The 66,704-nt window shown below is 47.9% G+C and overlaps 1 protein-coding gene across 1 annotated transcript; it reads right to left on the bottom strand.

The window, feature by feature from the left end:
• Positions 1-6,587: 6,587 nt before the first annotated feature.
• Positions 6,588-46,139, bottom strand: LOC119928291 (aldo-keto reductase family 1 member B7-like). Its single transcript, XM_038746427.1, has 11 exons — positions 46,124-46,139; positions 33,139-33,239; positions 28,357-28,524; positions 23,210-23,326; positions 21,747-21,824; positions 18,166-18,282; positions 15,307-15,413; positions 14,036-14,177; positions 13,157-13,240; positions 9,808-9,896; positions 6,588-6,678 (listed from the first exon to the last, which is right to left on the bottom strand). Exons 1-11 carry the CDS (start codon positions 46,137-46,139, stop codon positions 6,588-6,590), a joined length of 1,110 nt encoding a protein of 369 aa, XP_038602355.1.
• Between the last annotated feature and the right edge of the window lie 20,565 nt (positions 46,140-66,704).

Below are 66,704 nucleotides of genomic sequence, written 5' to 3'. Positions count from 1 at the left end.
TCACAGTCTACAGTCAGTCTGTCAGTCGATCATATTTATTGAGTGCTTACTGTGTGCAGAGCACTGTACTAAGCGCTTGGGAGAGGACAATAGAACATTATAACAACAGCTTCCCTTCCCAACACGAAGTCACAGTCTACAGTCAGTCTGTCAGTCTATCATATTTATTGAGCGCTTACTGTGTGCAGAGCACTGTACTAAGCGCTTGGGAGAGGACAATAGAACATTATAACAGACACCTTCCCTGCACACGAGTTCACAGTCTACAGTCAGTCAGTCGATCATATTTATTGAGCACTTACTGTGTGCAGAGCACTGTACTAAGCGCTTGGGAGAGGATAGTAGAACATTATAACATCACCTTCCCTACCCAACACGAATTCACAGTCTACAGTCAGTCTGTCAGTCTTATCATATTTATTGAGCGCTTACTGTGTGCCAGTCTGTCAGTCTATCCTATTTATTGAGTGCTTACTGTGTGCAGAGCACTGGCTAAGCGCTTGGGAGAGGACAATAGAACATTATAACAGACACTTCCCTGCACACGAGTTCACAGTCTACAGTCAGTCAGTCGATCATATTTTTTGAGCACTTACTGTGTGCAGAGCACTGTACTAAGCACTTGGGAGAGGACAATAGAACATTATAACAGCACCTTCCCTGCCCAACACGAATTCACAGCCTACAGTCAGTCTGTCAGTCTATCATATTTATTGAGCGCTTACTGTGTGCAGAGCACTGTACTAAACGCTTGGGAGAGGACAATAGAACATTATAGCAGACACTTCCCTGCACACGAGTTCACAGTCTACATTCAGTCGATCATATTTATTGAGCACTTACTGTGTGCAGAGCACTGTACTAAGCACTTGGGAGAGGACAATAGAACATTATAACAACACCTTCCCTGCCCAACATGAATTCACAGTCTACAGTCAGTCTGTCTATCATATTTATTGAGCGCTTACTGTGTGCCAGTCTATCATATTTATTGAGCGCTTACTGTGTGCAGAGCACTGTACTAAACACTTGGGAAAGGACAATAGAACATTATAACAGACACCTTCCCTGCACATGAGTTCACAGTCTACAGTCAGTCGATCATATTTATTGAGCACTTACTGTGTGCAGAGCACTGTGCTAAGCGCTTGGGAGAGGACAATAGAACATTATAACAGCACCTTCCTTTCCCAACACGAATTCACAGTCTACAGTCAGTCTGTCAGTCTATCATATTTATTGAGCACTTACTGTGTGCAGAGCACTGTACTGAGCGCTTGGGAGAGGAGAATAGAACAGTAGAACAGACACATTCCCTGACCACAACGAGCCGACAGTCTAGAGCCGAGGGAGACAGACATGAATAGAAATAAATAAATGATGGAGTAGGACATAAGTGTTGTTGGGCAAGCCGCTTAAATTTTCTGGGCCTCAGTTATCTCATCGGTGGAAAGAGCCCGGGTTTGGGAGTCAGAGGTCATGGGTTCAAATCCCTGCTCCGCCACTTGTCAGCTGGGTGACTTCGGGCAAGTCACTTCACTTCTCTGGGCCTCAGTTACATCATCTGTAAAATCGGGTTAAGATTGTAAGCCTCACATGGGACAACCTAGTCACCTTGTAGCCTCCCCAGCACTTAGAACAGTGCTTTGCACATAGTAAGCGCTTAACAAATACCAAAATTATTATTATCTGTAAAATGAGGATTGAGAGCTCACCTCCTCCAGGAGTTCTTCCCAGACTGAGCCCCCTCCTCCCCCTCCCCCTCGCCCTACCTCCTTCCCCTCCCCACAGCACCCGTATATATATATTTGTACGGATTTATTACTCTATTTTACTTGTACATATTTACTATTCTATTTATTTTGTTAATGATGTGCATCTAGCTTTATTTCTATTTATTCTGATGACTTGACACCTGTCCCCATGTTTTGTTTTGTCGTCTGTCTCCCCCTTCTAGACTGTGAGCCTGTTGTTGGGTAGGGGCCGTCTCTATACATCGCCAACCTGTACTTCCCAAGTGCTTAGTCCGGTGCTCTGCACACAGTAAGCGCTCAATAAATACGACTGAATGAATGAATGATTGAGACTGGGAGCCCCCCGTGGGACAACCTGATTACCTTGATTGAATGAATGAATGATTGAAACTGTGAGCCCCCCACCCCCCTCCGTGGGACAACCTGATTACCTTGATTGAATGAATGAATGAATGAATCAATCAATCAATCGTATTTATTGAGCGCTTACTATGTGCAGAGCACTGTACTAAGCGCTTGGGAAGTACAAATTGGCAACATCTAGAGACAGTCCCTACCCAACAGTGGGCTCACGGTCTAAAAGGGGGAGACATGAATAAATGAATGATTGAGACTGTGAGCCCCCCGTGGGACAACCTGATTACCTTGTATCTACCCCAGCGCGTAGAACAGTACTCGACACATAGTGAGCGCTTATTATTATTATGTATTATTATAACGGGTATGAGTCAGGGCGATGCAGAAGGGAGCAGGAGAAGAGAAAATGGGGTGCTTAGTGAGGGAAGGCCTCTTGGAGGAGGTGGGCCTTCAGTAAGGCTTTGAAGAGGGGGGGAGTCATCGTCTGTCGGATGTGAGGAGGGAGGGCGATCCAGGCCGGAGACGGGACGTGGGAGAGAGGTCAATCAATCAATCAATCAATCGTATTTATTGAGCGCTTACTATGTGCAGAGCACTGTACTAAGCGCTTGGGAAGTACAAATTGGCATCACATAGAGACAGTCCCTACCCAACAGTGGGCTCACAGTCTAAAAGGGGGAGACAGAGAACAGAACCAAACATACCAACAAAATAAAGTAAGTAGGATAGAAATGTACAAGTAAAATAAATAAATAAATAAATAAATAGAGTAATAAATATGTACAACCATATATACATATATACAGGTGCTGTGGGGAAGGGAAGGAGGTAAGACGGGGGGATGGAGAGGGGGACGAGGGGGAGAGGAAAGAAGGGGCTCAGTCTGGGAAGGCCTCCTGGAGGAGGTGAGCTCTCAGCAGGGCCTTGAAGGGAGGAAGAGAGCTAGCTTGGCGGATGGGCAGAGGGATTGGGGGCATTCCAGGCCCGGGGGATGACGTGGGCCGGGGGTCGATGGCGGGACAGGCGAGAGCGAGGTACAGGGAGGAGATTAGTGGTGGAGGAGCGGAGGGTGCGGGCTGGGCAGTAGAAGGAGAGAAGGGAGGTGAGGTAGGAGGGGGCGAGGTGATGGACAGCCTTGAAGCCCAGGGTGAGGAGTTTCTGCCTGATGCGCAGATTGATCGGTAGCCATTGGAGGTTTTTGAGGAGGGGAGTAATATGTCCAGAGCGTTTCTGGACAAAGATAATCCGGGCAGCAGCATGAAGTATGGATTGAAGTGGAGAGAGACACGAGGATGGGAGATCAGAGAGAAGGCTAGTGCAGTAGTCCAGACGGGATAGGATGAGAGCTTGAATGAGCAGGGGAGCGGTTGGGATGGAGAGGAAAGGGCGGAGCTTGGCAATGTTGCGGAGCTGAGACCGGCAGGTTTTGGTGACGGCTTGGATGTGAGGGGTGAATGAGAGAGCAGAGTCGAGGATGACACCAAGGTTGCGGGCTTGTGAGACGGGAAGGATGGTAGTGCCGTCAACAGAGATGGGAAAGTCAGGGAGAGGACAAGGTTTGGGAGGGAAGACAAGGAGCTCAGTCTTCGACATGTTGAGCTTTAGGTGGCGGGCGGACATCCAGATGGAGATGTCCTGAAGGCAGGAGGAGATGCGAGCCTGGAGGGAGGGGGAGAGAGCAGGGGCAGAGATGTAGATCTGGGTGTCATCAGCGTAGAGATGATAGTTGAAGCCGTGGGAGTGAATGAGGTCACCAAGGGAGTGAGTGTAGATTGAGAACAGAAGGGGACCAAGCACTGAACCCTGGGGAACCCCCACCGTAAGAGGATGGGAGGGGGAGGAGGAGCCTGCAAAAGAGACTGAGAAAGAACGACTGGAGAGATAAGAGGAGAACCAGGAGAGGACGGAGTCTGTGAAGCCAAGGTCAGATAGCGTGTGGAGGAGAAGGGGGTGGGCCACAGTGTCAAAGGCAGCTGAGAGGTCGAGGAGGATTAGGACAGAGTAGGAGCCGTTGGATTTGGCAAGCAGGAGGTCATTGGTGACCTTTGAGAGCGCAGTTTCCGTGGAATGAAGGGGACGGAAGCCAGACTGGAGGGGGTCGAGGAGAGAGTTGTTGTTGAGGAATTCTAGGCAGCGCGTGTAGACAACTCGTTCAAGGAGTTTGGAAAGGAATGGTAGGAGGGATATGGGACGATAACTAGAAGGTGAGGTGGGGTCAAGAGGTCGGCGGCGAGATAGAGGAGATGGAGGGACCGTCTCTATATGTTGCCGACTTGTACTTCCCAAGCGCTCAGTCCAGTGCTCTGCACACAGTAAGCGCTCAATAAATACGATGGAATGAATGAATGGAGGCCCAGGGAGAAGGTTGGTGTTAGAGGAGCCAAGTGTGCAGGCTGGATTGGAGTAGGAGAGCAGCCAGGTGAGGTAGGAGGGGGTGAGGGAATGGGACACTTGGGCCCCGGACTGGCCTAGATGGAGGAAAGAGAGGCTCCCGGATCGGACCGGGCTCAGATCGGCCCACCGGATTCCTCGGGAAGACTCCTCCCTGGAGAAAGGACAGCCAAGTGACTCCGGGCTAGGGCCAGCTTGGCGTGGCTCAGTGGAAAGAGCCCGGGCTTTGGAGTCAGAGGTCGTGGGTTCAAATCCCAGCTCTGACAATTGTCAGCTGGGTGACTTTGGGCAAGTCACTTCACTTCTCCGGACCTCAGTGGCCCCATCTGTAAAATGGGGATGGAGACTGTGAGCCCCCAGTGGGACAACCTGATCACCTTGTATCCCCCCAGCGCTTAGAACAGTGCTTGGCACATAGTGAGCGCTTAACAAATGCCATCATTATTATTAATCAATCAATCAATCAATCAATCGTATTTATTGAGCGCTTACTCCGTGCAGAGCACTGGACTAAGCACTTGGGAAGTACAAGTTGGCAACATATAGAGACAGTCCCTACCCAACAGTGGGCTCACAGTCTAGAAGGGGGAGACGGAGTACAAAACCAAACATATTAAGTCACTTCACTTCTCTGTGCCTCAGTTCCCTCATCTGTAAAATGAAGATGACAAGCTGATCACCTTGTAACCTCCCCAGCGCTTAGAACAGTGCTTTGCACATAGTAAGCGCTTAATAAATGCCATCATTATTATTAATAATAACCACGCTATTTGTTAAGTGCTTACTAGGCACCAGCCACGGTTCTAAGCGCTGGAGGAGATACAAGCTAATCGGGTTGGACACAGCCCCTTTCCATTCATTCATTCAATCATATTTATTGAGCGCTTACTGTGCGCAGAGCACTGTACTAGACACTTGGAAAGTACAATTTGGCAACAGATAGAGACGGTCCCTACCCAGGAACAGGCTCACAGTCTAGAAGGAGTCCCATGGGGCTCACTGTCTGCTTAAAAGAAGCAGCGTGGCTCAGTGGAAAGAGCCTGGGCTTGGGAGCCAGAGGTCATGGGTTCTAATCCCGGCTCCGCCACTTGTCAGCTGGGTGACTGTGGGCAAGTCACTTCACTTCTCTGGGACTCAGTGACCTCATCTGTAAAATAGGGATTAAGACTGAATCCCACATGGGACAACCTGATCACCTTTTAATCCCCCCCAGTGCTTAGAACAGTGCTTCGCATATAGTAAGCGCTTAACAACTGCCATTATTATTATTATCCAACTGTCTCTATATGTTGCCGATTTGTATTTCCCAAGCGCTTAGTCCAGTGCTCTGCACACAGTAAGCACTCAATAAAAATGATTGAATGAATGAATGAATAAATACGATTGAATGAATGAATGAATCCCCATTTTAATGATGGCATTTTATTCAGCGCTTATTATGCGCAAAGCACTGTTCTAAGCGCTGGGGGGATACAAGGTGATCAGGTTGTCCCACGTGGGGCTCACAGTCTTCATCCCCATTTTACAGATGAGGGAACTGAGGCCCAGAGAAGTGAAGTGACTTTTTAGACTGTGAGCCCACTGTTGGGTAGGGACTGTCTCTATATGTTGCCAACTTGTACTTCCCAAGCGCTTAGTACAGTGCTCTGCACACAGTAAGCGCTCAATAAATACGATTGATGATGAAGTGACTGGCCCAAAGTCACACAGCTGACAGTTGGCAGAGCGGGGATTAGAACCCATGACCTCTGACTCCCAAGCCCGGGCTCCGTCCTCTGAGCCGGTGGCATCCGGAGGATTGGAGGGAACTGAGGCACAGAGAAGTTGCCCCAAATCGCCCAGCTGACAGTTGGCGGAGCCCGGGATTTGAACCCACGACCTCTGACTCCAAAGCCCGGGCTCTTGCCACTGAGCCACGCTGCTTCTCTACAGCTACTACAGATACTTCTAAGGCCCAAAGAAGCGAAGTGACTCGCTCAAGGTCACACAGCAGATGAGCGGTGGAGCCAGGATTAGAACTCAGGTCCCTTCGATGCCCAGACCCTAACCGTTGGATCTCCAGAGGCCGGCCGGGCTGCTCCGGCGTCAGGCTCGGTGGTCGGCGGGCCTCTCGCCTCCCGACTGCGGCCCAGTCTGCTCGTCGTCCGCGAAGGGGTAGTGTCTGTGCGTGTCGATCCTGCGGGGAAGAATTGGGCAGCGGGCGAGTCCCCCCTCGCCCACCGCCACTCCCCGGGGTAGGGGGTCTGCCCATCCCGTGCCCACTCTTTGGAAGTGGGATGAGCGCTCTGGAGTTTCTAGACTGTGAGCCCACTGTTGGGTCCGGACCGTCCCTATATGTTGCCAACTTGGACTTCCCAAGCGCTCAGTCCAGTGCTCTGCACACAGTAAGCGCTCAATAAATACGATTGAATGAATGGAGTGGGAATTATATATGTATATATGTTTGTACATATTTATTACTCTATTTTATTTGTACATATCTATTCTATTTATTTTATTTTGTGCCGGGATTTGAACCCATGACCTCTGACTCCCAAGCCCGGGCTCTTTCCACTGAGCCATGCTGCTTCTCGAGATTATCACTCTTTCTTGCTGTATTGTCCTTTCCCAGCAGCGTGGCTCAGTGGCAAGAGCCCGGGCTTGGGAGTCAGACTGGGTCATGGGTTCAAATCCTGGCACCGCCACTTCTCAGCTGTGTGACTCGGGGCAAGTCACTTCACTTCTCTGGGCCTCAGTGACCTCATCTGTGAAATGGGGATGAAGACTGTGAGCCCCACGGGGGACATCCGATCACCTTGTATCTCCCCCAGTGCTTAGAACAGTGCTTGGCACATAGTAAGCGCTTAACAAATACCATCATTATTATCATTATTACAGTGCTCTGCACACAGTAAGTGCATAATAAATACGATTGAATGAATGAATGAGTGGTCCTGGGTGCGAGACAGTTCCCAAGTTAACCTTTTAAGGCCTCTTCTGTCGGACTGCCACAGACGGTTGAAAAACAGCATGGTCCAGTTGGTAATAATAATAATAATAATAATAGTAACAATAATAATAATAATTAATGTGGTATTTGTTCATTCATTCATTCATTCAATTGTATTTATTAAGTGCTTACTGTGTGCAGAGCACTGTACTAAGCGCTTGGGAAGTACAAGTTGGCAACATTTGTTAAGCACTGACTACGTGCCAGGCACTGTACTAAGCTCTGGGGTGGATACAAACAAAGTCACAGACACAGTTCCTGGCCCCCATGCAGCTCACAGTCTTAATCCCCATTTTACAGATGAGGAAACTGAGGCACGGAGAAGTTAAAGGACTTGCCCAAGGCCACACAGCAGGCACGTGGCGGAGCCGGGATTAGAACTCATGACCTTCTGAGTCCCAAGTCCGGGCTCTATCCACTACGCCATGGACCCAGAGGAATTGGGTTCTCATTCTGGCTCTTGTCCGTTTATTGCTATATTGTGCTCTTCCACGCGTTTAGTACAGTGCTCTGCACAGAGTAAGAGCTCAATAAATACGATTCTCTAGACTATGAACTCATCTTCAGACTGTAAGCTCGTTGTGGGCAGGGAATGTGTCTGTTTATTGTTATACTGTCCTCTCCCAAGTGCTTAGTCCAGTGCTCTGCACTCAGTAAGGCCTCCATAAATACGATTGACTGACTGACAATAGAAGTTGTCTGCTGGGTGGCCTTGGGCAAGTCACCTCACTTAATAATACTACTAATAATAACGGTATTCATTAAGCGCTTACTATGTGCCAAGCACTGTTCTAAGCGCTGGGGAGGTTACAAGGTGATCAGGCTGTCCCATGGGGGGGCTCACCGTCTTCATCCCCGTTTTACAGATGAGGTGACTGAGGCCCAGAGAAGTGAAGCGACTTGCCCAAAGTCACCCAGCTGACAATAGGCAGAGCCGGGATTAGAACCCATGACCTCTGACTCCAAAGCCCGGGCTCTTACCACTGAGCAGCTCTGCTTCCCTCTCTGGGCCTCAGTCACCTCAGCCGTGAAATGGGGCTTTAACCCCCTTCCCTCCTGCCCGACCGGCGAGCCCCGTGTGGGACAGGGACCGTCATCATCAATCGTATTTATTGAGCGCTTACTATGTGCAGAGCACTGTACTAAGCGCTTGGGAAGTACAAATTGGCAACATATAGAGACAGTCCCTACCCAACAGTGGGCTCACAGTCTAAAAGGGGGAGACCGTCCAAACCGATGAGCCGGTACCTTCCCCAGCGCTTAGTACAGGGCTCATCATCGTCATCAATCGTATTTATTGAGCACTTACTGTGTGCAGAGCACTGTACTAAGCGCTTGGGAAGTCCAAGTTGGCAACATAGAGAGACAGTCCCTACCCAACAGTGGGCTCACAGTCTAAAAGGGGGAGACCGTCCAAACCGATGAGCCGGTACCTTCCCCAGCGCTTAGTACAGGGCTCATCATCGTCGTCAATCGTATTTATTGAGCGCTTACTGTGTGCAGAGCACTGTACTAAGCGCTTGGGAAGTCCAAGTTGGCAACATAGAGAGACAGTCCCTACCCAACAGTGGGCTCACAGTCTAAAAGGGGGAGACTGTCCAAACCGATGAGCTGGTGCCTTCCCCAGCGCTTAGTACAGGGCTCATCATCGTCATCAATCGTATTTATTGAGCGCTTACTGTGTGCAGAGCACTGTACTAAGCGCTTGGGAAGTCCAAGTTGGCAACATAGAGAGACAGTCCCAACCCAACAGTGGGCTCACAGTCTAAAAGGGGGAGACCGTCCAAACCGATGAGCCGGTACCTCCCACAGCGCTTAGTACAGGGCTCATCATCGTCGTCAATCGTATTTATTGAGCGCTTACTGTGTGCAGAGCACTGTACTAAGCGCTTGGGAAGTCCAAGTTGGCAACATAGAGAGACGGGCCCTACCCAACAGTGGGCTCACAGTCTAAAAGGGGGAGACCGTCCAAACCGATGAGCCGGTACCTTCCCCAGCGCTTAGTACAGGGCTCATCATCGTCGTCAATCGTATTTATTGAACGCTTACTATGTGCAGAGCACTGTACTAAGCGCTTGGGAAGTCCAAGTTGGCAACATATAGAGACGGTCCCTACCCAACGGTGGGCTCACAGTCTAAAAGGGCTATAGGCCCATAGTGAGCGCGGAACAGGTTGGGAAAATTCAGCCCTGCTCCCTTCCTGCCTCAGTGGCGGCAGGAGATGGGGGGGTCGGGGGGCGTGGGTTGAGGGGGGTCGCGGCCCCGGGGGGACAGAGGGAGGACCGTCCTCGCCGAGAGTGGACACCCCTCGCTCACCCGAAGGAGTCCCAGGGCATGGCTCTCTGGTTCCGGTTCAGCCCTCCAAGGGCCTCCATCTCCTCCGGGCTCAGGGAGAAGTCGGTGACCTGTCGGGGGGGGAGAGGACGAGGGGCATCGGGCGGCCACAACGTGGCTCAGTGCCTTAATAATGATAATAATAATAATAATAATAATGATAATAATAATAATGGCACTTTTGAAGCGCTTACTACATGCAAAGCACTGTTCTAAGTGCCGGGGGGATACAAGGTGATCAGGTTGTCCCACGTGGGGCTCACAGTCATCATCCCCATTTTACAGATGAGGGAACTGAGGCTCAGAGTAGTGAAGTGACTTGCCCAAAGTCACACAGCTGACAAGTGGTGGAGCCGGGATTTGAACCCATGACCTCTGACTCCAAAGCCCGGCCACTTTCCCCTGAGCCACGCTGCTCATCCACTGTGTGGCTTTGGGCATGTCCCTTCACTTCTCTGGGCCTCAGTTCCCTCCTCTGTCAAATGGGGATGGAGACTGTGAGCCTCCCGGGGGACCACTTGATCACATTGTAACCTCCCCAGTGCTTAGAACTGTGCTTTACACATAGTAAGCGCTTAATAAATTTATTTTACTTTGCATATTTACTATTCTATTTATTTTGTTAATGATGTGCATCTAGCTTTAATTCTATTTGTTCTGACAACTTGACACCCGTCCACATGTTTTGTTTTGCCGTCCGTCTCCCCCTTCTAGACCACGAGCCCGCTGTTGGGTCAGGACCGTCTCTAGATGTTGCCGACTTGTACTTCCCAAGCGCTTAGTCCAGTGCTCTGAACACAGTAAGCGCTCAATAAATACAATTGATTGATTGTACTTCCGAAGCGTTTAGTCCAGTGCTCTGCACACAGTAAGCGCTCACTAAATACGATTGAGTGAATGAATGAATGAATGAATAAATGCCATTATTATTATTAGTAGTAGTAGTAGTATGGTGGTGAGGAGCTGGGCCTGGTCAGCCCAAAGGAGCTGGGGGTCCCGCTTGGTGCTGGTGGGGCGGCGGGGGCGGAGGCGGCGGGGAGGGCTGAGCCTGGGTGTGGTGGGTGACGTGGTGGGGGCTGGACTGCGAGCCCACTGTTGGGTAGGGACCGGCTCTCCATGTTGCCAACTTGGACTTCCCAAGCGCTTAGTCCAGTGCTCTGCACACAGTAAGTGCTCAATAAATGTGATTGAATGGGTGAATGGAGGATGGGCAGGATGGGAGAGGCTGGTTGGTAGAGGCAGGGCTGGAGGATGGGCATTATCACTTCTCTGGGCCTCAGTTTCCTCGTCTGTAAGGTGGGGATGAAGACCGTGAGCCCCACGTGGGATGGCCTGATCTCGCTGTATCCTCCCCAGCGCTTGGAGCAGTGCTTTGCGTGTAGTAAGTGCTTAATAAATACCATCATTATTATTATTATCATCGTCAATCGTATTTATTGAGCGCTTACTGTGTGCAGAGCACTGTACTAAGCGCTTGGGAAGTACAAGTTGGTAACATATAGAGACGGTCCCTACCCAACAGTGGGCTCACAGTCTAAAGTCTTAAAGTCTAAAAGTCTGTATTATTATTACATATTTATTACTCTATTTTACTTGTCCATATTTATTCTATTGATTTTATTTTGTTAATAGGTTTTGTTTTGTCGTCTGTCTCCCCCTTCTAGCCTGTGAGCCCGCTGTTGGGTAGGGACCGTCTCTAGATGTTGCCGACTTGGACTTCCCAAGCGCTTAGTCCAGTGCTCTGCACACAGTAAGCGCTCAATAAATGTGATTGAATGGGTGAATGGAGGATGGGCAGGATGGGAGAGGCTGGTTGGTAGAGGCAGGGCTGGAGGATGGGCATTATCACTTCTCTGGGCCTCAGTTTCCTCATCTGTAAGGTGGGGATGAAGACCGTGAGCCCCACGTGGGATGGCCTGATCTCGTTGTATCCTCCCCAGCGCTTGGAGCAGTGCTTTGCGTGTAGTAAGTGCTTAATAAATACCATCATTATTATTATTATCATCGTCAATCGTATTTATTGAGCGCTTACTGTGTGCAGAGCACTGTACTAAGCGCTTGGGAAGTACAAGTTGGTAACATATAGAGACGGTCCCTACCCAACAGTGGGCTCACAGTCTAAAGTCTTAAAGTCTAAAAGTCTGTATTATTATTACATATTTATTACTCTATTTTACTTGTCCATATTTATTCTATTGATTTTATTTTGTTAATAGGTTTTGTTTTGTTGTCTGTCTCCCCCTTCTAGCCTGTGAGCCCGCTGTTGGGTAGGGACCGTCTCTAGATGTTGCCGACTTGGACTTCCCAAGCGCTTAGTCCACTGCTCTGCACCCAATAAGCGCTCAATAAATACGATTGAATGAATGAATGAATAGGTGGCACCAGGTGGGCCAAGATACCCCACAGCACCTGTATATGTGTCCGTACAGATTTATTACTCTATTTATTTTACTTGTACATATTTACTATTCTATTGATTTTATTTTGTTAATATGTGTTGCTTTGTTGTCTATCTTCCCCTTCTAGCCTGTGAGCCCGCTGTTGGGTAGGGACCGTCTCTAGATGTTGCCAACTTGGACTTCCCAAGCGCTTAGTACAGTGCTCTGCACACAGGAAGCGATGAATGAATGAATGAACCCCCCGCCCCGAGCCCGTGGCACCGTGGCAGAGAAGCAGCGCGGCTCAGTGGAAAGAGCCCGGGCTTTGGAGTTGGGGGTCATGGGTTCGAATCCCAGCTCCAACACTTGTCAGCTGTGTGACTTTGGGCAGGTCGCTTCACTTCTCTGGGCCTCAGTTCCCTCATCTATAAAATGGGGATGAAGACTGTGAGCTCCACGTGGGACAACCTGATCACTTTGTATCCTCCCCGCCCAGCACTTAGAACTGTGCTTTGCACATAGTAAGTGCTTAACCAATGCCATTATTATTATTATTATTATTCTCTGTGCCTCAGTTCCCTCATCTGTCAAATGGGGATGAAGACTGTGAGCTCCACGTGGGACAACCTGATCACTTTGTATCCCCCCACCCCCCAGCACTTAGAACAGTGCTTTGCACATAGTAAGTGCTTAACAAACACCATCATCATCATTATTATTATTCTCTGTGCCTCAGTTCCCTAATCTGTTAAATGGGTATGAAGACTGTGAGCCCCACCGTGGAACAACCTGCTCTCCGTGTAACCTCCCCAGCGCTTAGATCAGTGCTTTGCACATAGTAAGTGCCTAATAAATGCCACCATTATTATTATTACCTTTGCACATAGTAAGTGCTTAATAAATGTCATTATTATTATTATTATTATTATTATTATTATTATTATTATTATTACCTGGGCATTGGCCACAATCCTGGAAGGGGTGGCACTCTTGGGGATGGCACAGATGCCCCTCTGGAGGTGGTAACGGATCAGGATCTAGGAGAAGAACAGGGCATCAGGCCCGGCCCTGCCCCTCCCGCCCTCCCATCCCACCACGGAGGCCAGGAGGAATCCATTCAATCAATCAATCAATCAATCAATCAATCAATCATATTTATTGAGCCCTTACTGTGTGCAGAGCACTGTACTAAGCGCTTGGGAAGTACAAGTCGGCAACACATAGAGACGGTCCCCACCCAACAGCGGGCTCACAGTCTAGACGGGGGAGACAGAGAACAAAACCAAACATACTAACAAAATAAAATAAATAGAATAGATATGTACAAGTAAGATAAATAAATAAATAGAGTAATAAATATGTACAAACATCTATCCATATATACAGGTGCTGTGGGGAAGGGAAGGAGGTAAGATGGGGGGGATGGAGAGGGGGACGAGGGGGAGAGGAAGGAAGGGGCTCAGTCTGGGAAGGCCTCCTGGAGGAGGTGAGCTCTCAGCAGGGCCTTGAAGGGAGGAAGAGAGCTAGCTTGGCGGATGGGCAGAGGGATGTATATATGTTTGTACATATTTATTACTCTATTTTACTTGTACATATCTATTCTATTTATTTTGTTAATATGTTTTGTTTTGTTGTCTGTCTCCCCCTTCTAGACTGTGAGCCCGCTGTTGGGTAGGGGCCGTCTCCATATGTTGCTGACTTATACTTCCCAAGCGCTTAGTACAGTGCTCTGCACACAGTAAGCGCTCAATAAATACGATTGATTGATTGATTGATTGATCCTGCCCAAGCAGGCCTCCCCTTCCACACCTCCTTTTCCCCCCGCCACCCACGGCCGGGCTGGGTGGGATGGGGCCGGGCGTTGGGTCCAGGGCTTCGGTGAGCACCTGGGCGCTCTGTTTCCCGTGTCTCCGGGCGATCTCCTTCACCGTGGGGGCTTCCAGGACCTTCCGGGGTCCGTCCGGGGGTGGAGGCCTCCGGGGCAAGACCGGTGGTCAGCAGCAGTCCACCTCCTGCTGCCCACTGGGGTCGTGGCCCCCGGGACCCTCGGCCCCTGGGATCACAGCCCCTGGGGTCAGGAGCCACGGCAGGCACTCAATAAATGCGCTAGACTGACTAGGATGGCGGGCCCTGGGGTCGTGACCCCGTCGCTCCGAGCCCCCGTCAGTCAGTCGGTATTTATTGAACGCTTACTGTGTGCCGAGCACTGGACTGAGCGCTTGGGACAGAAAACTATAGTAGGCCCGGGCCCAGTTGAGGGCCTGTGGGTGGCCCAACTGCTTCCCGCTTCCCTTCCCCGGCAGCTGGAAGCACCGAGTCCGGAATCCCGCATGGCCGGAACGCTTCCTGCTTGGACAACAGTCTCCCAACTCCCCTCCGTCTCTCCCAGGGACGGTCGCTTCCTCCCTCCTCCTCCTGCCATTGAGGCGGTTGAGTAAGAGCTCAATGTAATAATGATAATGATGGTATCTGTTAAGCGCTTACTATGTGCAAAGCAGTGTTCTAAGCGCTGGATGCCGCCCTGACCGCTAGTCCAGCCTCCCCAGCATCCCCTGTGTGACTTTGGGAAAGTCACTTCACTTCTCTGTGCCTCAGTGACCTCATCTGTAAAATGGGGATTAAGGCTGTGAGCCCCATGTGGGACAACCTGATCACCTTGTATCCCTCAGTGCTTAGAACAGTGCTTTCATTCATTCAGTCGTATTTATTGAGCGCTTACTGTGTGCAGAGCACTGTACTAAGCGCTTGGAAAGTATAAGTTGGCAACATATCGAGACGGTCCCTACCCAACAGCGGGCTCAGCTTTGCACGTAGGAGGCGCTTAACAAATACTATTATTATCCCCTGGGGCACAGGATAACCCCAGAGGGATTCCTCCATCCGCTCGGAAAACCGAGCCAAGGACGGGGCCGATGGAGAGCGGTCCCCCGGTTGCCCTGGGAGAGACCAGGCCACCCTCAGTGTCCCTTTCTGGGAAATGGGCAGCCCAATCCACACATCCCCATGATGGTGAAGGGATGGGGACACCAGGATTCTCCGGGAAGAGGAGCGAGAGAAGGAGAGAGGTTGGGGTAGGGTGGGATGGGGAGCAGGGGAGGCTCACAGGGCCGGGGCCGGCCCCCCGAGCGGGCTGTAGGCCGTGAGGACGATCTTCTGGGATTGGCAGAATTCCACCAGTTTCGTCTGGGTCAGGTAGGGGTGCAGTTCCACCTGGAGAAGGAGGGCAGGCTGGGACCTGGCAGGTGGGCCTGAGTGCGAATGCCGCCCCCCACCCCTCCGAGCCCCGTGGCTCCGTCTCCAGCCCCTCCCCGGGCCTCGGTCTTCCCATCCGTCCGAACACTGGGGCCCAGGCCTGCCCCATTTTCCACAGACACGGCACATTAATAATAATAATAATGACATTTGTTAAGCGCTTACTATGTGCAGAGCACTGCTCCAAGCGCTGGGGAGGTTACAAAGTGATATAGTAATAATAATGATGGCATTTGTTCAGTGCTTACTATGTGCAGAGCACTGTTCTAAGCGCTGGGGGGGGGGTACAAGGTGATCAAGTTGTCCCACATGGGGCTCACAGTCTTAATCTCCATTTTACAGATGAGGTCACTGGGGCTCAGAGAAGTTAAGTGACTTGCCCAAGGTCACACAGCAGATGTGGTGGAGTTGGGATTCGAACCCTGAATGTAACCGGTCCCCGTCGGCGTTACCAAAATCCACCCCCTCCACCTGCGCGTGGGACCCCGTTCTTTCGCACTTCATCCCATCACTTGCCTCCTCTCTTCTTCCCTCCTTAACTGCCATCTTCAACAGTTCGCTCTCCAGTGGCTTCTTCTCCACTGCTTACAAACACGCCTATGTCTCTCCTATCCTAAAAAAACCCTCCCTCCAGTTTTCACCCCACTTCCCTCCTCCCTTTCCTCTCCAAACTCCTTGAGTGGGTCGTCTACACCGCCTTCCCAAATTCCTCTCCTCCGATTCTCTCCTTGACCCCCTCCGATCTGGCTTCTGTCCCCTTTGTTCCACAGAATCCGCCCTCTCAGAGGTCACCGATGACCTCCTTCTTGCCGAATCCAACGGTTTCTACTCCATCCTCCTCCTCCTCCACCTCTCAGCTGCCTTCGACACTGTGGACCGCCCCTTCTCCTGGAAACATGATCCAACCTCGCCTTCACTGACTCGTCCTCTCCTGGTTCTCCTCCTATCTCTCCGGCCGCTCATTCTCAATCCCTTTCCCGGGCTCCTCCTCAGCCCCCCTAACTGAGGGAGTCCCTCAAGGTGCAAATCTGGGTCCCCTCCTCTTCTCCATCTCCACCCTTGGAGAAATTCATTCCCACGGCTTCAACTCCCACCTCTCTGTGGATAATTCCCAAATCTCCATCTCCAGCCCTAATCTCTCTCCCTGTCTGCAGTCTCGCATCTCCTCCTCCTGCCTTCAAGACATCGCTGCTTGGATGTCCTCCTGTCACCTCCAACTTAACAATCTAAAACAGAAATTCTTCTCTTGCCACCCAAACCCAGTCCTCCCCTGACTTTCCCATCATTATAAACGGCCCCACCATCCTTTCTGTCTCACAAACTCATAACCTTTGACTCCTCTCTCTCATTCAACCCACCCATTCAATCCATCACTAAATCCTGTCAGTTCTACCTTCGAGACATCTCTAAATTCCACCTCTTCCTCTCCATCCAAACTGCTACATCAGTGCAAGCGCTTCTCCTCTCCCGCCTTGATTACTGTAACAGCCTCCTCAGTACCCTTGCTTGGAAAATGGGGGTTAAGAGTGTGAGCCCCATGTATAATTCTATTTATTTGGATGTCTACTTGTTTTGTTTTGTTGTCTGTCTCCCCCTTCTAGACTGTGAGCCCGTTGTGGGGTAGGGACCATCTCTAGATGGGGAAGCAGCATGGCTCAGGGGAAAGAGCCCGGGCTTTGGAGTCAGAGGTCAAGGGTTCAAATCCCGGCTCCGCCAATTGTGAGCTGTGTGACTTTGGGCAAGTCACTTCACTTCTCTGGGCCTCAGTTACCTCATCTGGAAAATGGGGATGAAGACTGTGAGCCCCCTGTGGGACAACTTGATCACTTTGTAACCTCCCCAGCGCTTAGAACAGTGCTTTGCACATAGTAAGCGCTTAACAAATACCATCATCATTATTATTATTAGATGTTGCCGATTTGTACTTTCCAAGCGCTTAGTCCAGTGCTCTGCATGCGGTAAGTGCTCAGTAAATACGACTGAATGAACGAATGAATGGCACATAGTCGGCGCTTAATATGGCATAAAGTGAAGTGGCATAGCATAGTGGATAGAGCCCGTCCCTGGGAGTCAGAAGAACCTGGGTTCTCAACCCGGCTCTGCCACTTGTCTGCTGTGAGACCTTGGGCAAGTCACTTCACTTCTCTGGGCCTCAGTTCCCTCATCTGTATAAGGGGGATGAGGACCGTGAGCCCCACGTGGGAGAGGGACTGCATCCAACCTGATTAGCTTGTATCTCCTCCGGCGCTTAGTACAGTGATAAGTGCTTAACAATTACCATTCTCATTATTACTATTAATAATAATAATGATGGCATTTGTTAAGCGCTTACTATGTGCCAAGCGCTGTTCTAAGCGCTGGGGGGATACAAGGTAATCAGGTTGTCCAACGTGGGGCTCACAGTCTTAGTCCCCATTTTCCAGATGAGGGAACTGAGGGCCCAGAGAAGTGAAGTGACTTGCCCAAAGTCACACAGCCGACAGTTGGCAGAGTGGGGATTAGAACTCATGACCTCTGACACCCAAGCCCGGCATCCGGAAGAGTGGAGTCCCTTCTAGACTGTGAGCCCACTGTTGGGTCGGGACCGTCTCTATATGTTGCCAACTTGGGCTTCCCAAGCGCTTAGTCCAGTGCTCTGCACAAAGTAAGCGCTCAATAAATACGATTGATTGATTGATTGAGGGTGGCCAATTGGGGGGCCGTGTCTTGCCTGGTTGACCTCTGGCCGGATGGAACAGGCCCCCAGAAGTCGCTGCAGTTGGGCCACGTTGAAGTTGGACACGCCGATGGCCCTCACCAGACCTTCCTCCACTAGCCTCTCCATGGCCTGCAAAACAGTTCGGGGGGTGGGGGACAGAGCATTCATTCACCCATTCAGTCGTATTTATTGAGCGCTTCCTGTGTGCCGAGCACTGGACTAAGTGCTTGGGAGGTACAGGTGGGCAACATCTAGAGAGGGTCCCCACCCGACAACAGGCTCACCGTCTAGAAGGGGGAGACGGACAACAACAATAATAATAATAATAATAATAATAATGGTATTTGTTAAGCGCTTACTATGTGCAGTCTAGTCTACTAGACTGTGAACCCGCTGTTCACTCATTCAATTGTATTTCTTGAGCGCTTACTGTGTGCAGAGCACTGGACTAAGCACTTGGGAAGTACAAGTTGGCAACATATAGAGACGGTCCCTACCCCACAATGGGCTCACTTTCTAGAAGGGCGAGACAGACAATAACAACAATAATAATAACAATAATAATAATAATAATAATAATGGTATTTGTTAAGCGCTTACTATGAGCAGTCTAGTCTTCTAGACTGTGAGCCCACTGTTCATTAGTATTTATTGAGCACTTACTGTGTGCAGAACACTGTACTAAGCGCTTGGGAAGTACAAGTTGGCAACATACAGAGATGGTCCCTACCCCACAGCGGGCTCACTGTCTAGAAGGGGGAGACAGACAACAACAACAACAACAACAACAACAACAACAATAATAATAATAATGGTATTTGTTAAGCGCTTACTATGTGTAGTCTAGTCTACGAGACTGTGAACCCACTGTTCATTCATTCAATCGTATTTATCGAGCGCTTACTGTGTGCAGAGCACTGTACTAGGCGCTTGGGAAGTACAAGTTGGCAACATATAGAGACGGTCCCTACCCCACAACAGGCTCACCATCTAGAAGGGGGAGACAGACAACAAGAACAATAATAATAATAATAATAATAATAATAATAATAATAATAATGGTATTTGTTAAGTGCTTTCTATGTGCAGTCTAGTCTTCTAGACTGTGAACCCACTGTTCATTCATTCAATCGTGTTTATTGAGCGCTTACTGTGTGCAGAGCACTGTACTAAGCGCTTAGGAAGTACATGTTGGCAATATATAGAGACAGTCCCTACCCAACAGCGGGCTCACAGACTAGAAGACTGTATATATTTCCAACTTGTACTTCCCAAGCGCTTAGTACGGTGCTCTAAGCCACTGAGCCACGCTGCTTCTCTGGAAAATGGGGATCAAGACTGTGAGCCCTATATGGGACAGGGACTGTCTCTATATGTTGCCAACTTGTACTTCCCAAGCGCTTAGTACAGTGCTCTGCACACAGTAAGCACTCAATAAATACGATTGATTGATTGACTCAATTTGCTTGTAATAATAATAATAATAACAATAAAAAACAGTGTGGTATTGGTTAAGCGCTTACTATGTGCCAGGCACAGGGGTGGATATAAGCAAATCAGGCTGGGCCCAGTCCCTTGTCCCCCGTGGGGCTCAAGGTCTCAATCCTCATTTTCCAGATGAGGGAACTGAGGCACAGAGAAGTAAAGTGACTTGCCCAAGTCACACAGCAGACAAGTGGCAGAGCTGGGAGTAGAACCCAGGACCTTCTGACTCCCACGCTTGGGGTCTATAATAATAATAATAATGGTATTTGTTAAGCACTTACTCTGTGCCATGCACTGTTCTAAGCGCTGGAGTAGAAACAAGATAATCTGGTTGTACTACTGGGGTTTACTGTCTTAATCAATCAATCAATCAATCGTATTTATTGAGCCCTTACTGTGTGCAGAGCACTGTACTAAGCGCTTGGGAAGTACAAGTTGGCAACATATAGAGACAGTCCCTACCCAACAGTGGGCTCACAGTTTAAAAGTCTTAGTCATAGAGAAGCAGCGTGGCTCAGTGGAAAGAGCCCGGGCTTTGGAGTCAGAGGTCATGGGTTTGAATCCCGGTTCCACCACTTGCCAGTTGTGTGAGTTGGGGCAAGTCACTTAATTTGTCTGAGCCTCAGTTACCTCATCTGTAAAATGGAGATTAAAACTGTGAGCCCCTGATTACCTTGTATCCCCCACAGTGCTTGACATATAGTAAGTGCTTAACAAATGCCAATATTATTATTATTATTAATCCCCATTTTACAGATGGGGTAACGGAGTCACAGAGAAGTGAAGTGGCTTGCCCAAGGTCACACAGCAGACAAGTGGCGGAGCTGGAATTAGAACCCACGTCCTCTGACTCCCAAATCCACTGAGCCACGCTGCTTCTCTCCTGATACTGGTACTAATACCTGTCTACTTGTTTTGTTTTGTTGTCTGTCTCCCCCTTCTATAATAATAATAATAATAATGGCATTTATTAAGCGCTTACTATGTGCACAGCACTGTTCTAAGCGCTGGGGAGGTTACAAGGTGATCAGGTTGTCCCACGGGGGGCTCACAGTCTTAATCCCTATTTGCCAGATGAGGGAACTGAAGCACAGAGAAGTGAAGCGACTTGCCCGAAGTCACCCAGCTGACAATTGGCAGCATGGCAGAGAAGCAGCGTGGCTCAATGGAAAGAGCCCGGGCTTTGGAGTCAGAGGTCATGGGTTCGAATCCCGGCTCCACCACTGTCTGTTGTGTGACTTTGGGCAAGTCGCTTAACTTCTCTGAGCCTCAGTTACCTCATCTGTAAAATGGGGATTAAGACTGTGAGCCCCATGTGGGACAACTTAATCATCTTGTATCCCCTCCCCCAGCACTTAGAACAGTGCTTTGCACATAGTAAGCACTTAACAAATGCCATTATTATTATTATTATTATCATTATCCACCAAGCTAGCTCTCTTCCTCCCTTCGGGGCCCTACTGAGAGCTCACCTCCTCCAGGAGGCCTTCCCACACTCAGCCCCCTCCTTCCTCTCCCCCTCGTCCCCTCTCCATCCCCCCATCTTACCTCCTTCCCTTCCCCACAGCACCTGTATATATGGATATATGTTTGTACATATTTATTACTCTATTCATTTATTTATTTTACTTGTACATATCTATTCTATTTATTTTACTTTGTTAATATGTTTGGTTTTGTTCTCTGTCTCCCCCTTCTAGACTGTGAGCCCACTGTTGGGTAGGGACTGTCTCTATATGTTGCCAACTTGGACTTCCCAAGCGCTTAGTCCAGTGCTCTGCACACAGTAAGTGTTCAATAAATATGATTGATTGATTGATTAATTGGTGGAGCCGGGATTCAAACCGATGAACCCTGACTCCAAAGCCCGGGCTCTTTCCACTGAGCCACGCTGCTTCTAGACCGTGAGCCCGTTGTCGGGTAGGGACCGTCTCTCTCTGTTGCCGACTTGTACTTCCCAAGCGCTTAGTACAGTGCTCTGCACACAGTTAGCGCTCCATCAATGCGATAGAATGAATGAGAGTGGACTGGGGAATCCGCTGGCTCCTTCAGCCCCGGGCCTGTGTTCGAGCAGGAGGAGAGGGGACAGCAGGCCCTCCGGGCCTCACCTTCCACGTGTCCAGGTAATCGACGTCGGCCTGCAGTCTCAGCCCATTTTTCAGGGGCAGCAGCTCTCCACCGCGGTTCTGGGGAGGGAAGAGGCGTCAGAGGTCAGGGCGAGGGATGACCTCCATCACGAGGAGCGATGAGGGGGACGGAGCTTACTGTCTGGCCACCTCAGCCTGGCTGTGGAGGCCAATAATAATAATACGAATAATAATGACGGCATTTGTTAAGCGCTTCCTATGTGCAAAGCACCGTTCTAAGCGCTGGGGAAGTTACAAGGTGATCAGGTTGTCCCACGGGGGGCTCACAGTCTTCATCCCCATTTTCCAGATGAGGTCACTGAGGCCCAGGGAAGTGAAGTGACTTGCCCAGAGTCACACAGCGGACAATTGGTGGAGCAGGGATTTGAACCCATGACCTTTGACTCCCAAGCCCGGGCTCTCTCCATTAAGCCATGCTGCTTCTTACCCTTACTTCTCAGCAGCGTGGCTCAGTGGTAAGAGCACAGGCTTTGGAGTCAGAGGTCGTGGGTTCAAATCCCCGCTCTGCCACTTGTCAGCTGTGTGACTTTGGGCAAGTCACTTCACTTCTCTGGGCCTCAGTTCCCTCATCTGTAAAATGGGGATGAAGACTGTGAGTCCCACGTGGGACAACCTGATTACCTTGCATCTACCCCAGCGCTTAGAACAGTGCTTTGCACATAGTAAGCGCTTAATAAATGCCATTATTAGAGAAGCAGCGTGGCTCAGTGGAAAGAGCCTGGGCTTTGGAGTCAGAGGTCATGGGTTCTAATCCCCGCTCTGCCAACTGTCAGCTGTGTGACTTTGGGCAAGTCACTTCACTTCTCTGGGCCTCAGTTACCTCATCTGTAAAATGGGGATGAAGACTGTGAGCCCCAAGTGGGACCACCTGATCACCTTGTAACCTCCCCAGCACTTAGAACGGTGCTTTGCACATAGTAAGTGCTTAGTCAATCAATCAATCAATCGTATTTATTGAGCGCTTACTGTGTGCAGAGCACTGTACTAAGCACTTGGGAAGTCCAAGTTGGCAACATATCATCATCATCATCATCATCATCATCAATCGTATTTATTGACCGCTTACTGTGTGCAGAGCACTGGACTAAGCGCTTGGGAAGTCCAAGTTGGCAACATATAGAGACAGTCCCTACCCAACAGTGGGCTCACAGAAATGCCATTATTATTATTATTATTAATCCTCATTTTCCAGATGAGGTCACTGAGGCCCAGAGAAGTGACTTGCCCAAAGTCACACAGCTGACAAGTGGTGGAGCTGGGATTCGAACCCCTGACCTCTGACTCCCAAGCCCGGGCTCGTTCCACTGAGCCACGCTGCTTCTCTAGGGCCAAGAAAGCCGGTGCCCGCCCAGCCGTCCGCCGCCGTCCCCCTGGCCCCGTCCCGCGCGTGCCCCCCATCCCCAGACCCCCCGGGACCCCGGTACCTGGAAGGCCATGGGAGAGTGCATCAAGTAGAGGTCAAGGTGGTCCAACTTCCAGCTCCGCAGGGAGCTGAGGAAGGCCGGCCTCACGTCCCCGGGGTCGTGAAAGATGTTCCAAAGCTGCGCGGAAGAGCCGGGGGGGTGGGCGGAAGAGCTTGGTCGAACCAGCGTGGCTCAGTGGAAAGAGCCCGGGCTTTGGAGTCCGAGGTCATGGGTTCAAATCCCACCTCTGCCAATTGTCAGCTGTGTGACTTTGGGCAGTCACTTAACTTCTCTGGGCCTCAGTTACCTCAGTGGGACCACCTGATCACCTTGTAACCTCCCCAGGGCTTAGAACAGTGCTTTGCATATGGTAAGTGCTTAATAAATACCATTATTATCTTTTAGACTGCGAGCCCACTGTTGGGTAGGGACCGTCTCTATATGTTGCCAACTTGTACTTCCCAAGCGCTTAGTACAGTGCTTTGCATATAGTAAGCGCTTAATAAATACCATTATTATCTTTTAGACTGCGAGCCCCCTGTTGGGTAGGGACTGTCTCTATATGTTGCCAACTTGTACTTCCCAAGCGCTTAGTCCAGTGTTTTGCATATAGTAAGTGCTTAATAAATACCATTATTATCTTTCAGACTGCGAGCCCACTGTTGGGTAGGGACTGTCTCTATATGTTGCCAACTTGTACTTCCCAAGCGCTTAGTCCAGTGTTTTGCATATAGTAAGTGCTTAATAAATACCATTATTATCTTTTAGACTGCGAGCCCACTGTTGGGTAGGGACTGTCTCTATATGTTGCCTACTTGTACTTCCCAAGCGCTTAGTCCAGTGCTCTGCCCCCAGAAAGCGCTCAATAAATACGATTGATTGATTGATTGATTCCCACCCTTTGACCGCGACCCCCACCCGCAGAGAGCCAGTCCCTCCCTGGCGCAGGCAAGCCACTTAACTTCTCTGGGCCTCGGTTACCTCCTAGGGAAAATGGGGATTAATTCAATTCAGTTGTATTTATTCATTTATTCATTCATTTAATCATATTTACTGAGTGCTTACTGTGTGCAGAGCACTGGACTAAGCACTTCGGAAGTGCAAGTTGGCCACATATAGAGACGGTCCCTACCTAACAGCGGGCTCACCGTCTAGGATTTATTAATTTATCTTCTAGACTGTGAGCCCACTGTTGGGTAGGGACCGTCTCTATATGTTGCCAACTTGTACTTCCCAAGCGCTTAGTACAATGCTCTGCACACAGTAAGTGCTCAATAAATACAATTGATTGATTGATTAATACGACTGAATGAATGAATGAATGAATGAATGAATGAATGAATGAATTGGGTAGGGACCGTCTCTATACGTTGCCGACTTGTACTTCCCAAGTGCTTAGTCCAGTGCTCTGCACACAGTAAGCGCTCAATAAATAGGATTGATTAAGCACTTGCTGTGTGCAGAGCAGTGGAGTAATCGATCAATCAATCAATCGTATTTATTAAGCGCTTACTGTGTGCAGAGCACTGTACTAAGCGCTTGGGAAGTACAAGTTGGCAACATATAGAGACGGTCCCTACCCAACAGTGGGTAAGCGCTTGGGAAGTCCAAATCGGCAACAGATAATAATAATAATAACGATTAGAACAGTGCTTTGCACATAGTAAGTACTTAATAAATTCCATTATTGATGGCATTTGTTAAGTGCTTACTGTGTGCGAAGCACTGTTCTAAGCGCTGGGGGAGATACAAGGTGGTCAGGATGTCCCACCGGGGGGGCTCACAGTCTTCATCCCCATTTGATAGATGAGGGAACTGAGGCCCAGAGAAGTGAAGTGGCTTGACCAAGGTCACACAGCTGACAAGTGGCAGAGCTGGGATTAGAGAAGCAGCATGGCTCAGTGGAAAGAGCACGGGCTATGGAGTCAGAGGTCATGGGTTCAAATCCTAGTTCCGCCACTTGTCAGCTGTGTGACTTTGGGCAAGCAACTTAACTTCTCTGTGCCTCAGTTAACTCAACTGTAAAATGGGGATGAAGACTGTGAGCCCCCCGTGGGACAACCTGATCACCTTGTAACTTCCCCAGCGCTTAGAACAGTGCTTTGCTCATAGTAAGCGCTTAGTAAATGCCTTTATTATTATTATTATTATTATTTGATAGAGACGGTCCCTACCCAACAACGGGCTCACAGTCTAGAAGGGGGAGACGGACAACAACTCAAAACAAGTAGGCAGTTACTAATAATAACGATGGCATTTGTTAAGCGCTGACTATGTGCCAAGCACTGTTCTAAGCGCTGAGGAAGATACAAGGTGATCAGGTTGTCCCACGGGGGCTTACTCTTAATTTGTTGCCAACTTGTACTTCCCAAGCGCTTAGTACAGTGCTCTGCACACAGTAAGCGCTCAATAAATACGATTGATGATGATGAATCCCCATTTTATAGATGAGGGAACTGAGGCACAGAGAAGTGAAGTGGCCGGCCCAAAGTCACACAGAACTGGAGCCTGACGTGGGACCGCTTCACTTCTCTGTGCCTCTCAGTGACCTCATCTGTAAAATGGGGATGAAGACCGTGAGCCCCACGCGGGACAACCTGATCACCTTGTATCCTTCCCAGCGCTTAGAACAGTGCTGGGCACATAGTAAGCGCTTAACAAATACCGTGTGGCTTAGTGGAAAGAGCCCAGGCTTGGGAGTCAGAGGATGTGGGTTCTAATCCCGCCTCTGCCACTTGTCTGTTGCATGACCTTGGGCAAGCCACTTCACTTCTCTGTGCCTTAGTTCCCTCATCTGTAAAATGGGGGTAAAGACTGTGAGCCTCACGTGGAAAAATTCAATTACTTCGTATCTCCCCCAGAGCTTAGAACAGTGCTTGGCACATAGTAAGCATTTACCAAATACCATAATTATCATTCATTCATTCATTCATTCATATTTATTGAGCGCTTACTGTGTGCAGAGCACTGTACTAAGCGCTTGGGAAGTACAAGTTGGTGACATATTATGAGAAGCATAATTTAATAATAATAATGGCATTTATTAAGCGCTTACTATGTGCAAACCACTGTTCTAAGCACTGGGGAGGTTACAAGGTGATCAGGTTGCCCCACGGGGGGCTCACAGTCTTCATCCCCATTTTCCAGATGAGGGAACTGAGGCACAGAGAAATTGAGTGATTTGCCCAAAGTCACACAACTGACAGTTGGCGGAGCTGGGATTTGAACCCATGACCTCTGCCTCCAAAGCCCGGGCTCTTTCCACTGAGCCACACTGCTTCGCTTGGATTTACACTTGGATTTGCTCCCTTCATTCCCCCCTCGCTCAGCCCCACAGCCCTTAGGTCCATATCTCTCATTTATCTATTTCTATTTACATATTCACATTAGAGAAGCAGCGTGGCTCAGTGGAAAGAGCACCGGCTTGGGAGCCAGAGGTCATGGGTTCGAATCCCAGCTCCGCCACTTGTCACCTGTGTGACTTTGGGCAAGTCGCTTAACTTCTCTGGGCCTCAGTTACCTCATCTGTAAAATGGGGATGAAGACTGTGAGCCCCACGTGGGAAAACCTGATCACCTTGTATCCCCTCCAGCACTTAGAACAGTGCTTTGCACATAGTAAGCACTTAACAAATGCCATCATTATTACTATTATTATTATTATCTGTCTCCCCCTCTAGACCTTCAGCTCCTTGTGGGCAGGGAAACTGTCTACCTACTCTGTCGAGCCCGGGCTTGGGTGTCAGAGGTCGTGGGTTCTAATCCCGGCTCTGCCACTTGTCAGCTGTGTGACTTTGGGCAAGTCGCTTCACTTCTCTGGGCCTCAGTTACCTCATCTGTAAAATGGGGATTAAGATGGTGAGCCCCATGTGGGACAAACTGATTACCTTGTAACTATCCCAGCACTTAGAATAATAATGATAATGGCATCTGTTAAGCGCTTACTATGTGCGAAGCACTGTTCTAAGCACTGGGGAGGTTACAAGGTGATCAGGTTGCCCCACGGGGGGCTCACAGTCTTCATCCCCATTTTACAGATGAGGGAACTGAGGCTCAGAAAAGTTAAGTGACTTGCCCAAGGTCACACAGCAGACATGTGGCGGAAGTGGGATTAGAACCCATGACCTCTGACTCCCAAGCCTAGGCTCTTTCCACTGAGCCATGCTGCTTCTCTAAAACAGGGCTTGGAGAAGAAGAAGAAGAAGAAGAAGAAAAAAAAAAGAAGAAAAGAAGAAGAAGAAGAAGAAGAAGAAGAAGAAGAAGAAGAAGAAGAAGAAGAAGAAGAAGAAGAAGAAAAGAAGAGGAAAAAAGAAGAAGAAGAAAGAAGAAGAAGAGAAGAAGAAGAAGAAGAGAAGAAGAAGAAGAAGATGAAAGAAGAAGAAGAAAGAAGAAGAAGAAGAAGAAGAAGAAGAAGAAGAAGAAGAAGAAGAAGAAGAAGAAGAAGAAGAAGAAGAAGAAGAAGAAGAAGAAGAAGAATGGCATTTTTTAAGTGCTCGGCATGAGAAGCAGCGTGGCTCAGTGGAAAGAGCTGGGGCATGGGAGTCAGAGGTCATGGGTTCTAATCCCGGCTCTGCCACATATCTGCTGTGTGACCTTGGGCAAGTCACTTCATCATCATCATCAATCGAATTTATTGAGCGCTTACTGTGTGCAGAGCACTGTACTAAACGCTTGGGAAGTACAAGTTGGCAACATATAGAGTCGGTCCCTACCCAACAGTGGGCTCACAGTCTAGAAGGGGGAGACAGACAACAGAACCAAACATACTAACAAAATAAAATAAATAGAATAGATATGTACAAGAAAAATAAATAAATAAATAAATAGAGTAATAAATCTGTACAAACATATATACATATATACAGGTGCTGTGGGGAAGGGAAGGAGGTAAGATACTTCTCTGAGCCTCAGTTCCCTCATCTGTAAAATGGGGATGAAGACTGTGAGCCCCACGTGGGACAATCTGATCACCTTGTATTCCCCCCAGCACTTAGAACAGTGCTTTGCAAATAGTAAGCGCCTAACAGATGCCATCATTATTATTATTATTATTAAATGCCATCATCATCATTATTATTATTGTTATAGTGCTACATCGTCCTCTCCCAAGCGCGCTCAAGAAATACGATGGAAAGATTGATCACCCAGGGGGTAGTCATCATCACTCACCTTGCTCACAATAAATAGGTCTTCCCGCCTCACGCCCCGCTCCTTGATTCTCCTGCGGACGACCTCTCCGACGGCCTCCTCGTTTTGGTAAAAATAGGCGCAGTCAAAGTGCCGGTAGCCATGGTCCAGGGCCACGTCCACCGCCTTCTGGATGACCCCCGGAGGGCACTGGGGGAGGGAAGAAGCCTGGCTCAGTGGAAAGAGCCCAGGCTTGGGAGTCAGAGGTCATGGGTTCAAATCCCGGCTCCACCAATTGTCAGCTGTGTGACTTTGGGCAAGTCATTTCACTTCTCCGGGCCTCAGTGACCTCATCTGGAAAATGGGGATGAAGACTGTGAGCCCCGCTTGGGACAATCTGATCACCTTGTATCCTCCCCAGTGCTTAAAACAGTGCTTTGCACATAGTAAGCGCTTAACAAATGCCATAATCATTATTATTAAGAAGCATGCGTCTGTCTCCCCCTTCTATTCATTCATTCAATCGTATTTATCATGCATTTAGCTTCAATTCTATTTGTTCTGATGACTTGACACTTGTCCACATGTTTGGTTTTGTTCTCTGTCTCCCCCTTCTAGCCTGTGAGCCCGTTGTTGGGTAGGGACCGTCTCTATATGTTGCCAACTTGTACTTCCCAAGCGCTTAGTACAGTGCTCTGCACACAGTAAGTGCTCAATAAATTTGACTGACTGAATGAATGAATGACTGTGAGACCCCCGTGGGACAACCTGATGACCTTGTAACCTCCCCAGCGCTTAGAACAGTGCTTTGCACATAGTAAGTGCTTAATAAATGCTTTAAAAAAGTGCAAATCGGCAACATATAGAGACAGTCCCTACCCAACAACAGGCTCACTGTCTAGAAGGGGGTGACAGACAACAAAAAACAAGTAGACAGGCATCAATACCATCAGAATAAATAGATTTATAGTTATAGACTGTGAGCCTGTTGTTGGGTAGGGACCGTCTGTATAAGTTACCAATTTGTACTTCCCAAGCACCCAGTCCAGTGCTCTCTACACAGTAAGCGCTCAATAAATGGGATTGAATGAATAAGTTGCCGATTTGTACTTCCCAAGCGCCTAGTCCAGTGCTCTCTACACAGTAAGCGCTCAATAAATACGATTGAATGAATGAATGAATGAATGAATGAATGAATGAATGAATGAACCCCCGATCTAGGCCGCCGACTAACTCCGGGCCCGTGCTCTTGGTGGTGGTATAGGGGGAGAGTCAATCAATCAATCGTATTTATTGAGTGCTTACTGTGTGCAGAGCACTGTACTAAGCGCTTGGGAAGTACAAGTTGGCAACATATAGAGACGGTCCCTACCCAACAATGGACTCACAGTCTAGAAGGGGGAGACAGACAACAAAACAAAACATGTAGACAGACAGGGGTCAAGTCGTCAGAACAAGTAGAAGCTAAATGCACATCATTAAAAAGATAAATAGAATAGTAAATATGTACAAGTAAAATAGAGTGATAAATCTGCACAAACATATACAAAAGTGCTGTGGGGAGGGAAAGGAGGTAGGGCGAGGGGATGGGGAGGAGGAGAGGGAAAAGGGGGCTCAATCTGGGAAGGCCTCTTGGAGGAGGTGAGCTTTCAGTAGGGCTTTGAGATATACCCTCCATCGCTACCGAAAGGGTAGACAAGCGGGCCGGGCACTTCCCCCATGGCTCTCTCAGCTCTCAGCTCTCTCCATCTCAATTTACTCTACTATATAATAATAATAATAGTATTTGTTAAGCGCTAACTATGTGTCAAGCACTTTTCGAAGCTCTGGGGTAGATGCAAGTTAATCAGATTGGTCACGGTCCCCGTCCCACGTGGGGCTCACAGTCTTCATCCCCATTTTACAGATGAGGGAACTGAGGCCCAGAGAAGTGAAGTGACTTGCCCAAAGTACAAGATAGTCAGGTTGCCCCATGTGGGGCTCACAGTCTTCACCCCCATTTTACAGATGAGGTCACTGAGGCCCAGAGACGTGACTTGTCCAAAGTCACACAGCTGATAAGTGGCGGAGCCGGGATTAGGGGTGAAGAGAGATGGGCAGAGATGAGCAGAGGTGGACAGAGATGGACAGAGATGGGCAAAGATGGGTAGAGGTGATGATGATGATGGTATTTGTTAAGCGCTTACTATGTGCCAAGCACTGTTCTAAGTGCTGGGGGAGATACAAGATAGGTTGTCCCCTGTGGGGCTCACAGTCTTTATCCCCATTTTACAGATGAGGTCACTGAGGCCTAGAGAAGTGACTTGTCCAAAGTCACTGATAAGTGGTGGAGCCGGGATTAGAGGTGGAGAGAGTTGGGCAGAGATGGGCAGAGATCAATCAATCAATCGTATTTATTGAGTGCTTACTGTGTGCAGAGCACTGTACTAAGCGCTTGGGAAGTACAAGTTGGCAACATATAGAGACAGTCCCTACCCAACAGTGGGCTCACAGTCTAGAAGGGGGAGACAGAGAACAAAACCAAACATATTAATCAAAATAAAATAAATAGAATAGATATGTACAAGTAAATAAATAAATAAATAAATAAGTAGAGTAATAAATATGTACAAACATATATACATATATACAGGTGCTGTGGGGAAGGGTAGGAGGTAAGACGAGGGGGAGAGGAAGGAAGGGGCTCAGTGTGGGAAGGCCTCCTGGAGGAGGTGAGCTCTCAGTAGGGCCTTGAAGGGAGGAAGAGAGTGTGCTTGGCGGATGGGCAGAGGGAGGCCATTCCAGGCCCGGGGGAGGACGCGGGCCGGGGGTCGATGGCGGGACAGGCGAGAAAGAGGCCTAACGGTGAGGAGATTAGCGGCGGAGGAGCGGAGGGTGCGGGCTGGGCTGGAGAAGGACAGAAGGGAGGGGAGGGAGGAGGGGGCCAGGGGATGGGTGGATGGATGGATGGATGGACAGCCTGGAAGCCCAGGGGGAGGAGTTTCTGCCTGATGCGCAGATTGATTGGGAGCCACTGGAGATTTTTGAGGAGGGGAGTAACATGCCCAGAGCGTTTCTGGACAAAGACAATCCGGGCAGCAGCGTGAAGTATGGATTGAAGTGGGGAGAGACACGAAGATGGGAGATCAGAGAGTTTGCTGACGCAGTAGTCCTGATGGGATAGGATGGGAGCTTGAACGAGCAGGGTAGGGGTTTGGATGGAGAGGAAAGGGTGGATCTTGGCAATGGTGCGGAGCTGAGACCGGCAGGCTTTGGTTACGGCTTGGATGTGAGGGGTGAAGGAGAGAGCGGAGTCGAGGATGACACCAAGGATGCGGGCTTGTGAGACGGGAAGGATGGTAGTGCATCAGCCTTCTCTCTGATCTCCCATCCTCGTGTCTCTCTCCACTTCAATCCATACTTCATACTGCTGCCCGGATTATCTTTGTCCAGAAACGCTCTGGGCATGTTACTCCCCTCCTCAAAAATCTCCAGTGGCTACCAATCAATCTGCGCATCAGGCAGAAACTCCTCACCCTGGGCTTCAAGGCTGTCCATCCAACCCATGGCCCCCTCCTCCCTCACCTCCCTTCTCTCCTTCTACAGCCCAGTCCGCACCCTTCGTTCCTCTGCCACCGCGGATCTCCTCACCGTACCTTGCTCTCGCCTGTCCCGCCATCGACCCCCGGCCCACATCCTCCCCCGGGCCTGGAATGCCCCCAATCCCTCTGCCCCTCCGCCAAGCTAGCTCTCTTCCTCCCTTCAAGGCCCTGCTGAGAGCTCACCTCCTCCAGGAGGCCTTCCCAGACTGAGCCCCTTCCTTCCTCTCCCCCTCGTCCCCCCTCCATCCCCCCATCTTACCTCCTTCCCTTCCCCACAGCACCTGTATATATGGATATATGTTTGTACATATTAATTACTCTATTTATTTATTTATTTATTTATTTATTTTATTTGTACATAGCTATTCTATTTATTTTATTTTGTTAGCATGTTTGGTTTTGTTCTCTGTCTCCCCCTTTTAGACTGTGAGCCTACTGTTGGGTAGGGACTGTCTCTAGATGTTGCCAATTTGTACTTCCCAAGCGCTTAGTACAGTGCTCTGCACATAGTAAGCACTCAATAAATACGATTGATGATGATGATGATGATAGTGCCGTCAACAGAGATGGGAAAGTCAGGGAGAGGGCAGGGTTTGGGAGGGAAGACAAGGAGTTCAGTCTTGGCCATGTTGAGTTTTAGGTGGCGGGCAGACATCCAGATGGAGATGTCCTGAAGGCAGGAGGAGATGCCAGCCTGGAGAGAGGGGGAGAGAGCAGGGGCAGAGATGGAGATCTGGGTGTCATCAGCGGAGAGATGAGAGTGGAAGCCGTGGGAGCGAATGAGGTCACCGAGGGAGTGAGTGTAGAGATGGACAGGGGCGGACAGAGATGGGCAGAGATGGACAGAGATGGACAGCGGGGCGGACAGAGATGGGCAGAGACAGAGACAGAGGCAGACAGCAGAGGCAGAGAGTATTTACTTGGGTGTCGCCGGGTCTCACCCCGGTTTTTCCCCCGTCCCCGATCCCGCCCCTGCTGGGGAGGCTGCGTGGAGGAGGAGGCTGCAGGGAAGAAGGCTGCGTGGAGGAGGTTGGCAGGGAGGAGGCTGCGGGAAGGGGGAGGCTGCAGGGAGGAGGCTGCGTGGAGGAGGAGGCTGCAGGGAAGAAGGCTGCGTGGAGGAGGTTGGCAGGGAGGAGGCTGCGGGCAGGGGGAGGCTGCAGGGAGGAGGCTGCGTGGAGGAGGAGGCTGCGGGATAAAGAGAGAGTGTGGGGGTCCCGGAGGGCGTGGGGGTGGGTGGTCTTACCGCCCAGGTGCCCAGGCCGAGGAGGGGCATCGAGGCCCCGGACAGCAGGCGGACGGTGGGGGCGGCCAGGGCCCCGGACGGAGGCGGGGAGGCCGGCACCGCTCGGGACAATTACCAGCCTATTGCTTAGGCGCTTACTACGTGCCAGGCACTGGACTGAGCGCTGACGGAAGGCGCCCAGGACGCTCCGGCTATTGAAGGGGCGCCGCGCCTCCCGGGGGAGGGGAAGAAAGGGGAGGAGCCCCACAGGGGAAACCCACCCTTCCCCCTTTCCTTCTCCCCCTGCACAGCCCAGTCGGCAGCTCTACGCCCTTCATCCTTTTTTTGGGGGGGGGGGGGTGAAGTGGAGGTTTCGCTGGGGGAGGGGAGGAGTGTGGGGAGAGCTGGTCCTCTCCAGGTTGCTCCCCTTCAGACTCTTCCCCCGAGGTTGCCCTCCCCCTGGCTGGGGCCCCCCTACACTGCTCCCCCTCAGACGGCTCCCCCAGACTGCTCCCCCAGACTGCTCCCCCAAACTGCTCCCCCTCAGACTGCTCCCCCTCAGACTGCTCCCCCTCAGACTGCTCCCCCAGACTGCTCCCCCTCAGACTCTTCCCCCCAGGCTGCTCTCCCCCAGGCTGGGGCCCCCCTACACTGCTCCTCCTCAGACTGCTCCCCCAAGACTGCTCCCTCAGACTGCTCCCCTCAGACTGCTCCCCCTCAGACTGCTCCCCCAAACTGCTTCCCCAGACTGCTCCCCCTCAGACTCTTCCCCCCCAGGCTGTTCTCCCCAAGGCTGGGGTCCCCCCTACACTGCTCCCCATCAGACAGCTCCCCCAAGACTGCTCCCTCAGACTGCTCCCCTCAGACTGCTCCCCCTCAGACTGCTTCCCCAGACTGCTCCCCCTCAGACTCTTCCCCCCAGGCTGCTCTCCCTCAGGCTGGGGCCCCCCCCTACACTGCTTCCCCTCAGACTGCTCCCCCTCAGACACCTCCCCAAGACTGCTCCCTCAAACTGCTCCCCCCAGACTGCTCCCCCCAGACTGCTCCCCCAAACTTCTCCCCCTCAGACTGTGCCCCCAAGACTGCTCCCTTATACTGCTCCCCCCAGACTTCTCCCCCCAGACTGCTCTCCCAAACTTCTCCTCCTCAGACTGCTCCCCCTCAGACTGCTCCCCCCAGACTGCCCCCCAAAGACTGCTCCCCCAGACTGCTCCCCCTCAGACTCTTCCTCCCAGGCTGCTCTCCCCCAGGCTGGGGTCTCCCCTACACTGGCTTCCCCTCAGTCTGCTCCCCCTCAGACAGCTCCTCCAGACTGTTCCCCCTCAGACTCTTCCCCCCCAGGCTGCTCTCCCCCAGGCTGGGGTCCCCCCTACACTGCTCCTCCTCAGACTGCTCCCCCAAGACTGCTCCTCCAAGCTCCTCAACCCAGACTGCTCCCCCTCAGACTCTTTCCCCCCAGGGTGCTCTCCCCCAGGCTGGGGTCCCCCTACACTGCTCCCCTTCAGACTGCTCCCCCTCAGATTGCTCCCCCAAACTTCTCCCCCGAGACTGCTCCCCCTCAGACTCTTCCCCCCAGGGTGCTCTCCTCCTGGCTGGGTCCCCCCCTACACTGCTCTCCCTCAGACTCTTTCCCCCAGGGTGCTCTCCCCCAGGCTAGGTCCCCCATAGACTGCTACCCCTGAGACTGCTCCCTCTAGACTGCTCGCCCCCCCCACATTGCTCCCCCCAGACTCTTCCCCCCAGGCTGCTGCCCCCCCCCGGCTGCTCCCCCTCAGACTCACCCCCCCCAGGCTGCTCTCCCCCAGGCTGAGCCCCCCCCCCCACACTGCTCCTCCTCGGACTACTCCCCCAAACTGCTCCCCAAACTGCTCCCCCCCAGACGGCTCCCCCTTAGACTTTCTCCCCTTCCCCCCCCAGGGTGCTCTCCCCCCAGCCTGTTCCCCTCAGACTCTTCCTCCCAAACTGCTCTCCTCAGATTCTTCCCCCGAGGGTGGTCTCCCATAGGTCTGTGTCCCCCTTACACTGCTCCCCCTCAGACTGCTCTCCTCCAAGACTGCTCCCCCTCAGACTCTTCCCCTCCCCCGCAGAGTGCTCTCCCCCAGGCTGGGTCCCCCCCCCCCACCAGACTGCTCCCCCTCAGACTGCTCTCCTCCAAGACTGCTCCCCCAGACTGCTCCCCTCAGACTCTTCCTCCCAGACTGCTCCCCTCAGATTGTTTCCCCGAGGCTGCTCTCCCCCAGGCTGTGTGCCCCTAGGCTGCTCCTTCTAAACTGCTTGTCCACCCCCGATTGCTCCCCCCAGACTCTTCCCCCCAGCCAATTCCCGCCAGCCTGCTCCCCCCAGGCCTGTGTCCCCCCTAGACTGCTCCCCCCATCCTGTGTCCCCCCAGACTGCTCCCTTCAGACTCTTCCTCCCCAGTCTCTGTCCCTCCTAGACTGCTCCCCTTCAGCCTATTCTCATTCATTCATTCATTCATTCACTCATTCAATCGTATTTATTGAGTGCTTACTGCGCGCGGAGCACTGCACTAAGCGCTTGGGAAGTACAAGTTGGCAACATCTAGAGACGGTTCCTACCCAACAACGAGCTCACAGTCTAGAAGGGGGAGAGAGACAACAGAACAAAACATGTGGACAGGTGTCAAATCAACAGAATAAATAGAATTAAAGCTAGATGCACATCATTAACAAAATAAATAAAATAGTAAATATGTGCAAGTAAAGTCAATACAGTAATAAATCTGTACAAACATATATACAGGTGCTGTGGGGAGAGGAAGGAGGTAGGGCGGGGGGGGATGGGGAGGAGGAGAGGAAAAAGGGGGCTCAGTCTGGGAAGGCCTCCTCCAAGACTGCTCCCCCCAGACTGTTCCCCCAAATTAATCCCCTCAGACTCTTCCCCCACAGACTGCTCCCCCAGGCTGCTCCTCCTGAGGATGATCCCCTCAGACTCTGCCCCCCAGGGTGCTCTCCCCCAGTCTGTGGCCCCCCAAGACTGCTCCCCTCAGACTCTTCCCCTCAGACTCTTCCCCTCAGACTGCTCCCTGCCAGCTACTCCCCACAAGCCTATGTCAATCAATCAATATGTTGCCAATTTGTACTTCCCAAGCGCTTAGTACAGTGCTCTGCACACAGTAAGCGCTTAATAAATACGATTGAAGATGATGATGAATCAATCAATCAATCAATCAATCAATCGTATTTATTGAGCGCTTACTGTGTGCAGAGCACAGGACCAAGCGCTTGGGAAGTATATGTTGGCAACATATAGAGACAGTCCCTACCCAACAGTGGGCTCACAGTCTAAAAGGGGGAGACAGAGAACAAAACCCAACATACTAACAAAATAAAATAAATAGAATAGATATGTACAAGTAAAATAAATAAATAAATAAATAGAGTAATAAATATGTACAATCACATATACATATATAGAGGTGCTGTGGGGAAGGGAAGGAGGTAAAAAGGGGGGGATGGAGAGGGGGACGAGGGGGAGAGGAAGGAAGGGGCTCAGCCTGGGAAGGCCTCCTGGAGGAGGTGAGCTCTCAGTAGGGCCTTGAAGGGAGGAAGAGAGCTAGCTTGGCAGATGGGCGGAGGGAGGGCATTCCGGGCCTGGGAATGTCCCCCCTAGACTGCTCCCCTCAGACCCCTATCTTCCAAGACTGCTTCCCCCAAGGCTGCTCATCCCCCCAATTACTCTTTCCCTAGACTGCTCCCCAAGATTGCTCCCCTCAGATTCTTCCTCCTCTCCCGGCTGGCCCACACTGTGTCTCTCTAGATTGCTGAACTTCCAGTGGTTGCCCACCCTCCTCCGCATCAAACAAAAACTCAGTCAGCATCCGCGTTAAAGCCCTCAGTCCCCTCGCCCCCTCCTACCTCAACTCGCTGCTCTCTTACTTCAACCCTCTAATGCCAACCTACTCCCTGGGCCTCCAGCTCTCCTGTCTCCGTGCCGACCCCTGGCCCACATCCTGCCTCTGGCCTGAAATGCCCTCCCACCTCAAATCCCACAGACAATCACTCTCGCCCGCTTTGAAGCCCACTGTTGGGTAGGGACCGTCTCTATATGTTGCCAACTTGTACTTCCCAAGCGCTTAGTACAGTGCTCTGCACACAGTAAGCGTTCAATAAATACGATTGATTGATTGATTGAAGCCTTATCGAAGGCCCACCTCCTCCCAGAGGCCTTCCCTGACTGCACCCTCCTTTCCTCTTCTCCCACTCTCTTCTGCATTGCCCTGACTCACTCCCTTCTTCATCCCCCTTTCCAACCCCACACCACTTATGTCCACCTCCGTCATTTATTTATTTCTATTCATGTCTCTCTCCTCCTCTAGACTATAACCTCACTGTGGGCAGGGAATATGTCTGATTAATAATAATAATAATAATAATGGCATTTATTAAGTGCATACTATGTGCAAAGCACTGTTCTAAGCCCTGGGGAGGTTACAAGGTGATCAGATTGTCCCACAGTGGGCTCACAGTTTTCATCCCTATTTTACAGATGAGGGAACTGAGGCCCAGACAAGTGAGGTATATGTTGCCAACTTGTACTTCCCAAGCACTTAGTACAGTGCTCTGCACACAGTAAGTGCTCAATAAAAACGTTTGATTGATTGATTGATTGATTGAAGTGACTTGCCCAAAGTCACATAGATGACAATTGGGGGAGCCTGAATTTGAACCCATGACCTCTGACTCCAAAGCCCAGGCTCTTTCCACTGAGCCGCACTGCTTCCCTATTGATTACTGTTCTATTGTCCTCTCCCAAGCACTTAGTCCAGTCTCTGCACACAGTAAGCGCTCAATAATTATGATTGAATGAGTGAACAAATAAATGAACGAGAGACTGCTCTTTCCTCTAGATTGTGCTGTTTCCAAACAAAGGTTTGGAAGCCGATTAGCTTGTCCAGCACAGTAATAAATAATAATAATAATAATAATAATAATAATAATAATAATAATAATAATAATAATAACGACAGCATTTAATAATAATAATAACGACATTTATTAAGCACTTACTATGTGCAAAGCACTGTTCTGAGCACTGGGGAGGTTACAAGGTGATCAGGTTGTCCCACGGGGGGCTCACAGTCTTCATCCCCATTTTACAGATGAGGTAACTGAGGCCCAGAGAAGTTAAGTGACTTGCCCAAAGTCACACAGCTGACAATTGGCAGAGCCGGGATTTGAACCCATGACCTTTGACTCCAAAGCCCGTGCTCTTTCCACTGAGTCACGCTGCTTCTCCCGAAAACATAAAGCAAATTTATTAAGCGCTTACTATGTGCAAAGCACTGTTCTAAGCACTGGAGAGGTTACAAGGTGATCAGGTTGTCCCATGGGGGGCTCACAGTCCTCATTACCATTTTACAGATGAGGGAATGGAGGCACAGAGAAGTGAAGTGATTTGCCCAAAGTCACACAGCTGACAATTGGAGGAGCCGGGGTTTGAACCCAGAACCTTTGGCTCCCAAGCCCGGGCTCTTTTCACTGAGCCACGCTACTTCTCCTCTAGACTGTAACCTCATTGTGGGAGGGGAATATGTCTGATTATTGTTCTATTGTCCTCTCCCAAGCATTTAGTCCAGTGCTCTGCACACAGTAAGCACTCAATAATTATGATTGAATGAGTGAATGAATAAATGAATGAAAGACTGCTCTTTCCTCTAGATCGTGCTGTTTCCAAACAAAAAGTTTGGAAGCCGATTAGCTTGTATCCATCCCAGCACTTAGAACAGTGTCTGGCACATAGTAATAACTAATAATAATGATAATAATAATAATGATGATGGAATTTATTAAGCACTTGCTATGTGCAAAGCACTGTTCTAAACACTGGGGAGGTTACAAGGTGATCAGGTTGTCCCGGAGGGGCGCTTACAGTCTTCCTCCCCATTTTACAGATGAGGTAACTGAGGCACAGAGAAGTGAAGTGACTTGCCCAAAGTCACACAGCTGACAAGTGGGGGAGCCGGAATTTGAACCCATGACCTCTGACTCCAAAGCCCAGGCTCTTTCCACTGAGCCATGCTGTGTCTTAACGAATACAGCAATTAGTATTTCCATTGATCTCTTGGATTGATCCAGCACTCAGAACAGTGCTTTGCACATAGTAAGTGCTTAACAAATGCCAATCTTCTTCTTCTTCTTCTTCTTCTTCTTCTTCTTCTTCTTCTTCTTCTTCTTCTTCTCCTTCACTGACTGAGTTCCTGGCAGCCCCGGTCTGGTAACAACAACAACAACAATAATAATGATGGCATTTATTAAACGTTTACTATGTGCAAAGCACTGTTCTAAGAGCTGGGAAGGTTACAGGGTGATCAGGTTGTCCCACGTGGGGTTTGCAGTCTTAATCCCCATTTTACAGATGAGGTCACTGAGGCCCAGAGAAGTGAAGTGACTTGCCCAAAGTCACACAGCTGACAATTGGCGGAGCCGGGATTTGAACCCCTGACCTCTGACTCCAAAACCCGGGCTCTTTCCACTGAGCCACGCTGCTCTCCAGGAGCTTAGTACACTGCTCTACACACAGTAAGCCCTCAATAAAGCCCATGGACTGATCGACTACCATATGAAAAACATTGTCTTGAGCACCCTACTGTGTGCAGAACTCTATAATGAACGCCTCCTGTATGCAGAATCCTATGTTGGGCATCTACTGAGAAGCAGCGTGGCTCAATGGAAAGAGCCCGGGCTTTAGAGTCAGAGGTCATGGGTTCAAATTCCGGCTCCGCCACATCAGCTGGGTGACTTTGGGCAAGTCACTTAACTTCTCTGTGCCTCAGTTCCCTCATCTGTAAAATAGGGATTAAGACTGTGAGCCCCCCGGGGGACAACCTGATCCCCTTGTAACCTCCCCAGCGCTTAGAACAGTGCTTTGCACATAGTAAGCACTTAACAAATACCATTATTATTACTGGGTATGGAGTACAGTAGTGAAGCAATGTGGTTTAGAGGAAAGGGCACAGGCCTGGGAGCCTCTGATCTAATCCCCGCTCCACCACTTTCCTGCTTTGTGACCTTGGACAAGTCACTTCACTTCTCTGCGTCTCAGTTCCCTCACCTGCAAAATGGGTTTTGTCTTTTTTTTTTTCAATTGTGTTTGTTAAACACTTACATTGTTCCTGGCACTGTACTAAGCACAGGGGTAGACACAAGCTCATCAGATTGGACCCGATCCCTGTACCACATGGGGCTCACAGTCTTCATCCCCATTTTATAGATAAGGGAACTGAGTCTCAGAGAAGTGAAGTGGCATGCCCAAGGTCAGGGAATGTGTGTTTCTTGTTCTACTGTCCTCTCCCAAACAATTAGTGCAGAGCTTTGCACGGAGAAAGTGCTCAATAAATACAATTGAATGAACTGAATTAGAACAGTTCTTCAGTGCTTAGAACAGTGCTTGGCACATAGTAAGTGCTTAAGAAATAATAATAATAATTTTGGTATTTGTTAAGCACCTTACTATGTGCCAAGCACTGTTCTAAGCGCTGGGGAGGATATAAGGTGATCAGGTTGTCCCATGTGGGGCTCACAATCTTAATCCCTATTTTCCAGATGAGGTAACTGAGGCACAGAGAAGTTAAGTGACTTGCCCAAAGTCACACAGCTGACAAGCGGTGGGGTCGGGATTTGAACCCATGACCTTTGACTCCCGAGCCCTTGCTCTTTTCACTGAACCATGCTGCTTCTCTAAATACCATCATCATCATCATCATTACAGACAAGTGGCCGAGTCAGGATTAGAACCCAGGTCTTCCTGAGTCCCGGGCCCGGGCTCTAGCCTTCAGACCATGCTGCTTCTCAAACCTGTATCTAACCCAGAGCTTAGTACAGCGCTTGGCACAGCGTAAGCACTTAACAAATACCTCAATTATTATTATTACCATTTCAGGATATCGCCCGTGTGTGCTGGTGGAGCCTGGATTGGAATCCAGGCCTTCTGACTCTCAGGCTCGTGCTCTATCCACTAAACCACACTGCTTCCATTATTATTATTATTATTATTATCATTATTATTATTATTATTATTACTGTTATCAATATCCAAACCACTACCTTGCTGGCTCAGTCTCTCATCCTATCCTGACTGGATTACTGCATCGGCCTCCTCTCTGATCTCCCATCCTCAACGAGCTCACAGCGAGCTCACTTTTGATTAGAGAAAATTAGATCGGAAACTCCTAGAAAGCAAGAGGCATGTATTAAGGGCACTGAAGAATACGATCAGCGTCAAAGACATGCCTCCTGCTTTCCAGGAGTTTCTGATCTAATTTTCTCTAATTAAAAGTGAGCGCGCTGTGAGCTCGTTGAGGATGGGAGATCAGAGAGGAGGCTGATGCAGTAATCCAGTCGGGTTAGGATGAGAAATTGAAGCAGCAAGGTAGCGGTTTGGATATTGATAACAGTAATAATAATAATAATAATAATGGAAGCAGTATGGTTTAGTGGATAGAGCACAAACCTGAGAGTCAGAAGGCCTGGATTCCAATCCAGGCTCCACCAGGATCTAATTTTCTCTAATTAAAAGTGAGCTCATTGAAGGCAGGAATTGGCCTATTTGTTGTTATACTGTCTTCTCCTAAGCAGCATGGCTCAGTAGACATAGCCTGGGGTTTGGAGTCAGAGGTCATGGGTTCAAATCCCACCTCCGCCAATTATCAACTGTGTGACTTTGGGCAAGTCACTTCTCTGTGCCTCAGTTACCTCACCTGTAAAATGGGGATTAATACTGTGAGCCCCACGTGGGACAACCTGATCACCTTTTAACCTCCCCAGCGCTTAGAACAGTGCTTTGCACATAGTAAGCGCTTAATAAATGTTATTATTATTAGTATTAGAGTGCTATGCACACAGTAAGCTCACAATAAGTGCAATTGAATGAATGAAAAGGAAAGGATTCATTCATTCATTCAATCATATTTATTGGATGCTTACTGTGTGCGGAGCACTGGACTAAGCGCTTGGGAAGTACAAATCGGTAACATACAGAGGCGGTCCCTGCCCAACAACGGGCTCACGGTCTAGAAGGGGGAGACAGACAACAAAACAAAACAAGTAGACAGGTGTCAATACCATCAGAATAAATAGAATTATAGCTATATACACATCATTAATAAAATAAATAGAGTGATAGGCATGTACAAATAGACACAAGTGCTGTGGGGAGGGGAAGGGGTTAGGGCAGAGGGAGGGAAGGGAGGAGGAGAGGAAAAGGGGGGACTCAGTCTCGGAAGGCCTCCTGGAGAGGGTGAGCTCTCAGTAGGGCTTTGAAGGAAGGAGGAAAGGATGAGATCAGCATTGGGAAGAGGAAAAAAACCCAACATCTGGGATTTTTAAGCACTTAGTACAGTGCTCTGCACAGAGTAAGCGCTCAATAAATGCTATTGTATGAATGATTTTTCTGGGCACAAGGTCTTAGGTTCAGGCAGGTTGCCTGATAATAATAATTATGATGGTATGTGTTAAGTGCTTACTATGTGCAAAGCACCGTTCTAAGCGCTGGGGGGATACAAGGCGATCAGGTTGTCCCACGTGGGGCTCACAATCTTAATCCCCATTTTACAGATGAGGTAACTGAGGCACAGAGAAGTTAAGGGACTTGCCCAAAGTCACACAGCTGACAATTGGCAGAGCTGGGATTTGAACCCATGATCTCTGACTCCAAAGCCCGGGCTCTTTCCACTGAGCCACGCTGTTATTTGCAGCCAGGAATGGCCTAGTCAGAGTATAGCAGGATGGAAATATTTCAGTTGCACGGTCTAATTCAGTGCCGCAAAAAAACAGAGCTTGATCATAGCACTGAAATTTGCATTTCCTTAATTATGCATTTCCTGGGTTTATTCGAAAACATCCATTTAGTGCTTTCTGCTTCATTATTGCAGTTCTGACCTTAATTAATTAAGCTTGGACGAAGCGGTTTCAATGCTGTCTGTTCATTCCTTCATTCAATCTTATTTCAAGCGCTTAGTACAGTGCTCTGTACATAGTAAGCGCTCAATAAATACGATTGATGATGATTTATTGAGCACTTGCTGTGTGCAGAGCACTGGACTAAGCGCTTGGAAAGTACAATTCGGCAACAGATAGAGACAGTCCCTACCCAACGATGGGCTCACAGGCTAGAAGGGGGAGACAGACAACAAAACAAAACAAGTCGACAGGGGTCAATACCATCAGAATACATAGAAGTATAGCTATATACATATTATTAATGAAATAAAGTAATAAATATGGACAGATATACACAACTGCTGTGGGGAGGGGAGGGGGGTAGGGCAGAGTTGGGGGGCGATGGGGAGGAAGAGCAGAGGAAAAGGGGGGCTGAGTGTGGGAAGGCCTCCTGGAGGAGGTGAGCTCTCAGTAGGGCTTTGAAGGGAGGAAGAGAGCTAGTTTGGTGATGTGAGGAGGGAGGACATTCCGGGCCAGGAAGATGATGTGGGCCGGGGGTCGACGGCGGGACGGGTGAGATCGAGGCCCAGTGAGGAGGTGAGCGTCCGCAGAGGAGCGGATGGTGCGGGCTGGGATGGACAAGGACAGAAGGGAGGTGAGGTAGGAGGGGGCGAGGTGATGGACAGCCTTGAAGCCCAGGGTGAGGACTTTTTGCTTGATGCGTAGGTTGACTGGCAGCCACTGGAGATTTTTGAGGAGGGGAGTGACATGCCCAAAGCGTTTCTGTACAAAGATAATCCGAGCAGCAGAGTGAAGTATAGACTGAAGCGGGGAGAGACAGGAGGATGGGAGATCAGAAAGGAGGCCGATGCAGTCATCCAGTTGGGAGAGGATGAGAGAGACTGAACCAACAAGGTAGTGGTTTGGATATTGATAACAGTAATAATAACAATAATAATAATGGAAGCAGTGTGGTTTAGTGGATAGAGCACGAGCCTGAGAGTCGTTCCAATCCAGGCTCCACCACTTAATAGTAATTATGGAATTTGTTAAGTGCTTACTATGTGCCAACCACTGTTCTAAGCGCTGGGATAGATACAAGGTGATCAGGCTGTCCCACTTGGGGCTCACCGTCTTAATCTCCATTTTACCGATGAGGGAACTGAGGCCCAGAGAAGTGAAGTGACTTGCCCAAAGTCACACAGTGTGAACGGGGGAAAGTCACTTCACTTGTCTGGGCTTCAGTTACCTCATTTGTAAAATGGAGAGAAGAGGGTGAGCCCCATGTGGGACAGGGACTGTGTTCAACTGGATTAAATTGTACCTCATTTGTAAAATGGAGGGAAGAGGGTGAACCCCATGTGGGACAGGGACTGTGTCCAACTGGATTAATTTGTATCTACCCCAGCGCTTAGAACAGTGCTTGGCACATAGTAAGTGCTTAACAAGTCCCATAATGATTATTATTCTTAGTGCTATTCATTGAGTCCTTACTACGTACCGAGCACTGTACTAAGCACTGGTGTAGATAGAAGATAATCAGGTCAGACACAGTCCTTGCCCCACAGCAGACTCACCGTCTAGGAGGGAGGGAGAACAGGGATTGAATCCCCATTTTACAGATGAGGAAACTGAGGTATAGAGAAGGGCAGTGGTTTGTCCAAGGTCACACAGCAGACAAGTGGCAGAGCCGGAATTAGACCCCAGATCCTCTGCTCCCAACCTCAGGCTCTTTCCACTAGGCAGTAAATAAACAGTGGGAGAAGGAGGAGAAATATAAATCCAACTGCCAAAAGCAAATGTGGGTAAATAAGCAGTGGGGTAATGTGTGTGTGTCTGTGTGTGTTAGCGTTAAGCAAACCAAGATTTTCATCAGGTGGCTAAGAAGTTGGCACACCTGCTTAACGAGTGACCTCGGGCAAATCATTTCACTTCGTTGTGGCTCAGTTTCCTCATCTATAAAATGGGGATTCAATGCCTGTCCTCCCTCCTCATTAGCCCGTGAGCTCCATGGGGGATCTGATTCACTTCTTGTATCAACCCCAGTGCTTGGTGCATAGTAAGTGCTTTAATGATACTGTTATTGCTATTGTTCTTCTTCTCAATATTATCCAAGGAGGTGGGGTTTAGTCAGAGAAGGCTTCCTAAAGGAGGTGGTAATAATAATAATAATGATTATTATTACTGTATGGCTTAGATGAGTGGAAAGAGCACAGGCTTGGGAGTCAGAGGTTGTGGCCTCCTAAAGGAGTTAATAATAATAACAATAATAATAACAATATTATAAATATATTTATTACATAATAATGTTAAATATAATAGCATCACATTATAATTAAACATATAATAAATAATATACTATAAATTACATTATATAAAATATAATAAATAATATAATATAAAATATAATTTTATAATTACACAATATAGGAATATCATCCATATCATCAATATCAATTATATATTAATATATAATACATTAGAATACATATTATACATTATAATACATTATGTGATAATAAATTAACCTTATACAAAATATAATACATAATATAACATATAATATAATTTTATAATTACACAATATAGGAATATCAATGTCAATTATATATTAATATATAATATACCTTATATAATATATAATAATTATTATTATATGGCATGGCTTAGTGGAAAGAGCACGGGCTGAAGAGTCAGAGGTCATGGGTTCTAATCCTGGCTCTGCCCCTTGTCAGCTGTGTGACTTTGGGCCAGTCACTTAACTTCTCTGCGCCTCAGTAACCTCATCTGTATAATGGAGATTAAGACTATGAGCCCCATGTGGGACAACCTGATCACCTTGTATCCCCCCCCCAGGGCTCAGAACAGTGCTTGGCACATAGTAAGTGCTTAACAAATGTCATCATCATTATCAGTAGTAGTGGTACCAGCGCTTAGAACAGTGTTCAGCACTTAGAACAGTGCTTGGCACATAGTAAGCGCTTAACAAATACCATCATCATTATAATTATTATTATTAGGCAGTGGTGGTTGATGGGTTGAGTTTCCTTTACTGGTGGAGGCCAGTTCAACTTCAAGCGATACGGACTTTCTTTACATTCAGTCGTTACAGCCTCCTAGCTTCATGCATTAATTGAAGAGCGTAACGCACGATATATAGCTTAAGACCTTATACCTGGGGGAGCAGTGTGGCTTAGTGGCTAGCGCATAGGCCTGGGACTCAGAAGGACCCGGGTTCAAATCCTGGCTCCACCACATGTCTGCTTGTGAGCCCACTGTTGGGTAGGGACTGTCTCTATATGTTGCCGACTTGTACTTCCCAAGCGCTTAGTACAGTGCTCTGCACACAGTAAGCGCTCACTTAATATGATTGATGATGATGATGCTTGTGAGCCTGGGCAAGTCACTTCACTTCTCTGGCCCTCAGTTCCCTCGTCTGGAAAATGGAGATGAAGACTGCGAGCCCCATGAGGGACATTCATTCATTCATTCATTCAATTGTATTTATTGAGCGCTTACTGTGTGCAGAGCACTGGACTAAGCGCTTGGGAAAGGACAAGTCAGCTACAGATAGAGAAGGTCCCTGCCCAACAACAGGCTCACAATCTAGAAGGGGGAGACAGACCACAAAACCAAACATTTAGACAGGTGTCAAAACCGTCAGAATAAATAGAATAATCGCTATATGCACATCATTAATAAAATAAATAGAGTAGTAAATATGTACAAGTAAAATAAGGGACTGGGTCCAACCTGCTTAACTTGTAACTACCACGGAGCTTAGAACAGCACTTGGCAGGTAGTAAGCGCTTAGCAAATACCATAATAATAATTATTATTATTACGACAAACTGCAGGAAATTTCTACTCAGCCTAATCGCTCAGCCCCGCCTAGTTCTCCGCACCGTAGGGGTCCGGAGGGGAAAATATCACCGAGAAGGCTGCCAGGCATCTTGACCTTGCTAAGAGAAGAATAGCTCCATTCTGCCTCAAGACCTTGGCGTATTAAGCGCCACGATATGGCAGGCATCTGGACAGGAGGACAAAAAGGAAGAGAGGAGGAGGAGGAGGAGACGTGACGTGGCCGCTCGGAATAAATGGCAACTTGGCCAGATAAAACGGAGTCCGGGCCTCAAGGCCGTTCACGTTTCATCTGTTGGCATTTTACCAATCTTAGGGACTCCAGTCATTGAGTTACTCTTAATAATAATAATAATAATAATAATGATGGCATTTGTTAAGCGCTTACTATGTGCCAAGCACTGTTCTAAGTACCAGGTGATCAGGTTAGAACAGTGCTCTGCACACAGTAAGCGCTTAACAAATGCCATCATTATTATTATTATTATCAGGTTGTCCCACGTGGGCCTCACGGTCTTCATCTCCGTTTTCCAGATGAGGTCACTGAGGCCCGGAGAAGTGAAGTGACTTGCCCAAAGTCACACAGCTGACAAGGGGCGGAGCTGGGATTTGAATCCACGACCTCCGACTCCCAAGCCCGGGCTCTTTCCACTGAGCCACGCTGCTTTTCTACTTTTCTCTACTCTTGTTCGCTTAAACGAGGTGGTTAGGAGAAAATCGAGCGGGCCTAGAGGTAAAACAGGTCTGAATGAAAAGGGACTAATGCAAGGCATAGATTATTATATACAGCACCTGTATATATGTATATATGTTTGTACATATTTATTACTCTATTTTACTTGTACATATCTATTCTATTTATTTTATTTTGTTAGTATGTTTGGTTTTGTTCTCTGTCTCCCCCTTTTAGACTGTGAGCCCACTGTTGGGTAGGGACTGTCTCTAGTTGCTGCCAACTTGTACTTTCCAAGCGCTTAGTACAGTGCTCTGCACACAGTAAGCACTCAATAAATATGATTGATTGATTGATTATTATGCTCCCACCCCATCATCAACCCCCCTCTCATTATAATAATAATGGTGGCATTTGTTAAGCGCTTACTATGTGCCAAGCACTGTTCTAATCGCTGGGGAGGATACAAGGTGATCAGGTTGTCCCACGGGGGGGGGCTCACAGTCTTCATTCCCATTTTCCGGATGAGGTAACTGAGGCCCAGAGAAGTGAAGTGACTCGCCTAAAGTCACACAGCTGACAAGTGGCAGAGCTGGGATTTGAACCTATGATCTCCGACTCCCAAGCCCATGCTCTTTCCACTGGGCCACGCTGCTTCCCTTATTATTATTATTATTATATAATATATTGTTAAGCGCTTACTATGTGCCAGGGACTGTACAAAGCACTGGGGTGGATACAAGCAAATCAGGTTGGACACAGTGCCTTGTCCCTTAAGGGGCTTAATCTTAATCCCCATTTCACAGATGAGAGAACTGAGGCACAGAGAAGTGAAGTGACTCCCTTGAGGTCACACAGCATTCATTCATTCATTCAATTGCATTTATTGAGCGCTTACTGTGTGCAGAGCACTGTGCTAAGCGCTAGGAAAGTGCAATTCGTGGTGGATCTGGGATTAGAACTCAGATCCTTCTGAATCCCAGGCCCGTGCTCTATCCACTAGGCCATGCTGATTCTAGACTGTGAGCCCGTTGTTGGGTAGTGACCGTCTCTATATGTTGCCGACTTGTGTTTCCCAAGCGCTTAGTACAGCGCTCTGCAGCCCTCAATAAATCTGATCAAATAGGAATAGCTCTGAGCGGTTTTGACACCTGTCTATGCGTTTTGTTTTGTCACTTCTAGACTGTGAGCCCGTTGTTGGGTAGGGACCGTTTCTATCCGTTGCCGACTTGTACTTTCCAAGCGCTTAGTACAGTGCTCTGCACATAGTAAGTGCTCAAAAAATACAATTGAGTGAATGAATTATTATTATTATTATTACAATCATAATCACAATGGTATTTTTAAAGCACCAACTATGTGTGCTAAGCACTGTACTAAGTGCCGGGGTAAATACAGGATAATTGGAATAGACACAGTCCCTGTCCCACACAGGGCTCACAATCTAAGGGCAGGGATTGTGTCCACTAACTCTATTGGACTCTCCCAAGCGCTCAGTACAGTGCTCTGCACACAGTAGACTGTCAGCTCCTTGAGGTCAGGGGTCATGCCTACTGACTTGATTGTACTCTTCCAAGCGTTTAATACAGTGTTCTGTCCGGAGTAAGCACTCGGTAAATACTATGGATTGATTGATTCAGTGATTGATTATGCATTTCGTCTTTACAACTTCCCTTTTACAGAAGAGGAAACTGAAGCCCAGAGAGATTCATTCATTCATTCATTCAATCGTATTTATTGAGCGCTTACTGTGTGCAGAGCACTGTACTAAGCACTTGGGAAGTACAATTTGGCAACATCTAGAGACGGTCCCTGTCCAACAGTAGGCTCACAGTCTAGAAGGGGGAGACAGAGAACAAAACAAAACATATTAACAGAATAAAATAGATAGAATAAATATCATCACCATCATCATCAATCGTATTTATTGAGCGCTTACTATGTGCAGAGCACTGTACTAAGAGCTCGGGAAGTACAAATTGGCAACATATAGAGACAGTCCCTACCCAACAGTGGGCTCACAGTCTAAAAGGGGGAGACAGAGAACAAAACAAAACATATTAACAGAATAAAATAGATAGAATAAATGTGTACAAGTAAAATAAATAAGTAGATTAAATGACTTTCCCCAAGGTCACACTGCAGAGTAGGGATAGGGCTGAGACTGGACCAGCCCTTGCTTTTCATTCATTCATTCATTCATTCAATCGTATTTATTGAGCGCTTACTGCGTGCAGAGCACTGGAGTAAGCGATTGGGAAGTACAAATCCCCAGTGTAATAATAATAATAGTAATAATATTTATTAAGTGGTTACTAAGTGTCAAGTGCTGTCTTAAACATTGGGGTAGATAATAATAATAATAATAATAATAATAATAATAATAATAATGATGATGGCATTTATTAAGCACTTACTATGTGCAAAGCACTGTTCTAAGCGCTGGGGAGGTTACAAGGTGATCAGGTTATCCCACGGGGGGATCACAGTCTTAATCCCCATTTTACAGATGAGGTAACTGAGGCCCAGAGAAGTGAAGTGACTTGCCCAAAGTCACACAGCTGACAATTGGCGGAGCAGGATTTGAACCCCTGACTCCAAAGCCCAGGCTCTTTCCACTGAGCCACACTGCTAATCGGATCAGACACAGTCCTGGTCCCACATGGGGCTCACAGACTAAGTAATAATAATAATAATAATAATAAGAAGAAGAATGGCATTTGTTAAGCACTTACTATGTGCCATGCACTGTTCTAAACGCTGGGGAGGATGCAAGGTGATCAGGTTGTCCCACGTGGGGCTCACAGTCTTCATCCCCATTTTCCAGATGAGGTCACTGAGGCCCAGAGAAGCAAAGTGACTTGCCCAAAGTCACACAGCTGACAATTGGCAGAGGCGGGATTGGAAACCATGACCTCTGTAGGAGGGAGACGGGTTTTTAATCCCCATTTTACAGATGAGGAAACTGAGGCCAAGAGAAGCGACTGGTCCGAGGTCACTCAGCAGATAAGTGGCGGAGTCAGGATTAGAACCCAGGTCCTCTGACTTCTAGGCTTGCGGCCTTATCCACATTAGGCCGGGCTGCTTCTAAGGTCACACTAATGCAGAGGGAGTGAACGCCCAGACGGTCTGATTCATTCTGCCCCAAACACAATCCTTCTTGTCTTGGGTTTAATTTCAGGGGTGCAGATGTGCTTACCTCAACTCTAAATCCTTAGTTGTCATCCGACTGCACTGTATCTGCCCTGGCGCTTAGCACAATGCTTGGCACAGAGTAAGCTCATAACAAATGCCACTAGAGAAGCGGCGTGGCTCAGTGGAAAGAGCCCGGGCTTTGGCATCAGAGGTCATGGGTTATATATATATATATATATATATATATATATATATATATATATATACAGATAGATAGATAGATAGATAGATAGATATCTATATCTATATCTATATATATATATATATACACACACATACATACGTATATATATATGTGTGTATATAGATATATATACATATACATACATATATATGTGTATATATACGTATATTATATACGTACATATACACATATATATGTTTGTACATATTTATTACTCTATTTATTTATTTATTTTGTACATATCTATTCTATTTATTTTATTTTGTTAGTAGGTTTGGTTTTGCCTCCCCCTTTTAGACTGTGAGCCCACTGTTGGGTAGGGACCGTCTCTATATGTTGCCTACTTGTACTTCCCAAGTGCTTAGTACAGTACTCTGCACACAGTAAGCGCTCAATAAATTTGATTGATTGATTGATTGAAGTGACTTACCCAAAGTCACCCAGCTGACAACTGGCAGAGCCGGGATTTGACCCCATGACCTCTAAATGTTGCCAATTTGCACTTCCCAAGCGCTTAGTACGGTGCTCTGCACACAGTAAGCGCTCAATAAATACGATTGATGATGATGTTGATGATGATGGGTTCTAATCCCGGCTCCGCCAACTGTCAGCTGTGTGACTTTGGGCAAGTCACTTCACTTCTCTGGGCCTCAGTTCCCTCATCTGGAAAATTGAGACTGTGAGTCCCCCGTGGGACAACCTGATCACCTTGTAACCTCCCCAGTGCTTAGAACAATCAATCAATTGTATTTATTGAGCGCTTATTGTGTGCAGAGCACTGTACTAAGCGCTTTGCACATAGTACTTTGAACAGTGCTTTGTATATAGTAAGCACTTAATAAATGCCATCATTATTAAAAGCCACTATTACTAGTAGTTGTAGCTATAATTATGGTACTCGTTAAGTGCTTATTATGTGTTCTAAGCACTAGGGTAGATGCAAGTTAATTAGGTTGGACATAATCCCTGTCCCATGTGGGGCTCTTACCCCGTAGAGAAGCAGTGTGGCTCAGTGGAAAGAACCGGGGCTTGGGAGTCAGAGGTCATGGGTTCTAATCCCGGCTACGCTACTTGTCAGCTGGGTGACTTTGGGCAAGTCACTTAACTTCTCTGAGCCTCAGTTCCCTCATCTGTAAAAATGGGGATTAAGACTGTGAGCCCCACGTGGGGCAACTTGATCACATTGTATCCCCCCCCAGCGCTTAGAACAGTGCTTTGCACATAGTAAAGTGCTTAACAAATGCCAAAAAAAAAAGTCACTTCACTTCTCTGGGCCTCAGTTCCCTCATCTGTAAAATGGGGATGAAGACTGTGAGCCCCACGTGGGGCAATCTGATGACTTTGAAACAGTGCTTAGAACAGTGCTTGGCATAGAGTAAGTGCTTAACAAATACTATAATTATTATTATTATTATACTCTTCATCTCCATTTGGCAGATGAACTCCCTGAGGCCCGGAGAAGTGAAGTAGCTTGCCCAAGGTCACGCAGCAGACTTGTGGAAGAACCAGAATTAGAACCCAGATCCTTCCTACTCCCAGGCCTGTGCTCTATCCACTAAGCCACACTGCATCTCTATAGCCATGCTACTTCCCTATAACCATGCTGCTTTTCCATCAACAATGATAATAATGATAACAACAATAATAATAATGACAGTAATGATAATAAAAACTTGAAAGGCGCACATATATAAGCTAGAAATCATCCCCTTCCGATTGCCCTTGGATAGTCTGGGCCTGGGAATCAAAACGACCTGGGTTCTAATCCCAGCTCCGCCCCTTGTCTGCTGTGTGACCTTGGGCAAGTCTCTTCACTTCTCTGGACCTCAGTTCCCTCATCTGGAAAATGGGGATGAAGACTGCGAGCCCCACCTGGGACAGGGACTGTGTCCAACCCGATTTGCTTGTATCCACCCCAGTGCTTAATACAGCGATTGGCAAATAGGACTTAACAACAAGTACTTTCTTCCCTCTAGACTGTAAGCTTGTTGTGGGCTGGGGATGTGTCTGTTTATTGTTCATTCATTCACTCATTCAATCGCATTTAGTGAGCGCTTACTGTGTGCAGAGCACTGTACTAAGCGCCTGGAAAGTACAAGTCGGCAACATATAATAATAATAATATTATTTGATTTGAACCCCTGACTTTTGACTCCAAAGCCCATGCTCTTTCCACTGAGCCACGCTACTTATCGGATCCGACACAGTCCTGGTCCCACATGGGGCTCACTGACTAAGTAATAATAATAATAATAATAATAATAGCATTTATTAAGTGCTTACTATGGGCAAAGCATCGTTCTAAGTGCTGGAGAGATTACAAGGTGATCAGGTTGTCCCATGGGGGGCTCACAGTCTTCATCCCCATTTTACAGATGAGATAACTGAGGCACAGAGAAGTTAAGTGACTTGCCCAAAGTCACACAGCTGACAATTGGCAGAGCCGGGATTTGAACCCATGACCTCTGACTCCAAAGCCTGGGCTCCTACCACTGAGCCAGATGGTCCCTACCCCACAATGGGCTCACAGCCTAAAAGGGGGGAGGCAGACAACAAAACAAAACAAAACGAGTAAACAGGCATCAATAGCATCAATATAAATAAATAGAATTATAGATTCATTCATTCATTCAATCGTATTTATTGAGCTCTTACTGTGTGCAGAGCACTGTACTAAGTGCCTGGAAAGGGCAATTCGGCAACAGAGACAATCCCTACCAACAATGGGCTCACAGTCCAGAAGCGGGGAGACAGACAACAAAACAAAACGAGCAAACCGGAATCAATAGCATCAATATAAATAAATGGAATTATAGATATATACATATCATAAATAAAATAAATAGGGTAATAAATCGTACATATATACACAAGTGCTGTAGGGGTATTGTAGTAGTGTCCTCTCCCAAGAGCTTAATCCAGCGCTCTGTACATAGTAAGCGCTCAAGAATCAAGCGCTTAGTACAGTGCTCTGCACACAGTAAGCGCTCAATAAATAGTATGGAATGGATGAATTCCTGCTGCCCCCTGCTGGCGGTTTGGGGAAAACACTTGGAGCTAAGGGCGGGACCGGTTATTATTATTATTATTATTATTATTATTATTATTATTATTATTATTATTATTATTGCTATTGCTATTATTATTATTATTACTATTGTCTTAACAAATACTATTATTACTCTAAAATACTATTATTATTCTCCACCAACATAATAATAATAATAATATTTGTTAAGCGCTTACTATGTGCCAAGCACTGTTCTAAGCGCTGACCCACCCAGTTTCCGTAAAGGACTGCAACTTTTTTTCCCTTTTCCTACAACCAATCAATCCCATTTCTTGAATGCTTACCGTGTGCAGAGCACTGTACTAAGCGCTTGGGAGAGTCCAATAGAACAATAAACAGACACCTCCTCTGCCCACAAGGAACTGACAGTCTAATAATAATAATAATAATGGTGGCATTTGTTAAGCACTTACTATGTGCAAAGCACTGTTCTAAGCGCTGGGAAGGATACAAGGGGATGAGGTAAGGTTGTCCCACATGGGGTTCACAGTCTTAACCCCCATTTTACAGATGAGGGAACTGAGGCACAGAGAAGTGAAGTGACTTTCCCAAAGTCACAGAGCTGACAAGTGACAGAGCTGGGATTTGAACCCATGACCTTTGACTCCCAAGCCCGTGCTCTTTCCATTGAGCCATGCTGCTTCTCAAGACAGGCATCAGTAGAAATCAGTAGATTACAGATATCATCATCATCATCATCAATCATATTTATTGAGTGCTTACTGTGTGCAGAGCACTGTACTAAGCGCTTGGGAAGTACAAATTGGCAACATATAGAGACAGTCCCTGCCCAACAGTGGGCTCACAGTCTAAAAGGGGGAGACAGAGAACAAAACCAAACATACTAACAAAATAAAATAAATAGAATAGATATGTACAAGTAAAATAAATAAATAAATAGAGTAATAAATATGTACAAACATATATCATCAATCGTATTTATTGAGCGCTTACTATGTGCAGAGCACTGTATATACATATATACAGGTATATATATATACATATATACAGATATGGACAAAAATGCAGTGGGGCAGACAGAGGGGTGAGTAATCAATTCATCAGTCAATCGTATTTATTGAGCGCTTAGTGTGTGCAGAGCAGAAAAGACTTTTTCCAGGGCAGAGGCCTAACTGCTGAGGGAGGGGCCTCAGATGAGGATTTTAGAAGTCAGGGGACATCAAAGAACGTTTACACCAAGTCACTCGTGCCCCCCTTTTTCTTTTAATGTGGGTCTTTTAATGAGGATGTGGGTTCTAATCCCAGCTCTGCCACTTGTCTGCTGTGTGACCTTGGGCAAGTCAGTTAACTGCTCTGTGCCTGTTACCTCAACTGTAAGATGGTGATTAAAAGTGTGAGCCCCACAAGGGACAACCTGATTATCCAGTATCTACCCCTGTGCTTAGAACAGTGCTTGGCACATAGTAAGCGCTTAATAACGATGGCATTTATTAAGCGCTTACTATGTGCCAAGCACTGTTCTAAGCGCTGAGGGGGGATACAAGGTGATCAGGATGTCCCACGGGGGGCTAACAGTCTTCATCCCCGTTTGACAGATGAGGGAACTGAGGCCCAGAGAAGTGAAGTGACTTGCCCAAAGACACACAGCTGACAATTGGCGGAGTTGGGATTTGAACCCATGACCTCTGACTCCAAAGCCTGGGCTCTTTCCACTGAGCCACGCTGCTTAACAAATACCATCCCTTCTAGACTATGAGCCCACTGTTGGGTAGGGACTGTCTCTATATGTTGCCAACTTGTACTTCCCAAGCGTTTAGTACAGTGCTCTGCATACAGTAAGCTCTCAATAAATACGATTGATTGATTGATCATTATTATTATTATTTTAATGATATTTGTCAAGTGTTTATTGTGTGCCAGAAGCCGTACTTAGTGCCAGGATAGATTGAAGCTAATCAGGTTGGACACAGCCCCTGTCCCACGTGGGGCTCGCTGTCTTAATCCTCATTTTATAGATGAGGGAACTGAAGCACAGAGAAGTTAAGTGACTTGCCTGAGGTCAAACAGTAGACAAGTGGCAGAGCGGAATTAGAACTCAGGTCCTTCTGATTCCCAAGTCTGGGCTTTATCCACTAGGCCAGGCTGCTTCAGGGGTTTGTGTTAACTGATTCTGTTGTATTATATTCTCCCAAGCACTTAAAACCACATTCTGCACAGAGTAAGCACTCAATAAATACAACTGATTAATCCCCATTTTATAGATGAAAAAATCGAGGTAAAGAAAAGTGAAGTGACTTGCCCAAGGTCACCAAACAGACAAGTGGTGGAGTCGGGTTTAGAACCTAGGTCCTCTGACTCTCTGCTCTTTTCAGTTGGGCCGTTTTCTCTTATTCATTCATTCATTCATTCAATTGTATTTATTGAGCGCTTACTGTGTGCAGAGCACTGTACTAAGCACTTGGGAAGTACAAATTGGCAACAGATAGAGACGGTCCCTTTCCAACAACGGGCTCACAGTCTAGAAGGGGGAGACAGACAACAAGACAAAACATGTAGACAGGTGTCAAAACCATCAGAATAAATAGAATTATAGCTCTTAGGCCAAGATGCTTCTCACTAACAACAAGAACAACAGCAATAATAATAATAATGGTGGCATTATTAAGTGCTTACTATGTGCCAGGCATTGTTCCAAGTGCTGGGGTAGTTACAAGGTAATCAGGTTGTCCCACGTGGGACTCACAGTTTTAATCCCCATTTTACAGATGAGGGAACTGAGGTTCAGAGAAGTGAAGTGACTTGCCCAAGGTCACACTGCAGACAAGTGGAGTGGGATTAGAACTCACATCCTCCAACTCCCAAGCCCCTGCTCTTGCCACTAAGCCATGCTGCTCCTCTATATAATAATAATAATATTTGTTAAGCACTTACTATGTGCCAAGCACTGTTCTAAGCACTGGGGTTATCATGGAATCCCACAAGGTAAACAAGGTAATCAGGTTGTCCCATTTGGGGCTCACGGTCTTAACCCCCATTTTACAGATGAGATAACTGAGGCACAGTGAGAAGCAGCGTGACTCTATGGAAAAGATCATGGGCTTTGGAGTCAGAGGTCATGGGTTCAAATCCCTGCTTCCCCAATTGTCAGCTGGGTGACTTTGGGCAAGTCACTTCACTTCTCTGCGCCTCAGTTCCCTCATCTGTAAAATGGGGGTTAAGACTGTGAGCCCCCCGTGGGACAACCTGATCACCTTGTAACCGCTCCAGCGCTAAGAACAGTGCTTTGCACATAGTAAGCGCTTAATAAATGTCATTATTATTATTATTATAAGTGACTTGCCTAAAGTCACAGAGCTGACAAGTGGCAGAGTCAGAATTAGAACCCACGACCTCTGACTCCGAAGCCCGAGCTCTCGCACTTATTCTCAATTCTTCTGTTCCCAGAATGTCCTTCCACTCTGTGCTAAGCGCCGTTCTATGCATTGAGCCCCTTCCTTCCTCTCCCCCTCGTCCCCCTCTCCATCCCCCCCATCTTACCTCCTTCCCTTCCCCACAGCACCTGTATATATGTATACATGTTTGTACATATTTATTACTCTATTTATTTATTTATTTTACTTGTACATATCTATTCTATTTATTTTATTTTGTTAGTATGTTTGGTTTTGTTCTGTCTCCCCCTTTTAGACTGTGAGCCCACTGTCGGGTAGGGACTGTCTCTAGATGTTGCCAATTTGTACTTCCCAAGCGCTTAGTCCGGTGCTCTGCACACAATAAGCGCTCAATAAGTACGATTGATGATGATGATGATGATTTAGGGGACCAACAGGCACTGAGAAAATCGCGGTCACGGCCCTCAAGGAGTTTCCAGTCGGAAGGGACTTCTGATCCTGGCTTTGCCACCTGTCTGTTGTGTGACCTTTTCAAATGCCATAATTATTACCCCAATGCTTAATAGGATGCCTGGCACATAGTAAGCGCTTAACAAATACCATAAAAAACCAAAAAATAATTAAAAACAAAAAAATCCCCAGGGAGTTCTTGCTTAAACGGACTTCTCGCGCGATGGAAAAGATGTTACCTTCTGTCGCTCAGTACTCTGAGCTTCCTGAAAAGATTGCCCACCCCAAGACCTTGTTTTTCTCCTCACGACCACCACTGCGAGGGAGGGGGAGGCCCAGGTTGTTCTCCCCCATTTTAAAGATGAGGAAACTGAGATCCAGAGAGGTTAGTGACTTGGCCAGAGGGATTTGTTAAGCGCTTAGTATGTGCCAGGCACTGTAGTAAGCGCTGGGGTGGATACAAGCAAATCGGGTTGGATGCAGTCCTTGTCCCACGAGGGGCTCGCAGTCTCCATCCCCATTTTACAGATGAGGGAACTGGGGCACAGAGAAGTGAAGTGACTTGTCCAAGGTCCCACAGCAGACAAGAGGCGGAGCCGAGATTAAAACCCGTGAACTTCTAATTCCCAGATGCGTGTTTTATCATCATCATCATCATCATCAATCGTATTTATTGAGCGCTTACTATGTGCAGAGCACTGTACTGAGCGCTTGGGAAGTACAAATTGGCAACATATAGAGACAGTCCCTACCCAACAGTGGGCTCACAGTCTAAAAGGGGGAGACAGAGAACAAAACCAAACATACTAACAAAATAAAATAAATAAATAGAATTTTATCCACTACGCTATGTCACACAACAGGACAGTGGCAGAGGGGCTCTGCTGCTTCATTCATTCATTCATTCAATCGTATTTATTGAGCGCTTACTGTGTGCAGAGCACTGGACTAAACGCTTGAGAAGATTTCCACCACTGGTGAATCGAGAACAACTTTTGAGGCCGGGTAGGATCCACGCTCTCCCACGGCTCTGGAAGTCGCTTCACTTCTCTGGGCCTCAGTGACCTCATCTGGACAATGGGGATGAAGACTGGGAGCCCCATGTGGGACAACCTGATGACCTTGTATCTACCCCAGCACTGAGAACAGGGCTTGGCACATAATAATAATAATAATGACAGCATTTATTAAGCGCTTACTATGTGCAAAGCACTGTTCTAAGCGCTGGGGAGGTTACAAGATAGGTTGTCCCATGGGGGCTCACAGTCTTAATCCCCATTTTACAGATGAGGTAACTGAGGCACATAGAAGTTAAGTGACTTGCACATTATTATTATCAGTCCCACATCAGAGGAGTTTCAAGTAGTTTGGCCCCCCGCAACATCCATCTTTGGTTCAAGTCTTAAGTGCTTTGGCCTCGGCCCCAATAAGGTGTCTCAGCGCAGGTCTTAGATATTTTTTTTCTTTGTTCCGCGGCCATTTCTATCTTTTATTTATTTCTATTAATAAAAAGATTATAAATTAATATTATTAGAGAAGCAGCATGGCTCAGTGGAAAGAGCACGGGCTTTGGAGTCAGAGGTCGGGGGTTCAAATCCCGGCTCCGCCAATTGTCAGCTGGGTGACTTTGGGCAAGTCACTTCACTTCTCTGGGCCTCAGTGACCTCATCTGGAAAATGGGGATGAAGACTGGGAGCCCCCCGTGGGACAACCTGATCACCTTGTAACCTCCCCAGCGCTTAGAACAGTACTTTGCATGTAGTAAGCGCTTAATAAATGCCATTATTATTATTAATGTCCATCTCCCCGCTTCTAGGCTGTCAGCTCGCTGTGGTCAGGGGATGTGTCCACTGTTTATTGTTCTATTGTGCAATTGTATTATTCTATTTATTCATTCATTCAGTTGCATTTATTGAGCGCTTCCTGTGTGCAGAGCACTGGACTAAGCGCTTGGAAAGTGCAATTCGGCAACAGAGAGAGACAATCCCTACCCCACAACGGGCTCACAGGCTAGAAGAAAATGATCGTGTTTGTTCAGTGCTTAACTATGTGCTAGGCCCCGTACTAAGAACTGGGGTAAATACAAGCAGGTAGGGTTGGACACAGTCTCCATCCCACGGGGGGCTCACAGTCTTCATCCTTATTTTACAGTTGAGGTAACTGAGGCCCAGAGAAGTGAAGTGACTTGCCTAAAGTCACACAGCAAGGCCCTACTGAGAGCTCACCTCCTCCAGGAGGCCTTCCCAGACTGAGCCCCTTCCTTCCTCTCCCCCTCGTCCCCCTCTCCATCCCCCCCCATCTTACCTCCTTCCCTTCCCCACAGCACCTGTATATATGGATATATGTTTGTACAGATTTATTACTCTATTTATTTATTTATTTTACTTGTACATATCTATTCTATTTATTTTATTTTGTTAGTATGTTTGGTTTTGTTCTGTCTCCCCCTTTTAGACTGTGAGCCCACTGTTGGGTAGGGACCGTCTCTATATGTTGCCAATTTGTACTTCCCAAGCGCTTAGTACAGTGCTCTGCACATAGTAAGCGCTCAATAAATACGATTGATGATGACAGCTGAGATGTGGCAGAGCCGGGATTGGAACCCATGACCTTCTGACTCGGAGGCCTGGGTTTTTTCCACTACACCTTGATACATTCAAGCAGCGTGGCTTAGTGGCAAGACCCCGGGCTTGGGAGTCAGAGGTCGTGGGTTCTAATTCTGGCTCCGCCACTTGTCAGCTGTGCGACTTTGGGCAAGTCACTTCTCCGGGCCTCAGTTCCCTCATCTGTCAAATGGGGATGAAGACTGTGAGCCCCTCGTGGGACAACCCGATGACGTTGTATCCCCCAGTGCTTAGAACGGTGCTTTGCACATAGTAAGTGCTTAATAAATACCACCATTATTGTTATCACCCCAGTCCTTACAGCAGTGCTTAACAATAGTAAAAAATACCATTATTATTATTTTTCTTATTCCCAAGTGCTTAATCCAGTGCTCTGCACACAGTCAGCGCTCAATAAATATTGAATGGATGAAGTGGGGCCTCCCGTTCTTCATCCCCATTTTCCAGATGAGGAAACTGAGGCCCGGAGGAGTGAGGTGACTTGCCCAAGGTCACCCAGAGGACAAGTGGATGAGGAGCCAGGTCCTTCTGACCCCTAGGCCCCGGACTCTAAACATTAGGCCGCGCCGGTTCACGCTGACACGAGGCCTTGAGAAGCAGCATGTTGTAGTGGCTAGAGTATAGGCCTGCGAGTCGGAAAGTCATGAGTTCCAATCCTGTCTCCACCACTTGTCTGCTGTGTGAACTTGGGCAAGTCCCTTCACTCCTCTGGGCCCCGGTGACCTCATCTGTAAAATGGGGATGGAGACCGTGAGCCCCACATGGGGCGGGGACTGCGTCTGATCCGATTTGCTGGTATCCACCCCAGTGCTCAGTCCAGTGCCTGGTACATAGTAAGCGCTTAACAAATGCCATTAATTATTATTATTATGTGGGACAGGGACTGTGTCCCAATCAATTTGCTTATAATAATAATAATGAAGGTATTTGTTAAGCAGCGGCGTGGCTCAGTGAGAAAAGCATGGGCTTGGGAGTCAGAGGTCATGGGTTCTAACCCCTGCTCTACTACTTAATGATGATATTTATTTATTTATTCTACTTATTCTTATTCTATTTATTCTATTTATTTATTTTACTTGTACATATCTATTCTATTTATTTTATTTAGTTAGTATGTTTGGTTTTGTTCTCTGTCTCCCCCTTTTAGACTGTGAGCCCGCTGTTGGGTAGGGACTGTCTCTATATGTTGCCAACTTGTACTTCCCAAGCGCTTAGTACAGTGCTCTGCACATAGTAAGCGCTCAATAAATACGATTGATGATGATGATGATGATGATAGCATTTATTAAGCACTTACTATGTGCAAAGCACTGTTCTAAGCACTAGGGAGGTTACAAGGTGATGAGGTTGTCCCATGGGGGGCTCCCAGTCTTCATCCCCATTTTACAGATGAGGTAACTGAGGCCCAGAGAAGTGAAGTGACTTGCCCAAAGACACACAGCTGGCAATTGGCGGAGCCGGGATTTGAACCCATGAACTCTGACTCCAAAGCCTGTGCTCTGTCCACTGAACCACGCTGCTTCTCTACTCTTGCCAACTGTGTGACTTTGGGCAAGTCACTTAACTTCTCTGTGCTTCAGTTACCTCATCTGTAAAATGGGGATTAAAAGTGTGAGCCTCACGTGGGACAAACTGACTACCTTGTGCCCACCCAGCGCTTAGAACAGTGCTTGGCACATAGTAAGTGCTCAACAAATGCCATCATCATTATTATTAAGCATTTACTGTGTGCCAAGCACTGTTCTAAGTGCTGGGGTAGATACAAGGTCATCCAGTTGTCCCCTGTGGGCTCACAGTCTTCAACCCCATTTTATTCATTCAGTCATTCATTCACTCAGTTGTATTTATTGAGCGCTTACTGTGTGCAGAGCACTGGACTAAGCGCTTGGGAAGTACAAATCGGCAACAGAGAGAGACGGTACCTACCCAACAACGGGCTCACAGTCTACAGTCTATGTTGCCAACTTGTACTTCCCAAGCGCTTAGTACAGTGCTCTGCACACAGTAAGTGCTCAATAAATATGATTGATTGATTGATTGATAGAAGGGGGAGACAGACAACAAAACCAAACAAGTAGATAGGTGATTTTCCAGATGAGGTCACTGAGTCCCAGAGAAGTAAAGTGATTTGCCCAAAGTCACACAGAGCTCCCTCCCCACCCCACCGCGCCTTACCTCCTTCCCCTCCCCACAGCACCTGTATATATGTGTATATGTTTGTACGGATTTATTACTCTATTTATTTATTTTACTCGTACATATTTGTTCTGTTTTATTTTGTTAATACATTTTGTTTTGTTGTCTGTCTCCCCCTTCCAGATTGTGAGCCCACTGTTGGGTCAGGACCGTCTCTAGATGTTGCCAACTTGGACTTCCCAAGGGCTTAGTCCAGTGCTCTGCACACAGTAAGCGCTCAATAAATACGAATGAATGAATGAATGAAAGTGGCGGAGCGTGATTAGAACCCACGACCTCCGACTCCCAAGCCCGGGCTCTTGCCACTGAGCCACGCTGCTGCTTCTTGGAGCCCACCCCGGCGCTCAGTACGGTGCCTGGCGCGTAGTGAGCGCTTCCCAAACAGCACGCACGATTGTTCTTCTATCAATCAATCAATCAATCATATTTATTGAGCGCTTACTGTGTGCAGAGCACTGGACTAAGCGCTTGGGAAGTACAAGTTGGCAACAGATAGAGATAGACTGTGAGCCCACTGTTGGGTAGGGACCGTCTCTATGTGTTGCCAACTTGGACTTCCCAAGCGCTTAGTCCAGTGCTCTGCACACAGAAAGCGCTCAATAAATACGGTTGAATGAATGAGTCTTGTTAGTGGGCGTCGGGCTGCAGGGCGGCAGCTCCGCCGCCAGGTGTCGCGGCCGAGCCGGGGACGGAGGGCGCCCCCTGCCGCCGATGACGTCACGGGGGTCTCCCGCCGCCGATGACGTCACGAGGCCTCCCACCGCCCCATCATTCATTCATTCCCTCGCATTTAATGAGCGCTTACTGTGTGCAGAGCGCTGGACTAAGCGCTTGGAAAGCACGGTTGGGCAACGGAGAGAGATTCATTCATTCAATCGTATTTATTGAGCGCTTACTGTGTGCAGAGCACTGTATTAATCAATCGCATTTATTGAGCGCTTACTGTGTGCAGAGCACTGGACTAAGCGCTTGGGAAGTACAAGTTGGCAACAGATAGAGACAGATTGTGAGCTCACTGTTGGGTAGAGACCGTCTCTAGATGTTGCCAATTTGTACTTCCCAAGCGCTTAGTACAGTGCTCTGCACACAGTAAGCGCTCAATAAATACGGTTGAATGAATGAGTCTTGTTAGTGGGCGTCGGGCTGCAGGGCGGCAGTTCCGCCGCCAGGTGTCGCGGCCGAGCCGGGGACGGAGGGCGCCCCCTGCCGCCGATGACGTCACGGGGGTCTCCCGCCGCCGATGACGTCACGAGGCCGCCCACCGCCCCATCATTCATTCATTCCCTCGCATTTAATGAGCGCTTACTGTGTGCAGAGCGCTGGACTAAGCGCTTGGAAAGCACGGTTGGGCAACGGAGAGAGATTCATTCATTCAATCGTATTTATTGAGCGCTTACTGTGTGCAGAGCACTGTATTAATCAATCGTATTTATTGAGCACTTACTGTGTTCAGAGCACTGTACTAAGCGCTTGGGAAGTACAAGTTGGCAACTGATAGAGACAGACTGTGAGCCCACTGTTGGGTAGGGACCGTCTCTATATGTTGCCAACTTGGACTTCCCAAGCGCTTAGTACAGTGCTCTGCACACAGTAAGCGCTCAATAAATACGGTTGAATGAATGAGTCTTGTTAGTGGGCGTCGGGCTGCAGGGCGGCAGTTCCGCCGCCAGGTGTCGCGGCCGAGCCGGGGATGGAGGGCGCCCCTGCCGCCGATGACGTCACGAGGCCTCCCACCGCCCCATCATTCATTCATTCCATCGCATTTAATGAGCGCTTACTGTGTGCTTAACAAATGCCATCATTATTTTTATTATTACTATTCTATTTATTTTATTTTGTTAGTATGTTTGGTTTTATCTCCCCCTTTTAGACTGTGAGCCCACTGTTGGGTAGGGACTGTCTCTAGATGTTGCCAATTTGTACTTCCCAAGCGCTTAGTACAGTGCTCTGCACACAGTAAGCGCTCAATAAATACGATTGATGATGATGATGACTAAGCGCTTGGAAAGTACAGTCGGGTAACAGAGAGAGATTCATTCATTCAATCGTACTTACTGAGCGCTTACTGTGTGCAGAGCACTGTATTAATCAATCGTATTTATTGAGCACTTACTGTGTGCAGAGCACTGGACTAAGCGCTTGGGAAGTCCAAGTCGGGAACATATAGAGACGGTCCCTACTCAACAGCGGGCTCACAGTCTAGAAGGGGGAGACAGAGAACAAAACCAACCAAACAAAATAAAATAAATAGAATAGATATGTACAAGTAAGATAAATAAACCTGGAAAGTACAATTAGGCCAAATTAGGTACAAATAGAGACGGTCACTACCCAACTGGGCAACAGAGAGATTCATCATCATCATCATCATCATCATCAATCGCATTTATTGAGTGCTTACTATGTGCAGAGCACTGTACTAAGCGCTTGGGAAGTACAAATTGGCAACACATAGAGACAGTCCCTACCCAACAGTGGGCTCACAGTCTAGAAGGGGGAGACAGAGAACAAAACCAAACATACTAACAAAATAAAATAAATAGAATAGATATGTACAAATAAAATAAATAAATAAATAAATAAATAGAGTAATAAATAGATTCATTCATTCAATCATATTTATTGAGCGCTTACTATAAATAATGATGGCATTTGTTAAGCGCTTACTATGTGCGAGGCACTGTTCTAAGCACTGGGGGGGGGTTACGAGGTCATCAGGTTGTCCCACGTTCAGGGGTAAAATAGCTAAATAAATAATGATGGCATTTGTTAAGTGCTTACTATGTGCGAGGCACTGTTCTAAGCGCTGGGGGGGGGGGATACGAGGTCATCAGGTTGTCCCACGTTCAGGGGTAAAATAGCTAAATAAATAATGATGGCTTTTGTTAAGCGCTTACTATGTGCGAGGCACTGTTCTAAGCGCTGGGGGGGGGATACGAGGTCATCAGGTTGTCCCACGTTCAGGGGTAAAATAGATAAATAAATAATGATGGCATTTGTTAAGCGCTTACTATGTGCGAGGCACTGTTCTAAGCGCTGGGGTGGATACGAGGTCATCAGGTTGTCCCACGTTCAGGGGTAAAATAGATAAATAAATAATGATGGCATTTGTTAAGCGCTTACTATGTGCGAGGCACTGTTCTAAGCGCTGGGGTGGATACGAGGTCATCAGGTTGTCCCATGTTCAGGGGTAAAATAGATAAATAAATAATGATGGCATTTGTTGAGCGCTTACTATGTGCGAGGCATTGTTCTAAGCGCTGGGAGAGATACGAGGTCATCAGATTGTCCCACGTTCAGGGGTAAAATAGATAAATAAATAATGATGGCATTTGTTAAGCGCTTACTATGTGCCAGGCACTGTTCTAAGCGCTGGAGGGGATACGAGGTCATCAGGTTGCCCCACGTTCAGGGATAAAATAGCTAAATAAATAACGATGGCATTTGTTAAGCGCTTAAAATGAGGATTCCAGACCCGTCCTCCTATTTCACCTCTGAACCTGGGATGGGACAGGGACCGAGTCAGACCTGATTATCTCAAATGAACCCCAGGCCTCGACACGGTGCTCGGCACGTACTGAGCGCTTAAGAAATACCACAGCGATTATTATTGTTCTTATTAATAGCAGCATCCGGGCCCGCCTCCCCGGTTTCCCCACTGGGCTGGGGCAGTGTCTGGGTGGAGGAGAGTCAACAAACCTCTGGGACTGACTCATGGGATCACCTGGGAGTCTCCCAGAAACTTCCCAATTTTGTTTTGTGCCAAACCGGGCCTTGGTGGAATTGAAGAAATGAACGAAAGCACTTCACAAATACCACAATTATTATTATTCTCTGAGCCTCAGTTTCCACCTCTGAAGGAAGGCCCCGGAGGGGAAGGGGAGACTGGCCGGTACCCGCCTCGCCCTGAGAACCAGGAGACTCTTGCCCTGTCCAGTCCTGTGGTAAATAATAATAATAATAATGATAATAATAATAATAATAATAATAATATTTGTTAATGCACTTACTATGTGCCAAGCACTGTTCTACGTGCTGGAGGAAATGCAAGGTCATCAGGTGGTTCCAAGTTCAGGGGTAAAATA

The sequence above is a fragment of the Tachyglossus aculeatus genome, chromosome 5 (assembly GCF_015852505.1).
Source record: "Tachyglossus aculeatus isolate mTacAcu1 chromosome 5, mTacAcu1.pri, whole genome shotgun sequence".
NCBI classification, from domain to species: Eukaryota; Metazoa; Chordata; class Mammalia; order Monotremata; family Tachyglossidae; genus Tachyglossus; species Tachyglossus aculeatus.
Note: the sequence above shows the minus strand (reverse complement) of the source record. Positions and strands in the feature narration are given on the sequence as shown.

Coding starts and splice junctions, on each gene's coding strand:
- LOC119928291 (XM_038746427.1), bottom strand. Junction 21,825..23,209: donor ACTCTCCCATGGCCTTCCAG/GTACCGGGGTCC, acceptor TTCCCTCCCCAG/AACCGCGGTGGAGAGCTGCT. Junction 14,178..15,306: donor GGGGGGCCGGCCCCGGCCCT/GTGAGCCTCCCC, acceptor CTTGCCCCGGAG/GCCTCCACCCCCGGACGGAC.